The sequence below is a fragment of the Sorex fumeus genome, unplaced genomic scaffold (assembly GCF_029834395.1).
Source record: "Sorex fumeus unplaced genomic scaffold, SorFum_2.1 ptg000006l, whole genome shotgun sequence".
NCBI lineage: Eukaryota > Metazoa > Chordata > Mammalia > Eulipotyphla > Soricidae > Sorex > Sorex fumeus.
Window position 1 is genome coordinate 28846424 of NW_026606063.1, and position 72089 is coordinate 28918512.

Sequence of the window (72089 nt, forward strand, 5' to 3'; positions counted from 1 at the left end):
ATATATCTACTTCTGGGCATCCATCATAATTACTTGACTTAGGCTTTGGTTGCCATAGCTCCTAACACCCCAGAAAGGGAAGTTCCACCATGGGACTGGGGTGGACCTGAGGCAAGCAGCAATGCTACCCCTGCATTATAATGGGACAATCTAGAAAACACAAAAGCACAATCTTGATGCAGTTATGAATTAAGAGACAGGACCCCCATGGGGAAGCTAGCCCAGCTGAGGATCTAGTCTGGAATTTACAGTAAAAGGCTTGCTTGCCTTTGGAGCTCAGAGAGCTAAGTTTTGGTATCTATATTTCTTACTATATTTATTCAAATAATTGCAAGTATTAATGAGAAGTAAACTTAATGTGTAATATGCACAACTAAAGGAAAAGAGAAAAGCAATATAGATGTCCCTAGGAGACAATGTCTCCTTGAGTTAACCCCCTGCCTCCCAAGAGAATTGCCTCTGCCAAAAAGCCTTACCTCTAAATACTTAATCACACCTATGTGCAGTCCTATACCTTGAACCGCTCAGATGTTCTATAAGTATCCTAACAGTCCTGCAATTAATGGGCCATTTTTACCATCTATCCGTGAGTCCCTGTCTCTTTGTTTCTCTTGCTGGGGAAGCCAGGGAGGTGACTCTTGGCTACTGAACCCACACATTCATTGCACATCCCCCATTTGTGTACTCACATTTAGGAGGTTTCTTCTTCATCCTACATATAGTTGAAATCTGCAAAAATATGTTTACCTCAGTTGAGACTATCCTGCCAAGATAAAGCAGGAAACTTGGGATATTTGGAATGTTATTGATGCTTCTGTAGGAGTTTTGCTAGTCCTCATTCGTAAGATCAATGTTGAAGTGGTAAAGGAGATTTTCTGGAAAGATACATTATAAAATAAAAGTTTGATCATTGTATAATTGAAACCCAAGCACAAAAATTTGTAAGTCTACAATTTGTATGTACCTCATGTTGTCTCACTAATAAAAATTTAAAAAAATATAAAAAATAAAAAAATAAATGTAATCAAATATTGTGAACTAACTTATAAAATACAAAAATAAAAAAATAAAAAGAGAAGTTCCAAGTCAAATCTCCAAGATGACATCAGTTAAGTATTTTTTTATCCAAGCAAATCTAATGTTTGTTTTTTTAACTTGGAATATCTTCAAATATGAATGTTTTAAAGAAGTACACTTATTTATTTTACTTTAAATTAAATTAGCAAGTATCTGGATCCCAAATGTATTTTTTCATTGATTGATTGACATTATTGTTTTATACTTGCAGCACTGCTATACTATGTACACCAACTTTATTTAGATCAACTTTATTTAGAAAGCAACTTTCGCCTATATAAAATATTTTTTATTAATGTTGCTCTTATTCCACTTGATGCATCTAGTTTATCTTTTACTACACTTAATTGATGTGATAGGGAAAGTGTTTAGGGATTATAAATGATACTTCAAAATGATTTTAGGGTGTGCTTGCTTTATAGAGGGCGGGCTGCATAGCTCATTTTCCTTCTTGATATTTAATTTTTTCTACTTTAAAATGAAAGAAATCTTCATTTATTATATATTCTGTAGACATGATTAAAATTTCCACAAACTGGTCTATGTAGCACTGAAAAATATACATGTGCAAGTTGGAGTAGCTGGCAGGGTGCTTTTGTTCCTTAGGAATTTGGTTGAATTTAAATTTGGAATCTTCTAGCAATCTTATAAATGTTTTTCCCCATTTTCTTTAGTAGTATGCACTGAACAAGATGTACTTTGAATTTTAAAGGTTTTCTCCTGGCATAAGACCCTTTGATATGTTGTTTACAGTGTCCCCTTGAGACTTCTTTCTGGTTTATGATTTGACTGAAAAGAGATCTGATTACTAAAAACAAAGCAAAATAGTTCATTCTAGGCACATAAAGAGCTTTGTTGAAAAGCATATCAGAAAAAGTAGCCAGAATTTAACAAATAATAGTTGCTTTCATTCATTTATGCATTCATTCATTCTTTTGTTTGTTCACCCCGCACATATAATTACTGTGTACCTAGGACACACTAGGCCCTGGATGCCCTAAGTTATTTGTTAGCTCTTGAAACCCAGATATTGTTCTCCACTTTACTTGAGTGTTTGGAGGCGCTGAATTATACTGTTGAACTGTTTGTCACAATATTACTGTTGGTGTATTGTAAAAATTACAGTGTGTACATTGTTCCTTCTCCCTGTACTAATTTCCTTCTTTCCAGCTGATGGTGAATTAGAACAGATGCAGAGAGAACAGGGCAGGATCTCAACCTTCCATAACACAAGCAGGGACAAAGGGAGTGGAGGGTCAGAGTCTGTGGGGACATTTTTGGGATACTTTCTTTCTTGTATTTTGCACTGACTACACTTTCCCAAGAATGAAAAACAAAGCAAAATACCACACGCAGGTCAGGGATTTAAAGCTTGTTTGATTGGGGTCTTTATCTTGGAACCAGGAAAGCAGCCTAGAGGAGATTTGCTAGTTACTCCAAGATGTGCACATTTGTTAATTGTTAGTTAATTTGTGCCAATCTTTAGGGACCAATGTTTGGTGTATAAATAAAATAATAAGTATTTTTAAAAATCACAAGAAAAGATTGGTCATATGCAGCAAAAATGGTGCATAGTTTGTCTATTTGGTTTTTGTTTTCTATCTATGACCTGCACTTTGCCTGGTGAAGGGGTCCTGAGTGACATTCAATACATAATCATACTGACTTTTACTTTTTAACTAATGGTGGGGGCAATAGGAACATATAACACCGACTCATTTATAGAGTCTACTTATACCTAAATATAGGAGAATGTGAAAAAGGAAAACTTTCACAGCAATGGAAGATTCCATTGTGCCCTCTGCACTGTACAAGTCACTGGAATAAAGACTTTTGCAAGCCACTTAGGAAATATATCTCCTTTCTGTTGCATGTAGATTGTTATTTGGAATAATTGGAGAGCTAAATAGTTATAACTTTCCATTTTTTACAAGATACCAATAGTAATCTAGTGAATCCCTGTTCAACCGGTAACAGGGAAATTTACTTTGCGTCTTTATTGCTAAGGAGACTACAGATATACATATGATTTTATTTAAATTGTATTTTCTAAAAAAGGTTCTACTAGCTCAGAAAAATAAGGTAACTTCCAAAAATTTAAGAAACTATAAGAATACTTTTATGCATGCACATTTGCTTTAAAATATTTAATTGCTTAACAATCTGAGAGGACATAGTCACTGCTTATATAGGTTAGGTATATAATAAGTGATTGATACACTGTGTAGATAGGTAAAATTAGAGATATAATATAGGATCGATAAACTTGAACTTTCACGTGTAACAATAGGAAAATTAAATATATATGATATAATCTCAATTTCATGTTTTTGCATAATTTTTCTTATGTTGTCATAAGAATTTTTCTCAGTATTTAAAATACAAATTTTTATGCCTCCTTTTATAATCCTTATGATTGACTGTATAATATTTCATTCTATATCCAAATGGTTTTTTTTAATGTTTCTTATGATATAACAGGCTGTTCTTTCTACCTGAAAAAAAAAACATCTTGCGACTCTAAGGTCTTTGTTAGATCAATCATTTAAAAAAATCTACAGAATTTAGCCAGCAATTATTATCATGTTCACCCACTCTCATCCAAAACTAGAAAGAGTTAACATATGTGCTGTCAGCAAAGCACAAGTGTGGGAAGGAAAGCCGTTCTCTGCACTCACTGTTTTTAAATCACAAATCATACCCATAATGTGGCTGGAAGTGAATGTCAGGCCAAGATAGAACATTTCTATATCTAATGAATACAGTGATAGCATTACGAATAAGAACACTTGGAACAGAGAAAATCAAGTGTGGAGGAAAGAATTCAGTTACACTAAGTTTATCTATGTAGACTATTCAACAAAAACAGTGTTGTCATTTTCTAATTAAATGCAATGCAACTTCTCACTTTGTGAAACATATTTCATTCACACACATTATATAAAATCATACAATTTGAAAGAAAAAAAAACTACTGGAGTTTTTTTTTTTTTGACTTTTAACTCATTGTACAGAAGGAGAAGCATTTTTAATTCTTAATTATTTCTTACTTGATTACACACGTAATGGATGAATTGACCACCATAGCTTTGGTTGGTTTCACCCAGGGCCCGGGCTACTGGGATTAGAAAGACCATTGCTAGACCTCCTGATATAGGAAGTCAAACTGTGATCTTTACTACTTTGGTCAAGAAATGTCATCCCCATTTAAGCTTCTTAGGAGACACATTTAATTTTAGTGCTGTTTTCAGACAGCACTTTTTAAAGCTGTCCCAAGAATATATCTTGGCTACTAGTTTAGTATGTGAAACGGAGGACAGGAACTTTGCTCTATTCTTAAAATGCAACTGTGTACTGGGAATGTTGGTCAGGAGAAGAAATGATAAGGATAGGAAAACAAGTGAGCTTTAATCTCAAGAGTTTCTGGAAGGTTCATACCTGGAATGGAAGAACTGTACGGGTGAGATCACCCTAGGAGTCCCTAAGTGATTAAGTCCCACACTCAGTCTTACAATTGAGAATTAGCAAGATAAAATTGCTTTCGTTGTTTTCACTTGAGAAATAATAAAATATTAGCAACACTAAGGGTAGGGCATGTTGGTGAGAGAAAGAGGCACAGAGAACAGACAGATACACAATTCTTTGGGGGGGAGGGGGCTGAAGCACACCGAGCAGTGCCCAGAGTTTAATCTTCCTGCCTCTGTGCTTCTGGAAATGCCTAGGGGATTATATATAGTGCCAGGGGTTGGACAGGAGTCAGTGACAGGTTAGACGAGTACCTTAACCTCTATGACATATTTCTGGCCTGGAAAATGGTTCTTTCCAGAGAAAGTGGACCAATCAGGTTAAATGGAAAGGCAAATCTGTGTATACTGAAAACTCACGCCTTATGTTTGAAGAACTGTAATGCTTGACCTAGGACAAATTAGTAGAGGCATAGAAATCAGAGAAGGATTCGTGAAAATAATAGATAACTTGAACTGAACTGAGAGTGAGATTAGTGGTATCACACTGTGATAAAGAAGTAGGTAGGAAGATGAGTGACTGTGCTGCAGAAGGAAAGCTTATGAAGAAAGCACAATGGTGCATATTCGCCTTGATGTAGAGAACAAAGATTTATGTAGCTTTGATGTCTAGCAAACTTATTCATTAACAAGGAACAAGTCCAGAAGAACTGAGGGATACAAAAGATTGGTCAGTATCTATTGAGTAGAGCCTTTAGGGAAGTTCCCAGAAGTGGTGGAAAGCTCAGGGGAAAAGGGACCAAAGAGGTCAGGAAAAAGGCAGATTAATGCTTAGGATGTTTGGGGAGTAAGATTTTGTTCACTAAGGTAGAGCGTAGCTAGGCTGGGCCACACATGGAAAAGTGTTTTGTCCTCTTTGTCCTTGACCTTGATGTAACTCTGCAGATGTGATTGGTTGGAAGGGCCTGAAAGTCTGTGACCTATTGTTCAACTCATTCTGAGAAAGTGCCCTGGATATCTCCATAAGCTTGACTCTGTAGAAGCACATGTTAGAAATGAGTCCAGTAAGTTGCAGAAAACAATTTCCTTTCATATTAGGAGGCAATTTTTAGAAAGCATATTTTATAATGTCTCCACTGTACTGATGAATCATTTCAAGTCATTTGTTGGATGCATACAATTATCTTTTTAGAGCTAAATGACAAACAATATGCCAGGAGACCTTATCAATGAGAAGCTTCTAGTTGGGTTGGATTGACTCAGCCTGTCAACTCAGCTGGAAGAAAGTCAGTAAATGTTGACCTAGGACAAACTGGAAGAGGCATAGAAGGCAGAGAAAGCTTCATGAAAATAACATAACTTAAAATGAATTGAGAGTGAGGTTAGTTGTATGACATTATGACACAGAAACAGAAAATTTGTAGATCAACATAAATGGAATGGAACCAATCCAAGGTAGCCTGACTGGGAGGGTGATACAGGGAGGAAATAGATGATTGAGGAGACAGGTAGATGCATTGAACTCTGTTACATTATAGTGATAATCATTAAAGCATCAGTACCTTCAGGATTGGGCAACTATCTTAACCTGAGATGTGTGATCAAGTATGGCAATAGAGAGTGAAATCTGTAGTGATGTTGAGAGTCCAAAGCTGGCCTGCTGACAGCAAATTCTCATTTTATAACAGTTCGAGAAAAAGCAAGATTTTGTGTTGATCTTGATTATAGGACTTTGTTTTTGTTAACCACTTTTTTTCTGGGAAGTAAGATCATTTTAATAACTCAAACTATCTTGGGAAATAAAGTAAAAGTAGTTTAGGGAACTAGACTGATACTCAGCCAGAGGGGGAGAAGAGACGGCTAGTCTGGCCCCAAGGAGGTGATTTATGGCGCTCCCTCAGTGAGCCATGAGTTCTGGCTGCACGGGCTGGGCTCCGTGGAAGGCTGAGAAAGAACAACTAAGTGATATGGAGAAGAAAGAACTGGCTCCAGCCAGGATGGTGATGGAGGGAGGATCCTCTATATCTACAAGTCATCCATATAGAGAAGAAAGGGTCAGTGAGAGGTTGGAAGGGATAATACCCAAGTTCAGTGGGGATTTTTCTCAGCATGCAGTGATGTGGTTCCAGAAAGACAATGTGCAGCCAAGGATATTCACACTCAGTTTTTGAAGTCTTACAATTTCCCATTTCCTAAGCCTGAAATGACAAAACCAGAACAGTTGACAAGAAAACAAAACAAACAAACAAAAAACATAGCATATAAAAAACAAACAAAAAACCCTCAAAGCCCTCCAACTTCCTCTCTCCCCACACTTTCTGTGTTATTATTAACAATAACATTGCTTTCACAGATACAAAGTCTGATATTCATATATCTCCAAGAATTGAGCTGAAGGAAGGAAAATGAGAGTAGAATTTAAGTGAAGAAATATGAAACATCTCTCGCTTAAAAACTAACAAAATATTGTCATGATGATTAAAAATAGAAAACTGAGATTAAAAAAATCTAAAGACTTTACAAATCCAACACAGTTTTTTCTTCTTTTTTTTATTAATTCATCAAAGAAAAACACCCACAGCTTAAATGAGATTTCTGCAATGCTGGGAATGGGGGCAGGGTATAAATAGCTGTAAAGGAGGGAGATATGGATGCAAAGCTTGCTGACAGTAGGGTAAACAAATGAGCATTTGCCTTCCTTCATGACACAAACACTGGGACTCGGCTAGTTTTGCTTTCTAGCTCTGATTCTGTGTGGCTGTGCCACCGAAATTAAGATTTCTCACTTTACATCTCACCAATCTTGATGGGGCCAGAGCTGGTACAACATTACATTCCGTCTAGAATGATTTCACCCTTGAAGCAAAACTGCAACATCCCTTACAGCAACATAGCGTTGTATTCAAGCCTGCCTTTTCTTTCTTTCTTTCTTTCTTTCTTTCTTTCTTTCTTTCTTTCTTTCTTTCTTTCTTTCCTCTTTCTTCCTTTCCTCTCCTTTCTTTTCTTTTTCCTTTGTGTGTGTGTGTAAGCAGAAAAAATAATGTGGTTTGATGCGATGGCCCAACACAATAGGAGCTAATGAATAGAGCGTGTTGCACTCGAGAGACTGCAGTTCAATTACTGGTGGTGCCAATCAAGTCAGAAATATTAACCATGGTAACCGCAGATTTCCAGCTCTATAGAGGCATTGGGGAGGGCAGTTGCTCTTTGGGAATCGTTGGGGTCCTGGGAGGGAGAAGGCCTCAGAGTCACAAAGCACCACTGAGCTGGTGAATACTCCCTACACAAAGATGGCCATTGACGGACTTCTGCTCCAAGAAGTCCTGCTGCGGAGGCCCAGAGCTTGATTCCCTGAAAACTTGCAGGAGTCCATAGGGAAGCTACAATGGCAAAGAAATATGTATTTAGAGGGAACTGAATAGTGCAAGAAGAAAGAAAGTTGTGTGCTGTTGTTTATTCATTACTGCAATGATTTGGATTCATTAGGATTTTAGGGCTGTGAGTTGTGTACTGAGTTAAGTAGACGCTATAGGTTGAACTGCATCTCTGCCAAATTCCTGTACCAGTGTCCTAATCCCCAGTACTTCAAAATGTGACCTCAAGAAATATGGTCATCTTTGAGTAATCAGTTAAGGTGATGTCTTCCTGGAAAAGTAGATGCCTAATTAGTATGACTTGCATGCTATGAAGAAGGGGACTTTGATACAGACATGCACAGAGACAGGAAGTTTTCTGTGAAGATGAACACAGAGACTGGGTGATGTATGTATAGGTCAAGGCATACCACAGGTTGTAAGCAAACCAAAAATTCCTGGGAGAGAGTTATGGAGAGAGATATGGACTCTTCAGAGATTCAGAAGGAATCAACATTGCCATACCTTGATCTTGGATTTTTAGCATCAAAATTGAAGATGATAAATAATCTGTTTTTTTTTAAACTAGTCAGTGTTTCCACGTGTGGCGCTTTGATTTAGCAGTCCTAGCAAATGGATAAAAGCTTCCGTAATGAACCAGGAACTTCAGGAATAGGGCCTAGGTATCAGAGCTAGCTTTGAATATTCACCACCAGGGCTTGAGTGCTCACCACCTGAAATTGTTAGTTTCCAGAACAGCCTAGACTTTTTTTTTTCCTAAGAGAGGGAAGGTGGATGAGTCAGAGAGAGAGAGAGAGAGAGAGAGAGAGAGAGAGAGAGAGAGAGAGACAGAGACAGAGAGCAGAGAGTATGAGAGACTTTGTACTCTCTTAGAAGCAATCAGCAAACAATTATTCCCTCCCTCCCCTACACACACATACACACACACACAAACACACACACAGGTTTATTATTTCTTGAAATTTCTTTTTAGAAAACAAGTATTTTTTTCAGTAAAAAACCATCATGATTTCATAGCTTCCCAGTTTATAATACTCTTTAACATGCACCATCTCTTTTGCTTAATTTTAGGTCCAGATCAAAGCCCTTTTGGGACAGCAAGAGAAACTATCATTAGTTCTATGCTTCCTTAGAAGTTTGACCCACACCTGTGTGAGCTGGTCCTTTAGATTCTAGAAGAGTCTGTGAGGAGGCCCTGGCTTCTGAAAGAATTAGAAAAGTTTGATTTGCCGTCAGAGATTCTTATAATACTTGCATGTCCTTGCAATGTCAAGTCATTGTTGAGTTGGATCTATTTGGCAGATCTTGAAATTTGGCCTTGACCAGATGCTCATGCACTCCCACATTTTTAGGGCCTTCTCTGTTTGTTTCCTTTAGGAAATGCTATTTTCTGGGTACACTTTCACTCCACTTACCTACCCAGGCTCATTTCATGCCTGCGCCCTAACTCCAGCTTTAACAAGAAATGTCGTGAAAACATTGTTGAAATGGCCCTGACATGTGTGCTTTAAGTTCTTGTCACATGCAAGAGACACGATGATCCTTGGTGATGAAGGACCCTATTCTGTATTAGAAGTGCAGGATTCATTTCTAAGAAACTCCTTAGTTGAACTTTTCAGTAACACCTTATGGAGTCGGTGTTATTGTTATTTTCCCACTATTCTTATGGGGAAAATAAGGCTTGAAGAAGGAAAGTAATTTGTAAGGTCACACACTGAGTAATTGACAGAACTTGAATTCCAGCTCAGGACTTCTGTCTCTAAGGTCCATTTTCTTATCCTGTCTGCATTTCAAATAGGAATAACAAACTATTTGTGGTCCTCAGGTCTCCATCTTCTCTCACTCCTCCATGATTCTATCAATCTCCTTTTGTCTCAATGTTCTCATGTGTGAAATGATAATACCTATGTCATAAGGTTGTTGTGAGGATGAAAGGAGACAATTTATAATGCTTTCTTCTCTTTCTTCTTATCACCATTTTTATAATTATGCATGAAAATGTGGTGTATGCCCCCTTCCTGTGTGTATTTATTGTCTCACTAAAGGTTTATTTCCTGAATGAGCTGCTGTGTTATACTCTCTATAAGTTTATTTCATCCTCTAAAAAGGATTTCACAGATTATTTCTTTACCTAATAATTTTATTAAAGATTAACAAATTAATCTTTAATGATTAATAGGTATAATCTCTAGAAATAAGTTTTACATCTAAGAAGCTAACTCATGTGACTGGTTGTTTGTATTTAATAAACACACCATTTCTAGCAATATCTACACATTCATATTTTAAATTACTAATCTAAGACCTTTCACATATAGCATCTTACTGAATTCTTATAATCTCACGAAATGCTTATTTCCACTGTACAGAGGAAAGAACCAAGTTCCAAAACCAATAGGGCTTGTTTAATGCCACTTATTAGCAATGGAATAGAGTCCAACTTTCAATTGTGTCCATTGATTCTTATTTTAATCACCAAAGCTGGTCAGCTGGTCAGTTGTGTGACTATCATAAAGAGTGACATATGATAAAACGAAGAACATCCATGTGTGTGGACTTAATAATTTTCTCTTAACTCAACAATTGGTCAGGCAAATTGAATATGATGTTGTCTATTTTGTTGTGGAACCATCCATGGTGAGACTCCCATGTCCAAGGTTTAGATTCGGCCTTCTGGAACTGTGAGTTACCATGGATGGTCTTGGTTGACATGATGATCTCAGACAGTCTCTCACACTGTTCATTCCATTTGAGGCCATGGGTCCCAATGTGGAGTTCTTCGGCTGATCTTCTTGGTCCTATCTTGGCATTAAAATCACCCACAATGATCTTGTGGAAGGGGTGGTCTTCTTTATAGAACTTCTCCAGCTCCATGTAGAACTTCTCAATTTCTCCTTCATCATAATTGGATGTTGGTGCATAGACAACGAAGATAGAAACTGCCAGCAGTGAGCCACATCTATTCAAATGTAAACATCCGATTGGGTTGTTGTGCATTCGAAAGAATCAATACTCATGGCCAAGTTTGTGTTGACAAGGACACTGACACCTCTGACACCTCTTTTATCGCATGTTCCGAGAAACAATTCTTCTCCAGTGTCGAAAACGGCATGATGAGATTGGTGCCTTCTTGTCTCGGTCAGACCAATGATGTCATACTTGATCTTTTGCGCTTGTACCATCAGGTCCTCGATGGATGCATCTGATGCTAGCGTACATGCATTGAAAGTAGACGATCATTTTTGTCTTCCTTCATTGTGGCAGCCTAGTTCAGCCTTGAGATTTTATCAGCCTCTCCTTTCTCATCCTTCTCAACGCTGCCATATTGGTGACACATTGAGGGTCAGGAATGAGACCCATTGTAATTACTGATTTTGGCATATCAAATACACAATGGATAGCCTGCGAGGCTCTGCCATGCGGGCGGAATACTCTCGGTAGCTTGCCAGGCTCTCCGAGAGGGATAGAGGCTTTTGAGGCTGCCTCTAATCGCCCTTGTAGGTGTTCCCATGGTTCAAACCATATTTAAACCCTATCAAATATGGTATGGCAGTTCTGGAAGATGGGTATTAAGTGTCTTTCTGGTACAGAAAGCTTCCTGGAACATAGTGGAGGCTGGGTAGTGGAGGTAGTGGAGGTGTGCCAGAGATAATTATCTGCTAACGGTAGGGGTAGGGTGCATCTTCTGTGTGCAATCCAATCCCTGGGTCTCTGATGGTTGGTGGAAGCAGACAGGGCAGGGTAGTGTGGGGCTCCTGATTTTAATCCCTTCCTCACCTGTGGTTTGTGGGAGCAAGCAGAGAATCTCTGTCCCTGGGTTGGTTGAGCCTGGAGTCCAAGGTCTCAGAGTTCTGCTTATCTTGTTCTGTGGGGCTTCAGTCCTGCGTGAGTCTCACCCGGACCATAAGGAAAGCGTCCTGGAGCATGGCGGCAGCTGGGTAGTGGAGGTAGTCGAAAACTCTTGAGCTTATTCACCAACGTGGTTTGGCGCATGGCTCAAGCAACCGCAAGTGAATGTCCGAGCTCGCAAAGCAGTGCAGAAATGCGATCAGGAAAGACCTCAAAGAGAGAAGAGCAGAGGTGCTGGTAGATGTGGCAGAAGTCGGGAAAAGTATTTGTAACGTTCGCCTGTCCTTCACCAACTACAAGACCAAGATGACTGCCCTCTGACATCCTGATGGATCTATCACATCTTATAGAAGGGCAATGGACAAGATTATCCATGACTTCTAATCAAATCTCTTTGATAGCCATGTCCACCTGCCGACATACAAAATTCCACAGGATGAATATGTCGTTCCCAATGTTCTCCCTTCCGAAATTCGACACGCCATTTCATCAGTAAAGAAACGAACAGCACCTGGCCCAGACAAGGTCAGACCTGAACACCTGAAGAACCTGCCATCAGTACTCATCAATACGCTGGCTTGGCTCTTCACACGCTACCTGTCTGAATACAAGGTTCTGTCCCAGTGGAAAACCAGCAGGACTGTACTATTGTACAAGAAGGGAGACATCCACAACATTGGCAACTATCGCCCCATCTGCCTATTGTCTGTCATCTACAAGCTATTCACTCAATTCATCCTGAATAGGATTGGCAGAACACTAGATGAAGGACAACCATGAGAGCAAGCCGGGTTCCACAACGGATTCAGCACCATCGACCATATCCACACGATAACCAAGCTCATTGAGGTATCTCGGGAGTTCAAGATGCCGCTCTGTCTAACGTTCATTGATTTAAAGAAGACCTTTGATTCTGTTGAGATGGAAGCGGTCACTGAAGCCCTAGCCAATCAGGGCATTCCACCTCAATATATCAGGATCCTCTGTGATATCTATTATGGATTCACTACCAGGATCTCACCATTCTACAAAGAAGAAATAATTGATGTCAAGAGAGGGGTTCGGCAGAATGATACCATTTCACCAAAACTCTTCAGTGCCACCCTCGAGAACATCATGTGATGACTGGAATGAGAAGGAATGGGAGTGAAGATAGATGGTCGGCAACTACACCACCTCTGCTTTGCTGATGACATTGTTTTAATAACACCAAACATATGCCAAGCGGCACAAATGCTGGCCGACTTTGACCATGAGTGTGGAAAGTTTGGGCTACAGCCTAATCTTACAAAGACAATGTTTATGAGAAACAGTCTCGTTCCTGATGCTCCATTTGCTCTTAATGGAACGACCATCTCTAAATGCAACAGTTATGTGTACCTAGGTCGAGAAGTCAACATGATGAGTGACCTGGCACCTGAGTTGCGCAGTAGGAAGAGAGCGGCTTGGACCGCCTTCAAGAGCATCGAAGATATAGCTAAGAGGATGAAGAACCTCCCGCTCTGGGCACATCTTTTTGATTCCACTGTTCTTCCTTCATTAACATACTCCTCAGAGACTTGGGCCCTATGAAAACAGGATGAGAATGCTATTTGGGTCTTCAAAAGTGGAATTGAAAGAGCTATGCTTGGAGTATCATGTTTCACTCAAATGAGAGTAAGAATCTGGAGTTTCAATCTCCGTTGACGATCAAGAATCAGGGACGCTGTCTCGTTTGCCAAGGTGACAAAAATCAGATGGGCTGGTCATGTAATGAGATTTAGAGATGACTGCTGGACTAGAGCCATTACCAACTGGATTCCATGGGATGTCAAAAGACCACATGGCCGCCCACCTACCAGATGGTCAGACTTCTTCATCAAGATCATGAACGATCACTTTGAAGCTCTTCGTGTTCCTAGAACAAACAGACACCATTGGGCTACACTAGTACATGACAGGGACAAATGGAGATGTCGCCCGCTCGAGCAAATCAATGATAAATGCAAAGTCAAGTGATCATGTGATCAAGTGAACTCAACAATTGATTTACTCACTTCCCTTTGAGCTTTTTCGTTTGTTTGTTTTAACTTTTTGTTCACACCTCGTGATGCACAGTGGTTACTCCTGGATCATGCACTCAGGAATTACTCCTGGCGATGCTTGGGGGACCATATGGGATGCTGGGGATCAAACCCGGATTGGCCACATGCAAGGCACATTCCCTACCTGCTATGCGATCACTCCAGTCCCCGTCCTTTGAGCTTCTTTATGGCTTTCTTAAATTCTTTTATTTTAATTATGTGTTAATATTGCTTTCTTTCCTGTCTTGTACATTATTCTCTTCTTAGTCCAATTGTGGCTCCTTTGTGATAGTTTGGGTGACATGGCATGGCATCATAGGAGCTGAGAACTGGTTTCTTCTTCATCCCTTAAGGCTTATCCCTTTAATTGGTTCTCCTGTGCCAGCTCCTTAAAACAAGATGTTGGAGTTAGAGGAGGAAATGGTTTAGCATGCCTGCTCCTCATAACAAATTTCTTCCTTCATCTATGAAGCAGGAGTCAGAGCCACTAATAGGCATTGACAACTGAGACTGGATAAATTTCAGTGTGCTCATGCTCTGTACAGCATTCTGAGATAGGCTAAACATTGTCTACGGCGGAGGCACATATTTTCCTAAAGTAAATCAGAACCTTTCATTCCTTTCGGAGTTAGAATTGTATCTCTCCAAAGAAAGAGTTATAAGTCTTGAGGCTGCAGGTGGAAGGTAACAAGATCGTGATGGAGACAGTGAAGCTCCGTAAGCTGAAGCTTGCTGAGCTGAAGCAGGCATGTCTTGCTCGTGGATTGGAGACAAGAGAATAAAACAAGATCACACTAACAGAATCCAGGCATACCTTGAAAAGCATGCCGAAGAGGAGGCAAATGAAGATGTACTGGATGATGAAACAGAGGAGGAAGAACCAAAGCCCTTAGAACTGCTTTTAGTTAAAGAGGAAGAACCCTCTGAAAAAAACAGTTGATGTGGCAGCGGAGAAGAAAGTAGTGAAAATTACATTTAAAATACCACAGACTGAGAGAATGCATAAGAAAGGTAAACGATTAATGTAGGTGTGAGTTTGGAGAGTTAGAAAACTGCCCAAGTAACTAGATTTGAGATTTATTCAGTTTCATCAAAAGGACTATCATCTGACTCCAAATCTTTAGTCAACCCAGAGAAGCTAAAGGAGCAAGCACCAAGATTTGCTGGGAATGTCTCTTTAGTCTCCAGAAAGTCTGAAGATGATGAGAAACTGAAAAAGAGGAAGGAGAGATTTGGAATTGTCACAAGTTCTGCTGGAACTGGAACCACAGAAGATGGAGTGGCAAAGAAGAGAAAAAGAGCAGAGTGCTTTGTAATTGCCTGATGAGAAACTTTTGCTTCCTCTTCTCCACTGGTTTCTGGCTCTCTGATTCTTCTTCACCACATATGTATCTAAATGTACCATCATCTTCCTAGGTCTTGTCTTGCAATAGGAAGCAAGTACCCCAGGTATATCTATGAACTTAGGCAGCTATTTGACTTACTACTGTTTCAACTTTCAGTTTGGCGAGGTGTGTGTGTGTGTGTGTGTGTGTGTGTGTGTGTTACTCTTATGTGTGATTTAAATCAATTTGCATTGATTTTATTTTCACTTCAATAAGTATTTATCACAGGCTTGTGACATGCCTTTGAAAGAAATTACACATACTAGGTTGGGATGCTAAGATGATTCCAGAGTGGAATGCTCTGCTCTGCTTGCTTTGCAAAGTCTTTTTTTCTTTTTTCTCTTAGTTGTGCTCAGGAGACCTTCTGGAGATCGAACCCAGGGTTTCAACATACTCAGCACGAACTCCAATCCTTTGAGCGTTTGGTCCTGGGGCTTCTGATGTGTTTTTAAATAGGGCAAATATTTTCAGGATTAAAGGAACTAGAGCATGTGCACTCAGACACTGACACACATTGACACACATGGGATCTATCATAAGGCTCCTAAGAAGAGTTGCTTCTTGTTGGAGGCCTTACAAAGAAAACAGTTAGGGAATATTTATAATGTTTCCAATTAAGAATCTGATGGTTCTTGTGGTCAAATGTTGGGTGATTTGTTGTCAGGCAAAAGCACAGCTTTGAGAATAAATTATACCACTTTGTCCCTCTTAAGAGATGGTGTTCACATTCTTTGGAATAGATATGGATAAGGGATGGAGAGTTCTCCTTTATCATGATAGAGATGGTGATGATATTAAAAGAATAATGAACTTGCAGGCCAAAGACTTATATTCCAACATTTAATCTGCTACTTGTGCAAAGGGGATCTCAAGCAAATCTGAACCCAGTTTCATCATGTTTAACATAGAGTTGATAATATATACTTTATAGATTCCTGGATAGAAGAAATTATTTTTAAAAGATGAGAACTCATTCTGTAAACATTAAAGTGCTCTGTTCACTAAAGGGTTGTTAACAGCTGAGCTCACCAGAATGTGCAAACGTGGAGAGGATAGAAAGCAAAGCAGTGACAGAACAGAACGTTGCCATTGTTGTTCCTTAGGAATGGTCACAACTGAGCAGGTGGAGGAGAGTTTGGGCTGTTGCAGTACAAAGATGGTAGAACAAATAAGACAAATTTTGAGAATTAATGGCAATGACTTATATTCGGTTTGATGCAAGCACCATCATTATCTCCTTCCAGAGTTTTTCCATCACCCCTAATATAAACCTCAATGCCATTTGAAGTCACTTCTCATTCCTCCTTCTCCCCAGGCCCTGACAAATACAAATCTCGTTTTTGTTTCTGTGAATTTGCCTATTCTGGATATTTTCTATAAATTTAATCATGAAATATGTGGACTATATATGTGGACAATATAATCATTTCCAAGCTTATCCTTGTTGTAGTAGGTACAGTCAAGCATTGCTTTACAACTTCCAGTAAGTGATGAATTTGTATGATAATCTCTTAATATGGTCTAGGTATCTAGTAGACTTTACCATCCAGGTTTGTGTAATTACCCTTGATGTCATTTATACAATGAAATGGCCTAAGGACAAATTTCCTTAGAATGGCTCCTATCATTAAGTTATATATGCTTGTCTCTGCACTTCATATCTTTTTATTGTCTAGGTAATATTCCATTGTATGGCTCTCACATTTTGTTATCTATTCATTAAATAATAAGTATTTGTGCCTTTTCTACCTTTGTGCTATTATGAAATAGTACTACCGTGAATATTGTTGTGCAAAATTTTGTTTAGATCTTCTCTGCTCTTACCTTTCACTATTTAATTCTCCATATGTATGGACCCCAAATTATTTTAGACAGAGATCTCACACTTTATAGTAAACCTTCTCACACCCTGTATTAAACCTTTAGAGGCTTTCATTGTCTTGTAGAATAAAATTAGAAACCATTCATTTGATCTACAAGGTCGTGTGTCTTCTTCCTTTAGTCTGTGTGTGTCTCTCATCCTACTTTGTGCACATCAGCCATTTGATACTTTTCTTTAAAAAAAATAATGTAAGAGTACTGCTATTTGGTCAGCCATTGATTAAGCTGATTCAATTGGGCATGAACTCCACTCAATACATTTCTTACCTCCTTGAGTACAGCACACTTCTACAGCTCTGTTAATTTCCACTGCTTTTTCATCTCAGCTTATTATAAAGCTTTTTTAGATTCCTCTTTATCAAGATATCTCAATCGTTCTTCAGATTTCAACTAAAATATTACTTTCCAGAGCAATCTTAATGATGATCAGACTAAGTCCAGACCCATCTTTCGTGTCCTTGCACTTCTCCTTTGAAGCATGCATCACCATTTAAAATACAGTCATTATGGATCCACCCCTTAACCTAAATTGTAAAATATGTGAGAGTAATCCTACACACAGTTGTAAATCCTGGCCTTGGCTCATTTCCTGACAGATTGATCCAGTGTCAAGGCCATCTGAGCCCGGCAATGTGGACACAATGAACAGTTTCTGTCCTCCCTCACCACCACTTAGAACTTCCTGTTTGCACAGTGGAAGGCATAAAAACAGGGAGGCTGCTTTGTCCTGGAAGAATTTTGGGAATGTGCATAATTTCCTGTGAGGTCCATGAAGATGGCAATGTTCTTCATGTTCTGCAACAGCTGAAAGGTGAGAGGTGCAGCCTTTTACATAGAGACTGGAAAATAAAATGACAGTACCTTGTAGGAAAATTACTTTCATCTGATCCATGACTGTTTCATGTTAAGTGGACGAACTACAGCCCGAGCAAAAGTTGAGAGTGTAGGATGGTTGAAATACATTGAAGTCTGGGCCAATGTTCATACATTCACAATGATATCAGAGCCCAGAAGACAAATTCATTTAATCTCCTGCAGAAGACTGAATAAAGTTGGTGCCCTGTGGGAGATTGTTTACAATCTTTTCCTCTTGAAGCAAATGTGGGGCAAGTGGGGTACAAAGAGTCTACCAGAACTTCAACAACAGTAATTACATTGTACAGGTCTTCACTAGAGGAGCTGAAGTCAGCTGGGGTCACACTTTCAGACTGATGTCTCCACTAAACGGGTGGGGTGCTGTAAAGGCACACTCCAGGTGAGTGGCCCAGGGCAAGGTCAGTCACCAAAATCTAGCAAGGAAAGAGCAAGAGAGGCCCCAAAGACAGGTTCTTAGCTAGAAAAATCTTAGACCATTCTTTTGGATGGATTTGAAACCTATGAGACATCTGAGTAATGTGATTGTTTCAGTTAAGGCATTTTATTTTTCTATTAAAGTGATGGTTAATACTCATTGACTATGCCCTTGTCCTTGTACTTCACTATGCCCCTGTCCTTGTACTTCATGACACATGCTGGACTGCATTCTATGCATGCATCATTGCTTGGGGTCCCTAAAGTGACCTCTAAAGTGGGTGTCCTGATGAACTGCCCAATGTAGAAATTAATCCAGAACTTAGGGACGTCAAAGAACTTCTCCAAGGAAATTTAGATAGTAAGTGACCTGAGAGGAAAATAAAACCAAGGATTTTATGTTTCTGGTTTTTCTTTTTCTTTTTTTTTGTTTTGTTTTTAAATACAAAGACTGAGATTTTATTTATTTAGTTATTATTTTTTGCGGGGCACACCCAGCAGTGCTCAGAGAGTACTCCTGGTTCTGGTTTAGGGATTATTCCTGGAAGCATTTAGGGGACTACAAGGGGTTCCAGGGGTTGAATCCAGGTTTGCTGCAAGCAAGACAAGTCCCCTGCCTACTGTACTATCTCTCCAGTCCCAAGCCAGAGTTTTCAGAGACACTATTTTGGAGATTTGGGACAATTTCAGGACCCTTTTAGGATTCAGTTCTATGCAACACAAAGTATTTCTCATGTGAGATTAGCATATTAGCATAGCAGGATGGTTGGATGGTTGCATCTTTTATGGCCTATTTTATGTGCTAATTTGACTGGATTATTGTAACCAGATTATTTATCTAGTGAGTTTTGCTATGAAAATATTTCTAGATGACATGGTATTAATATTTAAGTACGTTTTAATTAAAGAAAATTAACTTCATAATGTGGGTGGGCCTCATACTATCAGTTAAAAATCTAAATAGAAAAGTCTGATATCTCTCCAAGAAAAGGAAATTTTGCCTCTGGCTGGCCTAAGAAATAAACTTATGCTTCACAAGAGAGAAATGGAATTGGTTGAGAAGAAAATGTTAACCAATAGTGGAGGAAATTGAATTCTCTGGTTGAGGGTGTAGTGTTGGAACATTGCATGCATAAAACCTTATCATTGTAAATTGTGGTGCTTCATATAAAAATATATCATATATATGCATACATTTACATATATATACTTGTACATGAATAATATCAGTTCCATTTTCTGCAAAATTGTGTATAAAACAAAAACATGTTTCTCCATTGGGTTATTTGGAAGATGAATTGAGTTATTACACATTAAGCTCACAAATCAGTGCCTATCCAAAGAGGTTAATGTGCTGACAATTATGTCAAATCTAGTACGAAATTTGCAATCTGCACATATACTGTGTGGTGCAGTACAGAGTGAGTCATGGGGCTGAGGAAGCTGTGGACTTTGTTCCCAAAAGAAGGCAGTACAGTGGGAAGGACAAACATGCAGTTATTGTATGCTATGTAATTATGTAATCGACTGTGAGTGTGGAAAGGTCAGACTACAGCTGAATCTCACAAAGACAATGTTTATGAGAAACGGTCTCCTTCCTGATGTTCCATTCGCTCTCAACGGAATGAACATCTCCGAATCCAACAGTTATGTGTACCTTAGTCGAGAAGTCAACATGACAAATGACCTGGCACCTGAGTTGCACAGGAGGAAGAGAGCGGCTTGGAATGCCCTCAAGAGCATCGAAGAAATACCTGAGAGGATAAAGAACCTCTGGCACCAGGTAATTACTTCAATTCCATTGTTCTTCCTGCATTAACATACGCCTCAGAGACATGGCCCTACGAAAACAGGATGAGAACGCTATTAGGGTCTCCCGAAGAGGAATCGAAAGAGCTATGCTTGGAGTATCACACTTCACTCAAATGAGAGAAAGAATCCGGAGTTACGACCTCCATCGACAGTCAAAAATCAGGGACGCTGTCTCATTTGCCAAGGCATCGAAAATCAGATGGGCTGGACATGTAATGAGATTTGAAGATGATGGCTGGACTAGAGCCATTACCAAATGGATTCCATGGGACATCAAAAGATGCGTGGCTGTCAACCTACAAGATGGTCACACTTCTTTGTCAAGACCCTGAATGATAGGTTTGATGTTCTTCGTGTTCCTCGAGTGAGCAGACACCATTGGGCCACACTAGCACTCAATAGGGATGAATGGAGACGTTTACTGGCACCCGCTGGAGCAAATCAATGAGTAACTGGATGTCAAGTGATCAAGTGAAGTGATGCAATTAATATGATTAAGAGATAGTCAAAGAAGGAATCCTAACTGTTTCGATTTGATTTTATAGCTGGGCACCTTGATAAACTGATCAAGGTTAATAATTTTTTAATGATGATATTCCTCACTCCCTGTAAGTTGAGCAATCTTATTTTATTTTATTTTTAAGAAATGTGGACACCATTATTTAAAGAGCAGTAAATAATTGAATTTCAGGAATACAATTTTCCAGCTCCATTCTCAACCTAATGTCCCTAAATTCCCTACTAACCCCATGTACACCCCTTAACACCTTTTGAAAGTTTAAATTTTGTAGTTGGAGTCCCACGCTTGCAGCAGTGTTGGCTCTAGTGGTTTTGATGTATACAGTCACCTCAATGCTACACCACCAATGTGGCTAATACCCCCCATCATGATTTATTGGACCCCCCTCTGCTATTGTTTTCCAACCATCTGGAGTATGCTGTCCTGTACATTATACACCTGGGGGTTCTCCTTGAGGTGAGAGAGCTTTGGAGACACTGCCTCAGAGGTAAAGGACAATGCCAAAAGGGGCACTGGTTTCCCCATAATTTGTGATCACTGCTCCTCTATTATGAGCAGTTCAGCCTGGCTCAGGTTTGTTCCTCTTGCTGCAAGGTTATGTTCATTGAGTTACCTGCCACCCTTCTATCTCACCCATTGCAGTGCTTCCATGGCTCATTCACTCCCAGGGATGCTCACAATTCCCTGTGCTTGTGTTAAACTCCTTTGTGCTGCACTTCCCCTGCACTGTCTCCTAATTTCTCTATCACTGCTCACCTACTCTCTAGCATTTTTTCTCCCCTATATCTAATCTGTGAAATTGGGAATAAAGGTTGTTGATTATTGTTCTGGTGATTGATCTGCAAACTGTTCCTTGGCTATTGACCCCACATGCCGGATAAGCCTGTCACTGTGGGACACTGACTCTGACTTAGACAATGACCCTTATGCTACCTCTACTACATCTCTTCTCACTTTCCCCTTCTATTTCTCTCATTACTTGACATTTTTATTTTTGCAACCTAGGGCAAATGGTTTGCTCATCTTTGATCTGTTCTTTTCGTCTGTCTTATTTTTTCAATAGACCTCCAGATAAGTGAGAACATCTGTTATTTTAACTTTTTCTTTTTATATCACTTATTATGAGATCCTCCATTTTCATCCAAATTAAAGCAAATTGGATTATATAATTTTTAAGGTTGCATAATATTTCATCATGTATACATACCACAATTCATTATCCACTCAACTGTAAAGGACTTTGGATTATTTATAAATGAATGCTATTGTACTAAGTGCTTCAATGACCATATATCATTCAAAAATATGTCTTTTTGAATGCATATTTTCATATTTGGAGGAGGAAGCTAAATGTTAAAAATGGAATCAGAGGTGTGTGGGTAGTTGTGTGGTTGGAAAATTAGGGACGTTGGTGGAAGGATATGTGCACCAGTGAACAATGGTTGTTGGAATATTGTGTGACTGAATCTCAATCATGAACAATTTTGTAACTGTATATCTTACAGTGGCATTAAAATCACCAACAATGATCTGGTAGAAAGTGTGGTCTTCTTTATAGAACATATCTAGCTCCATGTAGAATGTGTCAATTTCTCCTTCATCATAATTGGATGTTGGTGTGTAGACAACGAAGATAGAAACTGCCAGCAGTGAGCCACATCTATTCAAGTGTAATCTTCTGATTCATATTGTTAAGCATTCGAATGAATCAATGCTCATGGCCAAGTTCATGTTGACAAGGACACCAACACCACTGATGCCTCTTTTGTCACCTGTTCCAAGGAACAGTTCTTCTCCAGTGTCGAAAACAGTGTGATATGATTGATGCCTTTTCATCTTGGTCAGACCAATGATGCCGTATTTGACATTTCGCACTTGTACCATCAGGTCCTCAATGGATACATCTGATGCCAGTGTACGTGCATTGAAAGTACAGATGGTCATTTTTGTCTTTCTTCATTTTGGCAGCCTAGTGTGGCTTTGAGATTTTATCAGACTCTACTTCCTCATCCCTCTTTGTGCTGCCGTATTGGTGGCTCTTTCAGCTCAGGGGAATGAGACCCATTGTATTTACTGGTTTTGGCATATTGAATATGCCATGGATAGCTTGCCAGGCTCTGCCTTGCGGGTGGGATATTCTTGTAGCTTGCCAGGCTCTCCAACAGAGATAGAGGCTTTTAGGGTGGCCTCTAATCACCATTGCAGGTGTTCCCATGGTTCAAACCATATTTGAACCCTACCAAATATGTTTCAGCAATCCTGGAAGATAGGTATTAAGCTTCGGGGCCGTGCAGTCTGAAAAGCGTCCTGGAGCATGGTGGCGGATAGGTAGTGTAGGCAGCGGAAGTAGTGGAGGTAGTGGAGGTCTGCCGGTGAGGTATTTATCTGGTACCCATAGGGTGGGTCTTCTGTAATATCCTGGGTCGTGGGCAGTTGGTGGAAGAAGACAAGGCAGAGTAGGGTGGGGCTCCTGGTTTTCAATCTCTTGGTCACCAGAGATTGGTGGGAGCAGGCAGAGGATCTCTGTTCCTGGATCTGTTGAGCCTGGAGTCCAAGGTCACAGGGTTCTGTTTACCTGGTTCTGTGGGGCTTCACTCATGCATGAGTCTAGGCCCAGCATCTGGAAAGCATCCTGGAGCATTTTTATTGCCAAGATAGGACCGAGAAAATCAGTCGAATAACTCCACATCAGGACCCATGGCCTAGAATGTAACGAACAGGGTGAGAGGCTGTCTGAGTTCATCATGTCGACCAAGACCATCCATGTGGTAACTCACAGTTCCAGACGGCCAAATCTAAATGTTGCACATGGGAGTCTCCCAGTGGACGGTTCCACAATGAAACTGACCACATCGTATTCAATTGACAGCTTGTCTGACCGATGTTGCTGTTGTCCCAAAATTCCAAACGGGATCGGACCATCGTCTCCTTCATGCAAAATTCTACTTCACAGAGTGGGGAGAAAGGGCTGCAAAGTTTAAGAAGAGAACTCCAGAATGACCACCAACTGGGAGCAATTTGGCACTATTGCGGCATCATGGGAAGAGGCTGTCCTTGACAACAGGACGAGGAATATTGACGGTAACAAAATTGATTGACTGGTTCAGCACCTTCATGATTGTGTGAGGAACACCAAGACATAGATAACCCTAAAAAATAAAACACCTGTCTTCAAAAACTCTTGAGCTTATTTGTCAACGTGACTTGGCGCAGGCCTCAGGAAACTGCAAGCGAATGTCTGAGCTCGCAAAGCAGTGCAGAGAAGTAATCAAGGAAGACCTCAAAGAGAGAAGAGCAGCAGTACTGGTAGATGCGGCAAGAGCCAGAAAAAGCATTCGCAATACCCGCCTGTTCTTTGCCAACTACAAGATCAAGATGACTGCCCTCCAATGTCCTGATGGATCTATCACATCTATCAGAAGGGCGATGGAGAAGATTATACATGACTTCTCCTCAGATCTCTTCTATAGCCACGTCCACCTGCCCACATACCAAATCCCGCAGGATGAATATGTCATTCCCAACGTTCTCACTTCCAAAATCCGACATGCCATTTCATTGGTAAAGAAGCGAACAGCACCTTGCCCAGACAAGGTTAGACCCGATCACCTGAAGAACCTTCCATCAGTACTCATCAATATGGTGCCTCAGGTCTTCACATGCTACCTGTCTGATTGCAAGGTTCCATCCAATGTAAAACCAGCAGGACTGTACTACTGTACAAGAAGGGAAACATCCATGACATTGCAACTATCACCGGATCTGCCTGTTGTCTGTCGTCTACAAGTTGTTCACTCCTGAATACGATTGGCAGAACACTAGATGAAGGACAACCATGCTAGCAAGCCTGGTTCCGCAAAGGATTCAACATGGTCGGCCATATCCACATGTTAACCAAGCTCAATTGAGGAGTTCAAGATGCTGCTCTGTCTAACGTTCATTGATTTAAAGAAAGCCTTTGATTCTGTTGAGACTGAAGCGATAATCAAAGCCCTAGCCAAACAGGGCATTCAAACTCAATGCATCAGGATCCTCCATGAGGTGTATTACAGATTCACTACCAGGATCTCACCATTCTACAAAGAAGTGATAATCCATGTCAAGAGAGGGGTTCAGCAGAGTTATAACATTTCCCCGAGACTCTTCAGTGCCACGTTCGTCAAGGAATGGGAAGGAATGGGAGTGAAGATAGTTGGTCGGGAACTATACAACCTCCACTTCACTGATGAAATCATTCTAATAACACCAAACATTAGCCAAGTGGCACAAATCCTGGCTGACTTTAATCTGAGTGTGGAAAGGTAAGATTACAGCTGAATCTCAAGAAGACAAGGTTTGTGAGAAATGGTCTCGTTTCTGACATTCCATTCACACTCAACAGAATGAACATCTCTTAATGCAATATTTATGTGTACCTTGGTCAAGAAGTCAACACGATGAATGACCTGGCCCCTGAGTTGCACAGGAGGAAGAGAATGACTTGGAACGTCTTCCTGAGCATTGAAGAAATACCTAAGAGGACGAAGAACCCCGACTCTGGGCATATCTCTTCGATTCCACTGTTATTTTGGCATTAACATATGCCTCAGAGACCTGGGCCCTACGAAAACAGGATGAGAACACTCTTCAGGTCTCCCAAAGACGAATCAAAAAAACTATGCTTGGAGTATCATGCTTCACTCAAATGAGAGAAAGAATCCAGAGTTCCGACCTCTGTCAACATTCAAGAATCAGGGATGCTGTCTCATTTTCCAAGGCATCAAAAATCAGATAGGCAGGACATGTAATTTGATTTGGAGATGACTGCTGAACTAGAGCCATTACCGACTTGATTCCATGGGACGTCAGAAGATCCTGTGGCTCCCCAGATACGACATGGTCAGACTTCTTCTTGAAAACCCTTACTGATTGGTTTGAGTCTCTTGTGTTCCTAGAACGAACAGATGCCACTGGGCTACACTAGCACTTGACAGGGATGAATCAAGACGTTACTGGCGCACGCTCGAGGAAATCGATGAATAACAAGATGTCAAGTGATCACGTGATCTTACAGTGATTCAATTTTTAAAAAGTTTCAAAAAAGTAGAATCACTGAAGTAGAATGGGCTATTTTTACTTTTATTTTAGAAAAATAGTCATACTGCTTTCTATGGGAGATGAATCAGACATTTCCAACAGTGGTGGACAAGAGTTACTTTTCTACCACATTCTCAACAACATGGACTATTTCCATTAAAAAATGCAATTTTTATTAGTGTAGGATTATATCTTATTATCTTCTTAGTTTTAATTTCTCTGACAATAACATTTCTGATTATGAACAACTTTCTTTTTCTGTATTTTGGTCTTTGATCTGTGTTCTTCAGAAAAAATAGATGATTGCCTCCTTTCCAGTGTTTTGATGGGGTTATTTTGTTGCTGTAGTTGCTATTGTTATTCTTTATTAATGATTTATGTAATTTGGATATTAATCCTTTATCTGCTATGTCAGGACTGGAGCAATAGCACAGCAGTAGGGCGTTTGCCTTGCACACAGCCAACATGGCTGACTCGAGTTCGATTCCTCCGCCCCTCTCAGAGAACCCGGCAAGCTACTGAGAGAATCTCACCCGCACGGCAAAGCCTGGCAAGCTCCCGGTGACGTATTCAATATGCCAAACAGTAACAAGAAGTCTCACGATGGAGATGTTAGTTGGTCCACTCGAGCAAATCGATGAACAACGGGAGGACCGTGACCATGACCCTGATCTACTATATCATGTGCAAATATTTTTACCATTCAATAAGGTTTACCATTCAATTTTTTTACCATTCAATAATTAATTTTTTATTTTTATAATTTTATTTGTTGAATCACCGTGAGAGCAGTTACAAAGCTGTTGGGTTTAAGTCTTGGTCATCAATGAAACATCCATACCTTCACTACTGCTCATTCTCCACCACCAAAACCCCCAGTATACCCCCATCCTACATGCTCTCCCTACCTGTGGGTCAGATGATTTCCACATTACTCTCTGTCTACTTTGATTACATTCAATATTTTGACACCAGACCCACCATTATTATTTGGGATTTTACCCCAACACTCAGATCTGCTGAAAAAGCAACAGTAGACAAATTATTTTCTATTGCTGGTTATGAATAACACATGATGTCACATGGCTGCAGTAGTGGGTGCGTGATTTTGAAATTTCAAAATTTTAACACTTAATTCTGGAGGGATTTCTGCCAAAACCTGCTGAGTTCCAAGATTTGTTTCTGAGTGTCTGGGATCATGGCCGTTAAGCAGCTTGATCAGAAGTCATGGACGGCAACTCTGGGTCTCATTGGGATGAGGAGGAAAGGGCCGACTCCACCCCCATCCCGTGAGACCCTGCATGTCTCGTCACTTGTTGCTGCCAGAGGGAACAGGCCAAGGCACAAAACGTATTCCCACCTGGGTTGGCCCAGTGCCAGTAATGTACTGCATGGACCGGGCACATTTCTGCCAAAATCGTTGGATTTCGAGATTTGTTTCGGAGTCTCTGGGATCATGGCCATTAAGCAGTTCGATCAGGAACCAGAGGGGCCATGCCTCCAATTATATGCTGAGCCTAAGGTGGTTTGTGGGTGTGTCTCCCACATACCTAACTTTTGGCCATTTACTTTCTTGGTAAAGTTTGCCCTAAGTTTTTGGGGTCTGGCCAAAGGCACAGCAGCAATTTTGCGGTATCTGGAAGTCTGAAGGCACCATCAGGCTGTGGATGCACTTGCCTCACAGGTACAGATTGACCTGCTGGCAGCCCAATACCCCCTCAATAATTAAATATTTTAAATTTAATCTATAACATTTTGCAATGCAGAAACTTTTTAATTTGATGTAGTCTCATCTGTTTATTTTTATTTCTGTTGTCATTGTCAATTGAGTCATATTGAAGACACTGTTGAGGTCCAAATCCTGGGTCATTCAGTTTATAATTTTCTCAGATATTTTCATGGATACTAGTATAATCTCAAGGTCTTTGATCCATTTTGAATTAGGTTTTATGTAAAGTGTGAGATATGGGACCAGTTTAATTTTTTTTTCATGTGGCTATCCAGTTTTCCCAACACCATTTGTTGGAGAGATTTACTTTATTTCCCTTTGTGTATATGCTTTTAGGGAGGTTCTTCTAGTGTCAAAAGAATACAGATGTTTGAGGTTATGTCAAACTCTCAAATAAAGACTGAATTTTGCAGTGGGAAGTTGATTCTTGATCAACCATAGGATTTCAAAGGCAGAACTACAGAACTACAAATCAAGCTGTCTATAACTCTAGGCCATATGTATGTATCAAACATATATTCCATTTCTGGTAAGATTGTACAGGGATAGGTTAATTTGAAAGTCAGCTCCTGAGCTCCTGACCTTCGGGAACTCAGAATCTGAAGAGGGACATCACCAGAAGATAAATCCATTGTATTGACTTGCTAGAGCAAAAATCGGTGCCAAGGCAGGAGGTGACAATGCACAAGACTAGGAGGAGCCAGGGAAAGCAGTGGCTGTCAGTGCATAAATAATCCTTGGTAAACTCAAGCAGGAAAACTTTCCAGAAAGAGCACAGAACCTGAGCAAGGCCTCGGTGAACATGAGGAAGTGGTAGCAGTTTGGTATGCTGCAGAAAATCAATGTGTCCTGGTCTGGGGGAAAAAAAAGTTGCAACAGATGAGGGAAGTAAGTCCTATCCTACCACAACAAAGTTTCTCCTTAACAAACTCAGTGACAATTATGCGTGATTCATGCTCATTATGATAAAACAGGGGCATAATTGCTAAAAACTGCTTTTACTCTAACCCAAGTCTTTTACTGAATTTTAAGATAATTTTATGGTGCTACTGTGAGAAGAAGTCCCAGTTCTTTGGAGGAAAAAATAGTTTATTCCATGTTTTCTCTTAGAGTTCTCCTAACACTATTCATGGTGTATCACATAAAGCTAAATATTAATATATTTTAATAGAAATCAAATAGGGTTATAGATAGTGCAGAGGGCTAAGGTGCATGCATTGCATATGCCAATCCCAGTTTGATACTTGGTACCACATATGGTCATCTGATCTCTGCCAGAAGTGACCCCTGAGCACAAAACCAGGAGCAGTAAACATTGCCAAGTATGGTCCCAAATTCCCTCCTCTACTCCCTGAAAAAGTTAATGAGTCAGACATTAAACCTTTGTGTTTTGACTTACTCAGTCTAAGCAGTCAGTGTTTGCTTATCATTCACAGAAATATAACTATAGAATATTAGGTCTAAGAGGAACTCAGGACTATTTATTATTTATCACCCATTTCAAGAAAAAATGATAGTAAGAACTTGAGAAGTTGAACAATTTGCCCCAAGTAGCATAGCTTGTCAAATAGAGAGCAGTTTAGTCTTCTGAGTCTATAATGCTGAGTGATGCAAATCCTCCGGAATTGTATATGTCTTAATATATGGTCTCCTCTTATTTTGAAAGTGGTGCTGCCAAGTTAAAAATTGTTGGTTCAGTTCCACTGTGGTTGAGGCAGCTTTCATGTATCTTTGGATGGAGGTCTGCACTCATCATCTATTCACAACCCAGTAAGAAATATGTTGGGAGTGCAGCAGGATCAGTGCAGATTCACCTCCCAAGCATTCAGTGAGTGTTTTCCAGAACTCTGCAAGGAGTTGGGTTTTAAGGTATATGCTGTGATAAATTAGAAATAGAATTTACCTTAATGAAACTCAGCCATTTTGTGAAAATCATAAACAGAAGAAAATGGGCAGAAGAGTGGAATGATCATACAAGGTGATTGATCTAATTGACCCATTTTTGGACTTTTGCCCCCATACTGGTAGGTCAGCGTTTTTCTAACCTCAGCTAGGGTTCAATTTTGTCTATTCACTGCTTAAGTCATAACCCATTTGTACCTTATTTTTGTTAAATATGTTAAAAGGTAAAAAAAGGTAAAGGCCCTCCCATTGTTCGTCGATTTGCTCGAGCGGGCCCAGTAACGTCTCCATTGGAGACTTTGTTGTTACTGTGTTTGGCATATCGAATACGTCATGGCGAGCTTGCCAGGCTCTGCCGTGCGGGCGAGATACTCTCAGTAGCTTGCCGGGCTCTCTGAGAGGGGTGGAGGAATCGAACTCGGGTCAGCCATGTTGGCTGCGTGCAAGGCAAACGCCCTACCACTGTGCTATAAAAATTGTGCTAAAATTTTGTGTTAAAAATCATTTGTGTTAAAAATGAGGTTGGGAGGCCAGACAAAGAATACAGGGAGGGAGGCAATTGTCTGGCATGTGCACAACTTGGTCCAATTATCAGTGTTGCTTATGATGTCTGGGTACCTCAGGACAGAACCAAGAGTAGAACATTAGCATTGGAGGATGTGGACTCCCAAATCCCACAAAATGAATTGAGCTTTCTACTAGGAAAATTAATGGTAAAGAAACAAAAAACTAGGATGCACTATTTACATGCCAACAATTTTGGAATTGAACAGGAGAATCACATTATGGAATGGTCCAGAACTACTCAAGGCACTGAACATCTTCAGAAATAAAAGGAGAACCAGAAAGCACAAATTTGTAGTGTTTGTAATTTGTTGTTCTAGAGCCAAGGGAGACTGTTTGTGGGCTATGCATGATTGTCTATAGAAGATCTGATACATCAGAACAAAATTGGTTCTGGATAGCAAACCTCTTCAGAAGCTGACCTGTAATGATACCTTTTAAACATGCTAAAGGTACAAAACATAGCTTCTTGGTTGTCTGGATTGGGTGTACCTTATTAAGGCCACCCTTAAAGATACATCTCATATGCTCGAGTAAAAGTAAAAAAGTAAAGGCCCTCCCGTTGTTCATCAATTTGCTTGAGCGGGCCCAGTAACGTCTCCATTGGAGATTTTGTTGTTACTGTGTCTGGCATATCGAATATATCATGGGTGGCTTGCCAGGCTCTGCCGTGTGGGCGAGATACTCTCGGTAGCTTGCCGGGCTCTCCGAGAGAGGCGGAGGAATCGAACTTGGGTCGGCCATATGCAATAGGACATATTTTGCATAGAGGAAAAAAGACAAATTAAATCAAGCTCTTGTCTGATTAGAAAGATCCTTTCTAATTATTATGACAAAATCCCTATGAGAAATTCATCAGAACATGGACTGGAATGATAGTATAGTGGGTAAGGTGCTTGTCTTGTGTGCAGCAGATCTGAGTTCAATCTCCAGCACCCCAAAAGGTCCCTTGAGTACAGACAGGAATGATGATCCCTTAGTGTTGAGCCAGGAATAAAACCCAAGCTCCCATTTTCCAAAATAAAATGGAACAAAACTTTAGCAGGATTTGAGCAGACTAATTAAAACTTTAATAGAAATAATCAGAAGCATTAAAAATATCGTCATAAATACCTCCTATAAAGTTAATGCTTTTGAAAACATTATCCATTCAAAAACTGTATCATCAGGCATCAAGTCCTAGTAAATGCACTCTGTGTGTGTGTGTGTGTGTGTGACACCCAACAATGCTCTGGGGTTACTCCTGGCTCTGCACTCAGAAATTACTCCTGGCGGTGCTTGGTGGAACATAAAGGATAGCGGGGATTGAACCCAGGTCGGCCGCGTGCAAGACAAACGCCCTACCTGCTGTACTATCACTCCGGCCTGGTAAATGAACAGTTAACATCTGAGAAGTGAATTTAAAAAAAAAGTGTGGTTTTGGTAAGATCATAAAAAAAAAAGTTTGGCTGATGTCTTTATGTGTAAATATAAATAATTAAGAGACAATAAAGTTGCAGATGTATGAAACCCAGGAACATATTTGTTCAAAAATGGGTTGGAATTAAACTTTATAACTCAGATCACGACGACCATCCTGTTATTCGTCGATTGCCTCGAGCAGGCCCCAGTAACATCTCCTTCGTCCTAGCCCTGAGATTTTTTAAAAAGTGCCATATTCAAGGCTCTTTCAGAGTTAGGAGAATGAGACCCATCATTGTTACTGGTATTTGGCATATTGGGTACGCCACGGGGAGTTTGCCAGACTCTGCCGTGTGGGCAGGCTACATTCGGTAGACTGCCAGTTTGTCCAGAGTAGGAATGAGATATTATTATCTCATTCCTTATTATCTCACGGGTCTGATTCTGGGGATCAAAGTGGGGTCAGAGATGCGCAGGACAAGTGCCTTATCCCCTCTAACACTTCATTTTCTAATCCTAGGAGTTGGACAACTAATTTGTGGAGGCAGAAATGATGTAGCACAAGAACTAAGGCATATGCCTGACATGTGTAAGGACCCGAGTTTGATCCCTCTCACCACATGGCCCCAAGCTCTCTGGAGTTCCACAAGGTGCAGTACTGGCGGCTGCCAGCATCCCAGGGCCTGAGCTGGTGCAAACCAGCAGACACACATCGCTCTGTGAAGGATCTCCAACGACCCCTGGGCATATCAGTGAAATCACCACCGGAGAAACCCTCCATATAAGATTGGTTAAAGGGCTCGATGACGATTTAACACATAGATTCAAAGTGATTATAATCCTCACTATGACTTGGGTTTTTTTTAATTTTAGTGGGGGTTGGGGGTCCATCTGGGAGATGCTCAGGAGTTATAACTCAGATATGTTATCTAATTTTTCATTCACTACAGAGTAGATACTTTTGTCCCCATTTTTAGAAACTGATACTTCAGTTCATTAAGTGGTTGCCATGGGGGATTACTATAAGAAGTATGGGTTTATTGGATGTAACAAATAAATGATGCTGGTAGGTACTGGAGATAATGTTGGCTGTATGGGTGGGGCAGAAATAAATAAGATTTCTCTGTGTCTTCTTCTGATGTTTTCTAAGCTCCTGAAGCTGCTATAAGAAATAAAGCTTTCATCAAAAATAGGTAGAGAAAATGAATGAGTAAGCTGTCCAACATAATCAGTAAACCCATGATAGGACAGATAGAACTTGATTGTTTAAATTCCTATGCAATTCCCTGATTGAAGATAACTCCTATTTTGAGACTGAACTGTTTTATCTATATCGTCTATGTATAATCTGCCTGTCTGAATTTTGGTTACTGAATCACTAGTTGAAGAAATCATTTTCTAGGCCAGTTCTCTAAAAGTCCTGATCACTGTTACCATGCTGCTGGGTTTTAAGTTACTCCTTCCATTACTTTATCCATGCCTCTCTTGTCACAATGGTCCTTAAGTAGACACTTATTTCCTTTCCTTCATCATAATATAATATCCTCAAAGATAGACTGTGTCCTCTTCTACCTTTTCTGCTGTCTTTATAACAGCATAGTATATATAATAATTACCCAAATGTTGCTTACCATAGAATAAATACAAGCATTTAATTGCCCTTAACTGCTAAACAAGGAACATATTCCCATTAACTATTTTGGATGAGGATAATAATAACAAGAAATAATGTAAAATGCTATTATGTTGCTGGTCCACTTCCAAATAAAATATTACTTAATTGAATTATAGAAGCTTCTTATTTCAATACTGTGAAATTTCACTTGTCTCATAAAAATTTTCATATACTTGTGAGCTCTGGAGAAGACAATGATCATCTATGAATAATATAAGGGAAAGAACCAATTCAATTTCCAAGTAGCTGGTTTTCCGTATTTGATTCAGAGAGCTTTCTCTTTTGCTCATTATTTTGAACTCCATGTCTCAAGAAAAACTGTATGCTATGTTTTGAATTAGTGCTTATTGAGTCATATCTGGTGAGACCACTCTGAACATGTTATGGAGTCAAATATATTCCTTTGTATAAGATATAGGGAACAAAGAAAGAAAAACGTCCAATTTCTATTGATTGTAAATGCCTAAGCTTTGGATATTTTATTTTTTAAATATTAATTTTTATTGTAGTTAGATAACATGGTTGCAATAGTGATTACAGATATGGTTTTTATGAACAAAATTAGTGCACCTTTACCACCACAAAGAGCCCAAATTATTATACCAATGTCCTTGTGCCACTTCAAATCACTCTTTTGTAAAAAATTATAGCTTAGGTAGCATGACTGTAGTAGTGTAAACTTTCCTGGCTGTGATGAACAAAGTTATTGAGCCTTTATCAACACCAAAGTACTATTAGAGATTTTCTTAAGGTAAAGATTCCACAAAGGAAAGAACATAGTTGGAGTTATAAATCAGTCAACAGAAAGATAAATGTTTGATAGCAGTGTTCATAAGCCAAGGTCAGGGGAAGATTAAAATAAATATTAGGCATATCAGATAAGAAATGTGCTTCAAAAATAAAAATGAATGCATTTAGTAAGTCAAAGATGAACTTGGTTATCAATATGTTGGAAGACTGAACGTTGTCACTGAAAACAATATATACAATCCCAGGGAGTCTAATGTTTGAACTCCAATTTGAACTCCAATTTTAGAACTGAGTTAAAAATCAACCTCAATAACTTCCTGACTATTCCTTTTGTTCTCCTTTATAAAAAAACAAAACAAAACAAGTCTGTTCTGAATCGAGTTTCAACAAAGTCCTAGTGGAATTTGTCCGAGGCTCTATAAATCGCTAACATTCCATCTTGCCATGTCTCATAAACATATAAAAGGTGTCTGTTGCACAGAGTCAGGTTTTTAATAATTTTTCAACTCCTTAACCTCTGGAGTCTCACTTAACGTCATCCTTTATTGGGAAGCCATCCTCTAATTCTTGGATATTTGAGTCTTTTATGAGAACAAAGAGGTAGTCTTTCTTGCAGAGAATAATTCTACACTGGCAGAGAGCTGTACTAGATGACCTAATAGGTCTTTTCTATCTCTAATTTCTATGATTCTATGAAAATCATCACCCACTATAAGAAACAGATGTTGGCTGGTAGACAATGGCTCTGAGGATCCAGCTTCCACCATCAGCCCCCTTCAGAGTGTAGGTTGCCACCTCTTTCCCTCCCCCCACACTTCTCTATTCCCTGGCAGCTGATGAGATATTTATAGCCTTCTTCCTCAGCCTGCCAATTATAATTATCAATATCTCCACTGATAGAAAGAGGCATCATCAGAGTTGTGCACAGTATGTGATAAGCCAAGTTTGAGTTGAAAATGAGAAGAGTTTCTTCCAATTATGGACAAAAGAGAGGTGCACTAGATGGCAGGGTTGCCCCTGAGGCTGTGTTCATGTGGTCACAAGAGATATATTTAACCTCTCTGAAGGCACCTTTGTGGACCCATAGGTGCAGGTACTCTGAGAAGCAGCTATTGCTTGAATAGACAATGCTGTCTGTACTGTACAGAGTTAGAGAGTTGCTTTAAATATAATAAATAAAAGTGAAATCTTACACAAGGCAGCACAGCTTAGTAATTGCTGTTTTGGAGCTCACGTCTCTGCAGTTATTTAGCTCAGCATTTCATCTCCAGCTGCAGCACAATTTTTGCCAAATATAGATAAATGAAGTTAAAGTTATTGGCAACCACTAGTTCTGTGTCCCTGTTTTGAGTTTATAGATTTCATAGGAATGGCATTACTTTATTTCTGCAGCAGACAATTGTTCTTCTGAAGCGAGAACTTTTTCCATGGTATAGTCTGTATGGCATTTTGACTGAGCCTGGAAATTTATCAGAGAGATATATAGTGACGGCAAGAGTAAGATTTCTGTTGGAGCTATGGATCATTTAAAATTCAGAGAGGGAAAGAAGATAAACTCTCAACCTGACAAACATAAGTTAAGGATGTGCAAACCTTAGTGGAATTTCAATATGGTGTCTGAAGGCCCTCTCTTTTTTTTATGGACTTCTATAGCAGTGAAGATTCCATTCCAATCAGCATTTGGAGTGGGGTGTGTGTGTGTGTCACCTTCAGAAATAAGAATCATCTGAAAATAGTGTTTGATGCTAGCGTTTTCTTTATGGTGGAGCCTGAAGCTACAAAACTTTCTATGAAGGTTGGGTTTAAAGCTCAAAGGGCTGAATTCTAAACTTTGCATTTAGAAACTCTGCATGTGATCACTGGCACATGCTGCTCCCAATCATGATCCCCTACCATGATTGGGAGCAGCATGCTGACAGTAATTCCTGAATGTAAGGAGGTTTGGGTCCCTCAAAAGAAAAAAATTAATTGAAAAAAATGTCCTGTTTAATAACTAAGAATTCTTATTTTAAGAATTAAAAGTGAGTTTTAGTGCTAATGGTCAGTTTTGAGAGTATATAACTAACTCCCTCTTGAGGTGGACAATTCCTTTCTTCTTTCTGAATACCTTTAGAGGAACATAAACTTAATCTTCTGAGATGCATTCACCATTATCTATTACAATTATTGTAGTTTGCTGCTTTTTCAGTTGGTCAGCATTCATGCCATTCATGATGTCCTCTTCATTTTGAACACATGAATTCTCTCAATTAACTGGTTGTGTCTTCATCTTTAAACTTCTTATCACTCCAGTGGCTTTAGTGCCTTCGGGAAAAGTTCTTTCTGTAGCATGTGTAGCTGCAAAACATAACAAGAAGAAATATTTTGAAAGGAGATCATTGTATGAGTTAAAATCAGTTCTACATCCCCCCAAGTAGAAAAATCTCAACAACTTGATCAATAACTGATTGGAACTGTTTTGTTAGGTTCTTAAATTCGTGTTTTTGTTTTTTGTTTTCGGTCATTGTTTTATTTGGTTGGAGGAGTCACACCTGGCAATGCACAGGGGTTCCTCCAGGCTCTGCATTCAGGAATTACCCCTAGGGATGCTCAGGGGACCATATGCGATTCTGGGAATCGAACCTCAGTCAGTCACTTGCAAGGCAAATGCCTTACCTGCTGTGCTATTGCTCCAGCCCCTAAAAACCTCACTACACCCACAGAGGGACTTGAACCCTGGACCCTCAGATTAAAAGTCTGATGTTCTACCAACTGAGCCACTGAGCCCCTAGCACAGTGGGTAGGGCATTTGCCTTGCATGCAGCCGACCCAGGTTTGATTCCTTCGTTCCTCTCAAAGAACCCAGCAAGCTATTGAGAGTATCCCGCCTGCATGGCAGAGCCTGGCAAGTTCTCCGTGGTGTATTTGATATGCCAAAAACAGTAACAACAAGCCTCACAATGGAGACGTTACTGGTGCCTGCTCGAGCAAATCGATGAACAACCGGAGGACAGTGCTATAGTGCAGTTTTTGGTCATTGTTAATATTACTTATACTTACCACAGAGTCTTTTAGCATTTATTACTTCACCTCTCTGCTCACCATATCACAATAGACTCATAATGATTCCTTTTTACTCTTTCCCTCCCTCTACTTCAACTCTTGTTTCCCCTCCATATTTTATTTTACCATTAACAATTTAAGCCTTGGCAAGTGAACTTTTTCAAAGTTTAAAACTTAAATACTCTTCAACATGGAATAAATTACTTACTATTCCAAAATGCATGTTTTCCTGTATAATTTTGGTGATAGGCTGTTAAAAATCACTTCAGGAAATACCTTTATTTTTATTTCCTTCTACCAAATTTCAACACTCTATACAATCTCATCTCTCCTGAGATTCCTGGCTGACTTGCAGTGAGGAGCACAGTCCTACATAGCCTAGTCTAGCCTTATTCTCACACTTAACAGTACTCAGGAGGGAACCACTCCTGGAAGCACTTAATCAACTGGACCAGAGAGTTCAATGATAGCACATGAAGATGTGGAGTTGTTTTGTCCTTGCAGTGTGGGGGATCTCCAGACAAACCTTGACAGTGCCCAGGGTCTCCAGGGCTACACACAGCAATGCTTCTAGGGGATCTTATGATGCCAGGATTCAAAATTGGATCTTGGTGCATGGGCTTACACACTAATACTTGCATATAGCTTCTTATACTGCATATAGTTTCTCTCCTTTGAACTTTTCAATTTCCATCTTTGATTTATTCACTAAACTTTAAGTCCTAGTACACCAGTGATTGAGTCATTGAAAGATTCTTGGACTGAATATTCATTAAATGAATGAATGTTTAAACAACAAAAATGATTTGGTGGGGATAACTTCCAAATAAGGAAAGAGCCTCTGAACAAAGTTCTAGAAAGAGGCAGATGCTTTAGCCGCCATCTTTGGGATAAGGTGCCCGTCTGCTGTCTTCCTGATCCTGCTGGCCCATAAGCCCTATGTTGACACACATCTTTTGGAGATCTTGAGCTGAGTGTGGCTCTGTGCCTTGTGGGTGGGATTCTGGAAAAAAAAAACTGTAAAACATATGTTGTTTGAAAGCACCTTTAAAGTCTCAGCTGTCATTTAAACATATAAAGTGTATTTTCTAGCTTATCCTAGTTGCTGCTGCATCTAAAGGCCTGGGAGCTCCCTTGGTATCTCCAGATGCACCAGATCTGTCTCTGCTCTTTCTTTATTAGAAATATAGATGCCTCTAGTGTCACCTAAGGGTCTCCATCAATAATGGAATGAGGAGAAAATAGGTTTCCACTCTGTCCTGAGTGATTTAATTAGAATATGAGGAAGATTTTTCCTGAAAGAATGGGAAAAGTCTTCTGTTCTTATACCTGTAAGAGGCATGAGGAGAACCATTTTTCTTGACTCTTCTATCCCACCGTAAAAGGGTGACAAGATTTATGTGCATCCTTTCTCTGAAGTGAGTATTTTGTGATTTAGAGGGAATCTGGATGAGTGGCTGCAAAGAAGACTGAATTTTGTGGCAAGACTTGGCTCCAGCCAAGGCTGAAGGACACCCAGCAGTGGTCAGCCCGTGAGTCAGTTTAGGGTCACCCTTGGGAGCAGGTGCTGTTCTCAAGCTATGCTTTTCTTCATCTATTTAGGTCCACAGATACGATGAACATTTTTAAAAATAAGGTAGAATTTTATATAACTCAAAATTAGTCATTTGAAAGTGATGTTTAGTACATTTAAAATATTGTGCAATTGTTGTCTTTACCTAGTTCCGAGACATTCTCATCACCCCCATAATAAAGCACAAACCCATTAAATTGGTAGTCCCCTATCCCCTTGTCAGCCCCTGGCAAGGGCTTTTCTGCTACTGTTGCTTTGGCGTCTTAACACCAGTATTGGAAACAATTTCTTTCAGTCCTACTATCTTATTTGCAAGCATACTTTTAATCCATTTTGTGCCAGGTGCTGTGCTAAGCATTTTGGATATATTTACTTCTTTAATCCTCATAGCTTCACAATGGAAACTGTGACTACTTCTGTTCATGCTTTACATGTGGGGAAACTGAGGCAGTGCATGATTAGGTGATTTGCTCCCTGACACAAAGCGTTTGAGTAACAGCATTAGGACTCAAAGGCTATCTAGACCTTATGCATTTAGCTGTTGATTTTCCAGCATGTTCTGTGCAGACACCTCTTCTGACTCTGCTCATGGCTGTTCTTCTTTCCTCTGCGTCCACAGATTAAGCAGACTGGGAAGAGGGTCTTCTTTTCTCATTACTATATATACCTTTTAATTTTTTTTTCTGCTCATTCTGCTCCCGCTGTCACCCAAGCTCTATGGGCATGGGGTGCCAGAAGAAAGATTCGGTATGCACAACTGGATTGTAATTTTCCACAATTTTCTCAGAAGGACTGAATATATGACCACTATTTTCTGGATCAAAAACATCTTTTGAGCTTCTTATTGATCTCTTTGGACAAACAGTTTAGAGAAGAGTAAAATAACTTTAAAACATTCTTTTAGAAATTGAGTAAAGCCGGAAATTTTGTCGGTGAGAAACAACCAAAATTCAAGGTCAAGTAGTAATGTATTTATTAATACATTTATTTATTTATTTAAATATATTAACCTTGGAGGTAGGGGATACTTATGTGTTATGAAGGTGTGTCCTTACTCTAATGAAAAGAGTAATAACATCAATGGGGATAGTAACCAAGACGTAAGGGATTTTCTGTGATTATTTTCATAATTAGAGAGATGGTATAATTTTTAATTCATTGTAAGTACTAGTTTGTGTGTCTTGTAAACACATGAACCTATTTTTTCATGCTTGGTCAGAGCAGTTATCCTTTTTGCTATTTTTTCAACATTAATAACTTCTATCCACATCAAACAAGGTAGATTTCTGAATCACTTACAAAATCTTTAACAAGCATCACAGTTTTAATAGAGAGATTTGGATTTTGTCCCTGTATTGGATAAGAAGACACACAGAGGGTCAAGATCTTACAGTGTGCCCTGATCTTTGGGAATTAGGTTTGGTATGACTATGGATGTAGATACATATTACTACTGGAAGCCCTGGAAGATAAAGGTGATCATTATGACAGTAGCTCAGGGTTCAAGCAAGCCTAAATAGCAGACATAGTCCTGTGAGCTGGATCAGTAGTTTCCTCTAATCCTCACAATAAATTCATGAATTCAGTGTGGTCATCATGTGTTTTACTGAGGAGGGGGTATAGAGGAGTGCACAGAGCTATTAGCATAGGGTCAGTTTCACCATAGACTCTAGGGTTATTAATCCCATCTCCCTCCTTATAATACAGCTCCCTTCTTTGAAATAAAATTAAAACTGAGGAATATTGTTGGAATATTTGTGGGGTAATCTGGGAGGAGTTCCATGCCTTTCAGCTGTTCCTAAAACATCTATTTGAGGGAATGCCTCATAAGACCTAATATGACACAAGGCCTAATATGACCCTGGAAATAAGGCTCTTTTATGTATTGTTTTTTACCTTAGAGAGAAAATACCATGTCCTATCTTATGATTTTGGGTTTCCTATTTTATTTTTTAATGACAGGAGAGAAAGTAGAATTCTATAATATTTCAAAATTAAAAAGGGTCATATATTCTTAGAACACACATTGTTTTAATAAGATATATGTTGCCTCACCATAGAATTAACTCAATTTAAATACAGAAGGGGGAGCATAGTGTACCTTGACTCTTCAGTGGTTTGAAGTAACGTGGATTATGCAAATTCTTGTCATAGGTTCTATTTGTCTTCCATCTTGCAAACTGGTTTTACTTTCAAATCAGAATTTCTACACCAAAAAGAAAAATTGAAGAAATAGAGAGAAAATAGCACATCAGGTTGGGCATTTGCCTTGCATGCAGATGACCCAGCTGACCCAGGTTCTATTCCTCCACCCCTCTTGGAGAGTCCTGCAACCTACTGAGAGTATCTCGCCCCCACGGCAAAGCCTGGCAAGCTCCGTGTGATGTATTTGATATGCTAAACACAGTAACAAGTGTCACAATGGAGACATTACTGGGCCCGTTCGAGCAAATTGATGAACAACGGGAGGACAGTGACAGTGACAGAGAGAAAAAAAAGGACAGGAAGAGAAAGAGCAGCACCTCTAGGTTACTCGCACCCTAGATCAGTAATCCCTCACATTGTTCCAAGAGAAAAGAAAAGCATCCCTCACAAGGAAGCCTGAAGTACAAGGTGCCACTGGTTATTTCATATATTGTGAATTTCCTTCTTCTGGCTAGTTAGGAGGGTTTGATCTAGGTGAAACCAACTAAAAAGGTGGACTTAGTGCAACATGAAAAAATCTCACTTACAGCTATTGGGTGTGTAGCAAAGGCTGATGAAAAGAATTCCAAGCCCTTGCATGCTTGGAGAAGTGGCAGCCACGACTTTGTCTACCCTGAGTAAGCGGGCAGCCTGCATATTGTGACCAGGGCATGTAGGGTTGAAATATTTTATCATTAAGTAAGTCTTCCAAAGTAAACTAGAGTATACTAGCTGTTTTACAAATGCTAACCATTATTCTCTAAATGTGCCCATCCCTTAACCCCCCCCCCCCCCCCCCCCCCCCACCGCTGCCCCTCCGTTGTGAGATCTTGTGCTGGGTTTCCAGATGAGGTCACTGAATATGTGAAAATACCTATCTGGAAGAAAGGCAATTCAGTGACAGTGTCCAGAAGTGACCTCATGCCTGTTTTATTTCAGAGTCTCATTCCCTCTCCCCTTTCTGTCTCTGGCATCAGAAGTTAGCTGAGATATCTGGTACATATACTGATAAGTGTTTGGTCCAGTGTTAATCTAAGATACAGTACTTTCTGATCAGCATAAAATAGTGATCAAAAAGTACTTTTCTTCTTTGTGAATATTAAATCCTCAAGAGAAATATGGATGTGAATATACAGAGTGAACCCACCGTATATTCTGCCTTTTGTTGGACAAATATATGCAGGAAATTTTCAAAGGGACAAAGAGAGAAAAATCGTTAAGTGAATGAAGATGGAAAAACCTCCTTTACCCAGTGTTGTATCCAGAGGTCCATTTTTAAGGTGTGTACTTGTTCCAATAAACCCTAAATTACCAGGGTAGTTGCCTTATGATTCATGGCCTCACTTTTCATGTTTAAATTTGATCCAGCAGTAAAAGAAAAAGGACAGAATCCCTCTACTCCAGTTCATTCCTCACATTTTACATGAGTGGAAAAATAAAAGGAAAAAGCTGGTTTCAGTCCTGGCTGGTAACTAACTGTCCAAGTCTCCACTAAACTTGGCTGATAATGGTTCCAGCTTTGTTCATGAATAATCAACAGTCACATCTGGATTCGCATATTTACCTAAATGTAGACAAACCCAAATTATCTTGAATCTGCCTGATGTATTTCTATCTGATGCTGTATTTCTTTCCCTAAATATCTCACCCCACCATCTCACGCCTCCACATTTCTCTTTTCTCCAAAGACTTAACAACAAAAATATGTGCTTCTTCCTCCCCGCCACCCCCCACCCCCCCGCAACATTCTTTACCAGAGAGTGTAAGGGTCTGAGAAATCGACCCTCTTTGTCCTTAGTGTGATTTTGAATATGTGTGACGTGCAATATATCAGAACTTCTTAGAACAGGGGTTCCTTCAGAGATGACCTGCCTGAATGTCTTTTTTTTCACATAAAGTCTGAAAAGGATGGTCTCCTCACCAAATAAGGAGCGTATCTGCAGGCCTGCTCACAAGCATCCCCACGCCTTCCTTTCACTCCACCCTGCCCTCCCATTTTTTTTCTTTTATTAGAGAACCCTTGAAACTTATCATGTGCAGCAGATGGGAGTAGAAATGCAACTTGAAGACAGTTATATAAATATATCCTTGATGTCTGTTTTGCTTTTCAATTTGCAACTCGAAGTACAAAGGTACAGCCGTGCGCCAGCAAGGGTTGCCTGTGTCTCTTGATATGCATTCCAGATGTTGGCTAGACTTTGTGGAGCCAGGCTTATGGCACTGGGCTGGGGCTGCGGCTCTCTTACTCCAGGTGTGATGCCTCATGCTGTTCGCCCCCATGTGCTCTCTGGCCCTGTCCAAACACTCTAAACTCCAGGACCAGACACCACCACCCTCCCACCCCCAGCTTTACCTTCGCCAGTTCCTGGATCCCTGGGAGGGGGAGGGGAAGGGAGGGTCATACACAGGGTCATATGTCCTTGCTTATCATCCTTTCCTGTGAAAAAACAAGCACCTTAAAAAAAAAAGGAAAGGTAAATAAATAAAAGCTAGAAAGGGCTAAAAAATGTTCAGGATGTCATGGGTTAATGATGCTTACCAGTCAAGAGTGGCGCCTCACGCATGTCCATGGCTACATTTCCTGAGAGAATGAGGCTATTTGACCCCCATGTCTGGCAAAGTGCTAATGGCGGTTCTCTGTTTGTACTTGCTTGTAAAGGATTTTACACCATAATATGTTAACTTCCTGATTAAACACTGCTAAGCGCAGAAGTGTATCATAAATCTTACAGGCGCCAAGTTCATTTATCTGAGCATTGGTTACTGTCTAGCATGGGTAAACAAATGACAGGGTCATGTATTACGATGTATGGGACCACGGAGGAGCCCTATTAATCACCTGCACCCCCTGTCCCTTCCTTCAGGAGGCACCCTGGCCTGTGAGAAGGAGCCTGCACTCCCTTCAGATCAGGCTTCTCTATTGAAGGATTCTGGCTGAGTCTGTGCAAAGAGTTTCAGCTGAAAGATTAGTGGAAAAAACAAGAATCAGGAATTGCTCTCTCCAACCCTTTTGGATAATCCAGGGCACGATAGAGGAGATTTGAGATGGATTGATTCTGAGGATGCCACACTTCTGTATCATTTATTGTAGATTAGGAAGGACAGACATACTGAAAAGCAAAAGTGCAATGTTAGAAAGAGCCAGATTTCTCTGTGCCTATAAAAGTTGAGAAAGAACTTTATCGGTTTTTATTAGTACAAATGGGCTTGCTCTTCCATGTCAGAGACAAATAATTAACACTGGGATATTTTTCCCTTTACTTTCTGCTTTCTTACAATAGAAATGACCTGCCTTATTGTGCTATTGTACAGTTTTACTATTTTGAGTTGTGCATTGTGTGTGTGTGTGTGTGTGTTTGAAGGGAGACAGAAATCAACAAGCTATGCAAGGATAATAGAAGAAATTGATTTGCTTTCCTGCTTTGGATTTCAAATTTTCATTTCTACACATGAATTGAAGTAAAGGTTACGGCACTGAAATGTTCCAAGCTGCATTCATTCTTCCTTGACCTAGCTATATATCCTTGAAGATTACTTGGCTAAGTTAAATTTTTTTCTATTAAATGAGGAAAATAGAATTATTTTGAGTTTAAGAAAAATTATTCTTTGGGGGTTAGGAGGTGGAGTGCAGACTCCACTGGTGATTCTCAGCAAACTGGACCAGAAGTTCAAAGCAAAGGTCTGAGGATGCAATATTGCTTGAGCCTAGCAGTGCTGGTTTACCTAGGCCACCCTAGTTAGTCCTCCGGAGCCTCTAAGGCTGCGCCAGCTGACTTTTGGGGGAGCATGTGGTGCTGGGGTTTGAACCTGAGTTGGTTTCATGCTAGACATGTACTCTGTATGAGCTATCTCCTCACCCCTAAATAAAATAGTTTCAAAATTAAGTATCTAATAGAATGTTTGACTCCCAAAATGTTTTAGAAAATTTCAGAAAGCACTAAATTTATCTGACAGCTTTAGTTGAGTTGCCTCTAAGGAGAATCTATTCTGTTATGAGATACTTTAACCTATGCTTAGATTTTCATTTTTTTCCAAACAAAGTTTATTATTATTACTAATTGTTATCAGTTTTTCCTTGCCAGGAACCCCAGACCATGGGTGGGTGAAAGCCACCTTAACACATAGACAACACTGGGGATTAAGTTCCTAAGGATGTCTTTAATCCTTGTTGAGTGGCAGCGGGCTTGAGTTCAGAGTTCTGTGTTTGTCTAAAGAGTGCTTTAAGCCACAGAGACATCCTCTGGGTCCTCTACAAACATGTTTCAAGACAGCCTGAAAGGTAGTATATGAGGAAAAGTATATGAGGATGCACACATTCTCAAGTGTGCATCTATCATGGGATGGATGAGAATGAGGTTCGAATCCAGCCTCCAGGTGTAAAGTAAAGGAGAGATCAACCTTGGACACAATTGGCAGAACTTTCCAGTATGATTCCAATGGTGAGCTGAAGAAGAGGCTCCTGGGTGGCATGGGAGGAGAATATAAAAATGATGGGATCTCAGTGATAGGTCAGGCATCACCAGTGTTCTATGTAGGAAGAAAACTTCAGTAAGGACTGAGTGATAGCTCAAAAGGCTCAGTGCATGTCTAGCATGGGAGAGAACCCTAGAACCCTAATCTGGATTCCAGTCCTGGCACCATGTGGTGCCCAACTCTGTCAGAAGTGACCCCAGGCACAGATTCAGGGGTAACCATAGACATTGTCGGGTGTCCCCCAAATAAAAATTAAAAAAAATAGAACAAAAGCTCCAGGAGTCTTCTGAAGATGAAATTACACATACCTGTTGTGCCCTCTTCTTGCACTGGGAAGCCATCACTTTTGTGGCCATACAGGACAGCCCCTTTTGCCCCTGTCATACTTCAGTCTCATGTTAACAAGTCCTGGCCCAATGTGGGGCAAGGCTGGAGCGATAGCACAGTGGGTAGGGCGTTTGCCTTGCATATAGCCGACCCAGGTTTAATTCCCAGCATTCTATATGGTCCCCTGAGCATTGCTAGGGATAATTCCTGAGTACAGAGCCAGGAATGACCCCTGTGCATCGCTGGGTGTGACCCAAAAGCCAATGTGGGGCAACTTCTCTTTTGCTTTCTTCAAGTTATGCTTGCTGCTCCCTTCCTCCAAATCCACTCTCCTCTATTGTCTAGTTGGTCGGATCTTTTATTCACTGTGGTGTTCTTGCTCAAAAACCTTTACAAACATGTTGAAGTTGTAATCTGAGAGGCAATATATGAGGCAAGGGTTCTGCTCAGTATCCTCTAATCTTGGCTAGAATGAACCATTCTTACCCCTGTTTTTCCCAGCCTTTGCACGATGCATTTTATCTTTCAATGTCTCTTTAAAGATGTTTGACAGACAAGGTAGACCAGGGGCCAAATCTACATCTCAGCATCTTTGAAAGCAAAGAGTTGTTTTCAACCACAAAGGGTCTGTTCACAGGTGAGTGAGGCATCTTTCTGCCTTGCTTGTGCAGGTGACACACATATTTCTAGCTGGCCTCACTGGTTCCTTCCCATAGTGCTATAAGAAAGCTGGTGACACCACATTTCAGGTTTTAAAAAAGGAAGTTTAAAAATATTTTACTAATGTGCTCAAGTTCAGAAAAATAGTATTCTGTCAGAACTAGGATTTGAACGCCAGTGTTTCTGATTTGAGACTTATTGATTGGATGCAGAGTTTTCTATGGGGAAAAAACCATCAGTCCTACCTGCAGCAGGACAGCTTCCAGCAGTAAGAAGTACGAACTTGTGGGCAGGGGATCACATATGTGCAACTCACTCTCCCTGAGTACCAGGATTTCTCAAAACTTCATTAGAATCCATCCTGGTCTAGAATGAGTTAGTTTTCAGTTCACGAAACCGGTCTGTGCAACAGGGAGAGCGTGCAAGTGGAAACTGCAGCTGTGACTGGAGAGTGGGGTCTAAGGACCTTCCTCACCAGCATTGCCTTCCACGTGACTGCTCTAACACGGGTACACCATGGACAAGTGCGGGGGACTCAAAGACAGTGCGTGGGGTATTATTGAAAATTTCAAAATTTATATTGCTTAGCTTTGACCTTAGAATTGCCACTAAAATGCTGCTATGAGAACTAACATTACCCAAAGGCAGAAAAGGAAGAGAGTTCCCCTGATCATTAAAACTTCAGTTCACTGTTGCTGGGTGTGGTGTGGGAATTGTGTACATGAGAAACCATGATTGATGACATTGTAAAAGACAGAATTTTAAGTTAAACATATATAGAAATAAAAATTTTAGATGGTTCACTTAATCACTTGACATCCCGTTACTCATCAATTTGCTTGAGCGGGTGCCAGTAACATCTCCATTTGTCCCTGTCAGGTGCTAGTGCAGCCCAATGGTGTCTGCTTGTTCTAGAAACACAAAGAGCCTCAAACCAATCATTCAGGGTCTTGAGGAAGAAGTCTGACCATCTCGCAGGAGGGAAGTCATGTGATCTTTTGATGTCCTGTGGAATCCAGTCAGTAATGGCTCTAGTCCAGCGGTCATCTCCAAATCTCATATGTGTCCAGCCCATCTGATTTTCAACACCTTGGCAAATGAGACAGCATCCCTGATTCTTGACTGTCGACAGAGGTCGGAGCTCCAGATTCTTCCTCTCATTTGAGTGAAGCATGATACTTCAAGCATAGCTCTTTCGATTCCTCTTTGGGGACCCGAATAGAGTTCTCATCCTGTTTTCATAGGGCCCAGGTCTCTGAGGCGTATGTTAATGCAGGAAGAACAGTGGAATCGAAGAGATGTGCCAGAGCCAGAGGTTCTTCATCCTCTTAGCTATTTCTTTGACACTCTTGAAGGCATTCCAAGCTGCTCTATTCCTCCTGTGCAACTTGAGTGCCAGGTCATTCTTCATGTTGACTTTTCGACCTAGGTACATATAACTGCTGCATTTGGAGATGTTCGTTCCATTGAGAGAAAATTGAATGCCAAGAACGAGACCATTTCTCATAAACATTGTCTTCGTGAGATTCAGCTGCAGTTCGACCTTTCCACACTCAAGGTCAAAGTTGGCCAGAATTTGTGCCGCTTGACTAATATTTGGTGTTATTAGAATGATGTCATCAGAGAAGCAGAGATGATGTAGTTGCTGACCATCTATCTTCACTCCCATTCCTTCCCATTCCAGTCGTCACATGACTTTCTCAAGGGTGACACTGAAGAGTTTCGGTGAAATGGTATCATCCTGCAGAACCCCTCTCTTGACATGGATGATCAATTCCTTAAAATGGTGAGATTCTGGTAGTGAATCTGCAATACAGCTCACAGAGGATCCTGATGTATTGAGTTTGAACACTCTGTTTGGCCAGGGCTTCGATGACTACTTCCATATCAACAGAATCAAAGGCCTTCTTTAAATCAATGAATGTTAGACAGAGCAGCATCTTGAAATCCTGAGAAACCTCAATAAGATTGGTTATCATGTGGATATGGTCAATGGTGCTGAATCCTTTGCAGAACCCGGCTTTCTCGTATAGATGTCCTTCATCTAGTGTTCTGCCAATCCTATTCATGATGACTGAAGTGAGCACCTTGTAGACAACAGACAACAAGCAGATCGGGAAATAGTTGCCAATGTCATGGACTCTCCCTTCTTGTACAGTAGTACCGTCCTGCTGGTTTTCTATTGGGACAGAACCTTGCATTCATACAGGTAGCATGTGAAGAGCCAAGCCAGTGTATTGATGAGTACTGATGGCATGTTCTTCAGGTGTTCAGGTCTGACCTTGTCTGGGCCAGGTGTTCTTCCCTTCCTTCATGATGAAATGGCATGTCGGATTTCGGAAGGGAGAGCATTGGTAATGACATATCCATCCTGTGGAATTTGGTATATGGGCAGGTGGACATGGCTAGTGAAGAGATCTGAGTAAAAGTCATGGGTAATCTTCTCCATTGCCCTTCTGAAAGATGTGATAGATCCATCAGGACATCGGAGGGCAGTCATCTTGGTCTTGTAATTGGCAAAGGACAGGCAGGCCTTGCGAATGCTTTTCCTGGCTTCTGCCGTATCTGCCAGCACTTCTGCTCGTCTCTCTTTGAGGTGTTCCTTGATCGCATCTCTGCACTGCTTTGCAAGCTCAGACATTCACTTGCGGTTGCCTGAGGCTTGCTCCAAGCCATGTTGGCAAATGTCCTCTAGAGTTTTAGATGGTTCAAAAGATATCAAATTGGACTTTTGATGGAGCCCCATTTTACTTCCACCATGGCATCTCTTCTGAGTCTATTCTCCAGTCTCTGTTCTACCAAAGAAAGGAGTGTGTGTCAAATACATGATTTCAAATAGTATTTGTCAGCATTTTAAGATTTTATCACATGGTAAGAATTCATTAAAATGTTTCCATTGCTACCCAGAATGAGTCCAAGCACATACATGCACATAGATATCTGTACAAAAAGCATTCATACACTCACACAGAAAGTGTGAGTGAAAGTTTCATGAAACAATGCTTATTTACTCTTGCAACAGACCTAGGATTTCAGTTTTACCACTATTGACTTTGGGGCCGAACTCTTTTGTTTGAACTATCATGGGCACTGAGCGATATTGATCAGTCATCCTGGTCTCCAGTCACTAGGTGCTAGGAGCACTAGACCTCACCTCACCTGTATGAAAAACCAAATGTCTTTAGACATTTTCCTGGTGGTGGTGAGATATGGGGAACAGGTCTATTGAGGTCTAATATTCTAGATGACACTTTCAAGTTTTCTCTGGCAATGTATATTGTGTTCTAGTCATTTAAAAAAAAACATTTATTTGAACCTACTAAATTGAGCTCATTGCACCTCTACCAAGTCTTGTTTTGCTATTTGAAAAGAACTGCTACAGATTTATGAGATTAAAAAGGGATTTATTATTAAAAAAAGACAATGGAAAATAGAAGTTTCCAGAGGCAGAGTGTAGCAGAAATTTTACTATAAATGACAATGTCAATAATAAATATTTGAAAAAATAACAGCACTTAGAACATTTTGTTTAGGGAAGCTTGGAGCTTTAAAAATTTATAGATGTAGACTATTTGGAAGAATTAGTAAATTGTTCAGAGGAATTCTTTTGAACAACTGGGAAGGGATATTCTAGCTGGGAATTATGTATTTCGTTTTTCTGTAACCTTCCTTGAAGAGTTGAAACACAGGTGATTTCAGAATCTAAGAATGTAAAGGGATAACAAGGCTTTTACTGAAGGACTTATTTATAAAAATTCCACCCATTAAAAAACAGCTATTGACTTCTTGAAAAAATAAACCAGATAAATATAACTAGGGAAAACTATAAACAGGAGGTTTGTCTCTGCTGTCAAAGAGAAAGCAGAACAGCACACATTTTTATTAGAGCTTGAAGTTCAAGAACAGACTCAGAAAATGGAAGTCAAAATCATTTAATTTCACTTTATTGGATCAACTGAATGAGTGGGCTCTTCAAGCATGGTTTCATGACTTAGAAATGGTGTGAGCCTAAGCTCTTCCCTTGCTTTTAACTCTTGTGTGGGAAAAGAGAGTTGAAAGAGGATGCAATGGGTGGAAGTTATATACATCAAAATTTGAGTCTAGAGTCTGTTGAGTTTCTTTTGGGGCCTTGGTCAAAATACTTCAACTATGAATATGTCAATAAAAATTGTCTTTAAAATAGGAATGATCATGCTTATGCCAAAGCAGCTGAAGGTTTATAACTGATGGATTAAAAAGGAAACAAGTCTCATAATGTCTGGCAAAGAGTATAGATCCAATAAAGATCAGAAAAATTAAAAAGACTATTTTTATCACCCGCAGCTCTAGTTTTAGAAAGATTTGAACTGGCTTGCTCTTCAAGTTCATTTTTTTTCCTTGAACATGTATCTCTCTTACTTGTCGCTGTGTTTCTTTGCTTGTGCCCTCTTTCAAGCTCATGATGTCTCTTGAACAAATGCTCCTTTCCTTCTCCACCTTCAAATACTTCTAAATTTAATTCAATAAAAACTATCTTGCTTCACTAAATGAAAAATTGTCTAGGAACCTCCAGACTTGCTCTGAGTAGTTGGTGGTTGTGGGTATCTGAATGGGAAAGATGTGTCCCTGGGTTTTTCTTGAGATTTGCTCAGAAACAGCGGCTAGTGAAACAAGTGACACCTCAGGTGAGAAATTTCAGAAACTCAGAAATTTCCCAGAGAAAAGAATTCCCAAAATATCATTGCATGATGTTTGAACAACATTTTACAGAGGCAGTCTTTTGAAAATGTGTCTTGAATGTCCAATAGCTTACCCATGCATCCACTTAAAGGGAAATCAAAAACACTAAATATCACTTTATTGGATCAACTGAATGACAGATAAATGAAATTGGGAAGGAGGAATCTGAATTTGCATCATTTTTAGTTTTGCCTTTGAAAAGTCTTGCTGAGAAAAATGAATATCAATTTGATATCAAATAAATGAATATCAAATAAAATGAGTTTTATTTGATATGAGTTTCCAACAAGAACAACAAAATGTGTTGAAGTCCGAGTGGTAGCTGACCCCCTGTATATGTGGGCTTGCCCAGTAATGTTGCTTAGAAACACTATGTTATCAAAGAGAACCTCACATCAGCTTGGAACAGTTCCCAGACAGCCAGTTAGTAAAGATAATTTGCAATGGAAGAAGTCTAATAAGATTTCCAGTGATTTTTCTTCTCTCATGATTTTTTTCAAATTTAGAATTATTTTAGAAAAAACTGGAAGATGGAGTTGATACTTCCTTGAATCAGATGGAAGGTTAAATGGATAGTACTTACAACCATGTTTAATAAATTATGAAGAAGCAGTATAAAATTCAGTTTATCAAGATGACTATTAAGAGGATATGGAAGTCTGGGAAGGTAATGAAACTTTCTGGTTAAAAATAGATGATTATAAAATTTCTAGCAAGTGTAGACAAGAAAAGAAATATTAAAAAGTGACAAATGTATCCTCTACTTCTGTGTTGACATAGGTCTGTAGGTTGCAAAATATTTATGACCCAAATAGTAGCTAAGTTAGATGACAGGGCTCTCAACACTAGGCAGAATTTTGCTCCTTAAAGTTCACAAAAATGGGTGGGAGAGGGATTACAGGGATTATAGCACTTGCCTCGAACACAGCTAACTCAGATTTGATACCAGGCACTACATATGGTCTCCCAAGTACCATCCGGAGTGATTCCTGAGCATAGGATAAGGAACAAACTGTGAGCACTTATGGGTGTAAGCAAAATGAGAAGTATCTTAGTGAAGATACTTTTACAAAATCTAATCCTAGTGACTACAACAGATGGAAGTGTCTCTATTTATTTATTTATTTATTACGTATATATTTTAGGAGAGCACAGTTTGGGTCACACCATTTGTGCTCAGGACTTACTACTGACTCTGTGCTCCAGGGATTGTATACATGCTAGGATGGAACTGTGATCAGCTGTGTGCAAGGCAAATGCTTTAACTCATGCACTATCTCTCTAGTTTCCCTCTCTTTAATTTTTCATCAAGGTTATAAAAAAGTCAAAACTTAAAAGTCAAAAAAGAAAAAGAGAAAGAAAGAAAGAAAGAAAAGGAAGTCTGAAGTCAGAAAAAGCAGTAACATGGAACCAATATGAGTGATTTGAACTTGAATGTTTAGGAAACCAGAAAGCACAGTGCATCTCAAAATTTTCTCATTAGTTAAACAGTAAAATATTTTTTCCCTAAGGACCTGCTATTAGGAAGCCTGTTTAAAATGTTGATACTCTAAGATTTTGCTCAAGCGGGCCCAGTAACGTCTCCATTGTGACAATTGTTACTGTGTTTGGCATATTATGTCACGGGTAGCTTGCCAGGCTTTGCCGTGTGGTGAGATACTCTCAGTAGCTTGCCAGACTCTCCGAGAGGGATAGAAGAATCGAACTCGGGTTGGCCATGTTGGCTGCTTGCAAGGCAAACGCCCTACCCACTGCACTATCGCTCCAGCCTCACTCTAAGATTACCAAGGATCTATTAGCTAGAGGTTTCCCACCCACTCCTCATTAACCTTTCCAGCACAACCCCCAAAGCCAGAGAACATGATGGATAGACTTTGAGTTCCATGGGTTGATAGGGCTCTCTAAGGGTCCTCCAGTGTGTTGTCTATGAGGAACATCTAAACCAATGCATAAACAGATAAATACAGCCATGGCTGTTCTGATGCAAAGAATATTCTGAAGGAATGGTTGGTAAGGTCAAATATTGTATAAAATTTGTGACCTGCAAAGAGCCTCATAGAATTCCAACTATACATTTCAGCACCAATTTGTTTTAACTCTAAAACCTTCATAAATGAAAATTATCAACTAGTTATAAATGCTCTAGTTGAATTTCCTTCATATGGCTGGAGCGATAACACAGCGGTAGGGCATTTGCCTTGCATGCAGCCAACATGGCCGACCCGAGTTCAATTCCTCCACCCATCTCAGAGAGCCCGGCAAGCTACCGAGAGTATCTCCCCCGCACGGCAGAGCCTGGCAAGCTCCCCGTGACGTATTTGATATGCCAGACACAGTAACAACAAAGTCTCCAATGGAGACGTTACTGGGCCTGCTCGAGCAAATCAATGATCAACGGGAGGGCCTTTACTTTACATATGGTATTAAAGCCTATTATTTTTTATTTTTATTTTCTTTTTCCTTGGAGAGCCTTCCAAATAGTCCTCAGAGACCTGGGATCACTCCTAGAAATCCTCAACTGATTAGGGCAGCATTCTAATGGTAGGGCCCATAGATGCAGTGTTGTTTGGGCCATGTGGTGTGGGGACCATAAGATTCACACTAGCAGTGTTCACAGGCCATCAAAGCTATACCCAGTGATGTTCTGGGGTCTCCACCAGGCTCCTCCATGTGATCCTTGAAAGACCATGTGCTACCAAGGATTGAACAGGCATCGGTCATATGCTAGCCCCGTGCCCTAATTGCTGTACTATATCTTTTATTCCCTGAAATTCATTTCTTACCTATGAACTTACCTTGGTCTTCTCCTCTAACATGAAAAACATATCAGTTTTGTGTTTCCTGTCACAACCTGTTCATCTGAAGTGGAATGATCCGGGCCAAAGAGATAGCTCAATGAGTTTGAGAATATGCCTTGCATGCAGGAGGCTGGGGTTTCATCCCCAGAACCACATGATTTTCCAAGTTGTTAGTGACTCCCCTAAATAGTCCCTAAAATTGTTAATTTTGCCTTCCCCCACAAAAACCTACAAAGTTCTGTTATTAGGTAGAGTGTCTATGAATTGATTGACTATATGTATGTGTGTGTATATATATGGAATATCATGTTTCACTCAAATGAGAGAAAGAATCTGGAGTTCCGACATCCGTCGACGATCAAGAATCAGGGACGCTGTCTCATTTGCCAAGGTGTCAAAAATCAGATGGGCTGGTCATATAATGAGATTTAAAGACGACCACTGGACTAGAGCTGTTACCAACTGGATTCCATGGGATGTCAAAAGACTGCGTGGCTGCCCACCTACCAGATGGTCAGACTTCTTCATCAAGATCATGAATGATCGGTTTGAGGCCCTTCATGTTCCCAGAGCGAACAGATGCCATTGGGCTACACTAGCACGTGACAGGGACAAATAGAGACTTTACTGGCGCCCGCTCGAGCAAATCGACAACTTACAGGAAGTTAAGTGATTTAGTGATATATATATATATGTGTGTGTGTGTGTGTGTGTGTGTGTGTGTGTGTTTGTGTGTGTGTATATATATATATGCACATGTATAGAGTAAATACCTACATCTATATCTATGTCTATTCTACTAGCCACAAACAACTAGCAGACTAGGGTCTCAACTTCTTTGATAATGAAACCAAGGCAAATTGAATTAGTGCACATTGAAATGGCTGTGAAATGTTTGGAGTCCTAAGTCTGAACTGATTTCCTCTTTGGTTTAGTCTTTATGTTTTTAGGTCCATGTTCTTACCTTTAAATTATGAGCAAGGGTGGTGTTTCCCTCTTCATGAGGGAAGGAGAATTTGACCCTAGAAAGGGCAAATTTTCCCAAGGTTTTCAATTCCTGCTTTAATGAGCTCAACTTTTAAAGAGGATTCAGAGCATTAAAGGGTACCAGAGGGAAATGTCGCTACCTGTGTGCACGGACAAGCTCCCACAGTAACCTGAATGCCTTTTAAAGAGAAAAAGTGGGATTATTAAAGCCTGGTTCACTTTTTTCCCTCAGTAAGAAGCAGAAGTCTGCCAATTTGGACTTTAATGGTCTCAGCTGTTTTGGAGCGGTGTAAGTCACATTGTTAGATTCATTTTGCAGCTGGACTAGTGAGCTATATTCATCTAAAACCCAACTTTACCTGGTGGACTCTAGTTTTTCTCCACATGCACTCACTCACATGGGCATACATTTATCTCTGGTCTAATCTCAGCCAAGGAAATCTTTAATCCTAGAGGAAATTGTTAATGCTATTATTCTGGCACTCCGTAACCACTACGGCTTCTCTCTGAGGACTTCTCCAACCAGATGGAAAGGGGGTTTGTATTGGGAGTGTTCTCATGCACACTGAGAAAGTCTTGCATATGCAGCAATTTCAGTTTCTATTTCTGAGAATTTTGTCAGGAGTCTTGACAATCAATGAGAACTGAAAACAATTAGTCACAGTTGTGGATCTCTTTAAGTTCATGATCAGAACAGTTTCCCTGGAAAGTTACATGTGAAGGCAAAGATCAGGGCCCTGCTGCAAGTCCTATTAAGCCTGACAATGGCCTTGTAGCCTGGACCTCAGGAAACATATTGACCTTCCCTTTATTTAATCAAAGGTCCTACTGATTCTCAAATACTGGGTGCTTTGCAGAGCTACTTATGTTCTCTATCTCTGATGATGCAGTTGGTGTTGAAATCATTACAGCTAATCTGAGAAAAATGTTTACAACCACTATAAATGCAGCCAAGCCATGTTACTCTTATTGAGAAAAAAAATTCTGGATTTCCCTGAATTGGGGAATTCTCTTTTATTTCACCCCTTTCCATACTCCCAAGTTAATGTACGCAGATCTAAGAAGCAAGAACTTAGAAAGAAGGAACCAAATCTCATGTGATTGGGAGAAGTGTTGGTGAAACTTCCAGGACTGCAAATCTGTCTAACCAGCTTCTGAAGATCCTTTCATGGAACCCACAGTTTCTTCTGTGTCACTTTCTTGCTGTCCTATGTAATGTGGAAAATTGCTGTTGTGGATAGTGAATCCAATAAACACCTCCAGAGAGGAATAAAGGCAGGAATATAAAGACAGAGCCCTGATCCCAGAAGCCCATGGGTGACTCAGGAGATAGTCTTATACAAAACAGAGCTTATTGAAAAATTGAAGGTACACATATTGAAAACCATAACATCTAAAAGGAGAGAGAGATAGAGTAAAAGAGACTGTGCTTGCCACAGAGATGGAGGGGGGGTTGGCGGGAGGGATACTGGGAATATTGGTGGTAAAGAATGGGCAATGGTGGAGGGATGGGTACTCGATCATTGTATAACTGGAAAGTAATCACAAAAATTTGTAAGTCTGTAACTACCTCAAGGTGATTTATCAAAAATTAAAATAAATAAAAAGAAAAAATGGGGGTACAAAGACTTTTGCCAGTGGAAGATGATGGAGGTTATAAATAGCTCTTGCGATGTGGTAATGGGAACAAAAGAACATAAAGGAGTCCTGAAATATTCCCAGAGGGCTACATACCTTACCTATTACAAAGTCATGGAGACCTGAGCCACTCTGGGGCCTGTTGATTCTGGTAGGGCCTGATACTTTGGGCACTCAGACTCAATGGTCATACTCTAAAATTAGTGTAGCTCCATATTTCAGTCCCCTGTGTAAGTGGAAAGTAGTATAAACCTTACCGATTTAGGGGTAACCCTGAGGGTTTTATGAGTGGACAAAACCCCCAAACTTGCTGTCTAACACAGCAATGAGGAAAGTTGAGAACTGAGGTCCCTGGCTCTTTGTCACTGTGGCTCCTGCCTTCCTCTTCCCTTGAATTTGTTCAGGACTCAGAAACAGTGCAGAAAGGCTGTACTTCTGCTTGTTGTTCTTCTTAATTGTTAATGCTATTAACAATAGCATGTCATTTCGTCTCTGTCAGTTCTGTCCCCTGTTGTGCTGTTTCCAGGTTGGAGAGTATCTCATCAGGAAGATGTTGGCTTGGTTGTGAAAGCAGATATAGAAGCTCAAATCCTGCCTCCCTCATTTTTCAGCCTTTCCACTTCACCCAGGAAGGCCTCAGCCTGAATCTGCAGGTGGCAGTCTTGGGGACAGTTGTGTCATTCCATTTTTTTTGCCCGGCAGGCTTAGCCAGGGGCACACAGATGTCAGTCACTGGCTGTACTCTGAGGGGAAGCAGGGAGATGGGTTTCTGCTATGACTTTTGGAAGCACTGGAATCATGGAAGCAGCCCTCCTGTCACCGTGGAAAGGGAGGTTGGGTGGAAAAACCCTCAGAAAGCCTGCAACTTATGCCTCAACTCTGAAAAGAGGTCCAATGTGACTTGAAAGATGCCCTACTTTGCCCATATGTTATATATGTTATATCCAGAGCAAAGGTCCCTTGAGGGGAAGACATTCATTTCAGAGTCTACACTCTGCTCTATGCCATATTTTGTTGAAGAGAAAATCCCTGAGAGGATTCTCTGAATTAGATGTGACTCCACATTGTACAAGTATCTCCTTACAATATTTGATAACAAGAAAGCCTAAAAGAATGAAAATTAGGTAATATAGGCCTTAGACATTCCACATGTGGAAGGAAGAACACTCCAAACCAATGTTATTCTAAACCTTGGTATGCCTGTGTACCAATAACCAGTCCTGGTGATTGTAGATCACTGCTCTAAATCTTAGGGACTAACAGTCAAAAATTTTGTCTTTTCCTAAATAAGAGTCTGGCCTTGTCCCCTGGCCCCTAACTAGCTACCCACAGCTGCTGAAAATTGATTTATCATTTGATGAGTTAGAGCTGCTGCTTGTAGCATTAGAAAGATATTGCCTTAGAGGCTGTTTAGTTGAGACACAGTAATATTATTTTTTCTTAGGGTACAAAGTTTGAATGGCAGATTTTATCAAGTAGGGATGATTTTGTGGTGTAGGTATTTGGGAGAAGAATAAGGGTATAGGTCATGTGATTACCATCAATAGCACAGAGGGTTGGCATCTGCCTTGCAAGCATATGGTCACAAGTTTAAATCCCCAGTGTCTCATATGTGCAAAGCATGATTCTGGCAGTTTTATTGTCTGAACTTCTCACCCATCTGATATCACTGGCACTGCGAGCAATTTTTAGTAGTACACAGCTAAGTGCAAACAAACACCACAAATAGGAGTGTGACCCTCAGTGAGCACCTCAACTGAAAGATGCGGGAGTATCATGGACAGGAGATGGAACCTCTGATGAGCAATTATATAAGAATTTTAGGGACATACCCAGGAGCACCAAATATATACATCTCAACAAAGATGAGAATCTCCACTCAGCAGGTAGCAAGAACCACAATTCTGAGTACAAAGCTTGGTGAGCACTATGGGTGAGTGTGTGAGCAATGCATAATGCTGCACAATGTTCAGTGAGCACCAGAACTGAAAATGTGTGAGCAGAAGCATGTGTGCATTGGAGCAAGCCCAGGTCTTTAAACCTCCTCCTCATCATCATCATCCTCAATAGCCATAAAGGAAAGAGTGTAAGGAGAGAGAAAAGAAAACAAACACTCAAAGACAACTGTCTTCCTGGCCCACTAAGATGACTGCTTTCTCCTGAAAAGACATTTATGAATTCCTTTGTGGTTCCTACTCTTTTCTGTTTAGACAGGATGTAGCCTTCAGGGGAAGAGCTGAGCCTTTTCTGAAGGAAGGGCAATGCCAGTGTCAACACATGGGAAGAATGCAAGGCTTGCAGTCAAATAATTCTGAGGGGTTCTCTTTGTGACTTCGAATCAATTGATGCGTGCTTCTGAATTGTGGGGGCCTCATTTAAAGTGACTACATTCCATGAGACCCTGTCTTCAGCAGGAATCTTAACCACTTTTGAGAGTGGGGGTGAGGGACAGGACACTCTGACAATGGTGAAGGGAAGTGGTCACATGGGCGGAGGAAGTGGTGTTGAAAGGTGGTAATATGTTGTACAAGAAAACTTATAGATAATAGTGATGTGAACCACACTGTACAAGATTTGTAAATAAAGTGGTTATCATAGAGGTAGGCCAGTGGGTAGGAAGGAAACTGGGGGAAGCTGGTTTAGGGAAGTGGACAGCGGTGAAGGAACAAAGGGATTGGTGTAGAACATTGTATTCCTAAAATACCACCATGAATAACTTTGTAATGCATGGTTGCTAGAAACAAAACAAATATGGAAAAAAACCATAGTACTCCAAACAAGCTATAAAACAACAAAATCATAAAGTGAGTACATTACAAATAATTTCATAGAGTATGGTACCACTTAAGTTTAATGAGGTAATTTCTGCCAAACGTCTTTGACAAAACACATGGCAGGGTGTTATCTGACATCTATTACCATGGTTATCATGTATCTGGGATGAATAAGGCTAAATCGAATATCCAGAATCTGCAAGGAAACATTTTTCTTTCTCCTTTTTTTTTTTCTTTACCAAGAGTCCTGTACTTCCTATTGACCTCTTTCTCCTGGCAGTATGGTTGCTTTTTCAGAACATGACAACTTCCCCTACAATTCCAAGTTGAAGACACTATTTTCACAGACTGCCAGAACCCTCTGAAGGTTCACCGGATCTAACTTGAAAACTCTGAAATTATTAATCCACATTTCATAGATGAATTGTTTGTGAGTATGATTTGTTATCTATATCTTTCCAAAGAAGTGGCTTTAATAAAGAACGAAATAGAAAAGGATTGTCTCTGAGGACTTTTATTATAAATTTGCAATATAGCATCTGTCTGGCTCTCTTTTTTAAAACTCACTTGGGGATTTGAGCACCACCTAAACCTAGCACCTGGTGGTTGAGAAATACCATTTCAGTGATTCACTTACCTACCAGGTTGGGTTTGAAAGTAGCACTAGAAATCTAGTCACCCCTATTTTGCATTGCCAACAACACATTTTCAATTAAAAGCACAACTTTGCAGGTATGAATCATGTGCTTTGTGTAAATTCTGCTATGTGATGATTTATTTTCTTGGCACCAAATAAATTACACACAGTGAACTTGGCCTACTTTATACCACCTTGTCTATGGGCCCAGGGTTCACATAAAGGGAATTGAATAGAATGACAACTAATTTAGTGGGTGATGAGGATCCCATAATTTGGACCCTGTAGGCAAATTACTTTAAAGTTGTGAAAAACCAAAATAGCATTTATGAACTAAAGGATTTTTATAATTCCCAGAGATCCTTTAAGATTTATAAACTCAACTAACATGTACAATCAAAATTTAATCTCCCAAATGAAAGCACTAAAATCCCAAATCATTCTACATTTGAAATCCCAAAAGAGATATTGATTAGACACAGAACTCTTGGTGATCTACTTGCCAAAGTCTGCTTCTGATCTACCTCCAGTCAGAAAATACCATAAATAAGGAATTCAAAGCAAACTATTATTTTAAAATTTACTTGGTACTAATAACCTGCCATAGTCACATTTTAAAACTTGTTTCAATAACAATATTCCTTTAATAAGAAATCATCATACAAGTCTGGTGACAAATCAGCATCTCTAATGACCTGGTGTTATGGGTTGAAAAAAGTCTACTTCCCTTTTATGTATAATAAATACTATTAGATTCAAGATATGCAGCCACATATCTATTAAAAACTTTATAGTCTTCCTATCTCTATATTTGTCCAGGTCCATGAAGATTTAGTATTTTATTCCCTGACACACAGCACAACAAAGTGCAATTATGACATGTAGAACCTAAAGGCAACCTAGAGACCAAGCTGGTTCTCCTCCCTATATACACAAGTCATCTTTGCATTTCAAAAAATAACTGGTTTGTCCATAAGCATCTTGACATTGCTAGAACTTATAAAAAATAAAGAATCTCACATTCTGACCCAAGTGTTTTGAACCCCTGCTCACTGAATTTATTAGTCGCTTCCATAAAACTGGAAAACTATGAGATAAGAGTAATGACAGTTCAATAAACTTCTAATTTGTCTTTCTTAATTCTATGAAAATTCAACTTCCTTTATGTAGTAGAGGTGATTCTCACCAGAAGTAGTGTTAACCAGGTGGCTTGCAAATTATGTCATAAGTCACCTAATTCCAGGCTATCTCACCAATTAATTATGTTGAAGGTGGCTTATGTGAATGGTGGACTATGGGTGATAATCTTAAGAAAAGAGTGTTCCTTTTTCTCTTCTTGACCTGCCTTGACTACCTGGAGAACTGCATGGGATGGCTTGGGATTGGCTGTGAACATCTATGTAGCATAAATGCTAACATCCTACTAACTCTATGAGGAAGCTGTAAAGTTGTGCCCTAAATCCAGTTCGTTTTCAAAGCACAAAAACTAATTCCCATGATCTGAGATCTTTGGGAGCTGTGAACTCAGGCTGGAGGGAGGAATTGCTCTTTGGAAGAAAGGAAATAGCAATTCCAACCTCTGCCAAGGCTTTGCCAGGGATGTTGTTTTCTTTCACCAAAATAATTTAAGTAGACAAAACAGGGAAGTAAAACAGTTTCATTTAGAGAAATTTACTTAGAAAAAAGTGAGGGATGAGGAAGAGAGACACATATCCAAGAGAGAACATAGGGTTCTCCAGAGAGGGAAAGGTGAGAATACACTCATCAAGTTGAAATGTGGTCCAATCCTCATGGAACAGAATGAGTCCCATAGGCCTTTAAAATTGTTTTTGTAGTAGGATTTCTTCCAAACTGTATTGGACTGGAGTACTCTGGAAAGAGAAAAATTAATCAGGAAACTGTAACAGAAAAAATACTTGGACTCTAGATGGTCCTTTAATCTTCTAATCATAACCTTTATTCTCTTGAAGCCTCCCCTTTTCTGAGGGATCCACCTTTCTCTGGGTGGTACCTTCATTTCTGCATCTGGTAGTGGTTCAGTTTTTCCATCTCCAAAGAGCTCAGTATTTGCACTTCAAAGGGATGTTCTCTTCATACCTTTGGGCAGGGTAACTTTTTTTTAGTTTATTATTTCTAGAAAAACTCATTACCATGGACCCCTGCTTATCGGCTTGAAACAATGACGTCTGCTGTGGATTGGATTGTGTAATCCTAATATTAATTTGTGAAACTCTTGTCCCCAGTGTGGTGGTGCTAACTAGTGGTTTTGGTAGAGGAGTGCTGTAGGCAGTTAATATGTTCAGATGTGGTGGATCTATAGTTATGGGAATAATATTCTTATAAGAATAGACACAAGAAAGCGGCCTCTCTAGCATGTGAAGATACAACATGAACAGTTTGCTCTCAAGCTAGCAAGAAGGTCCTGCCAGAGCCTGATCATATTGTCAACTTGATTATAAATTTCCATCTTTCAGAGCTGTGAGAAATCAATGTCTGACGTTTATGCCTCCTGTCTGTGATATTCTGTTTTGGCAGCCTGAGAACAGGACAAAGGGAAAGTGTAAATTTCTTACAATGACATTTAGATTGTTCAGGATTTGGGCACCTGTGCCATGTTCACTAGTTGGTTTCTTATTGTGTGAATGATTTAAACAGTGCTGTTTGTTCAGAAATTGATCCAAAGGTAGAAAGGCAGATAGAGAAGGGAATGATTTCTCTGAGTATCGAACAAGAAATAATTGATTTCATACAGCTTTATGATTTTATGTCATTATTCCAAGGCCATAAGGTACTCAAACATTTGTCAAATATTATTCTAGATATATCTCTATTTTTTAAATTATTTATTTATTTTTCTTTTAAATAAATAGATTTTATTTGGAGGTTCTGGAGAGGAAGAGAGTGATAGAGTAATGTACTCAAGAGAGAACACAGGCTTCTCCAAGGGCAGAGAGAGAGCCCCTACACACATAGCATTAGATAGAAAAGCATGAAAGTACACATCTCAAGAGGGGAGATGTGGGCAACACATGTGCTCAGCCCACATGTGCTTGGCCAAGTGGGCACAAGCAGCACAAGGGCTCAGGCAGCATATGCGCCTATTTTTTTAAATTTTTAAAAAATTCACCGTGAAATACAGTTACAGACTTACAAACTTTCATGCTTGTGTTTCAGTCATACAATGCTCGAGTACCCATCCCTCCACCAGTGCCCTTTCTCTACCACTGCTGATCCCAGCATCCCTCCCAACCCCCCACCTCATCACCCCAACCCACGTCTGTGGCAGGGCATTCCCCTTTTTTCTCTCTCTCATTTTGTGTGTTGTGGTTTGCAATAGAGGTATTGAGTGGCCATCGTGTTCAATCTCTGGTCTACTTTCGGCATGCTTCTCCCATCCCAAGCATGTCCTCCAACCATAATTTACTTGGTGTTCCCTTCTCTATCTGAGCTGCCTTTTCCTCCAGCATGTGAGGCCAGCTTCCCAGTCATGGAGCAAACCTCCTGGTACTTATCTCTACTATTCTTGAGTGTTATTCTCCCATTCTGTTACTTTATATTCCACAGACGATGGCAATCTTTCTATGTCTGTCTCTTTTTTTTTTGACTCATTTCACTTAGCATGATACTTTCCATGTTGATCCACTTATATCCAAAGTTCATGACTTCGTCTTTTATAACAGCTGCATAATATTCCATTGTATAGATATACCAAAGTTTCTTTAACTAGTCATCTGTTCTTGGGCAATTTGGGTTTTTTTCCCCATATTTTGGCTATTGTAAACAGTGCTGCAATGAACATACGAGTGTAGATGTCATTTCGACTATACTTTTTTGCCTCTCTGGGATATATTTCCAGGAGTGATATTGCTGGGTCAAATGGGAGCTCAATATCTAATTTTTTGAGAATCGTCCATAGTGTTTTCCAAAAGTGCTGAATCAGTCTGTATTCCCACAAGCAGTGTAGGAGGGTCCCTTTCTCCCCACATCCATGCCAACACCAGTTGCTTTTGTTCTTTTGGATGTGTGCAAGCCTCTGTGGTGTGAGGTGGTATATCATAGTTGTTTTGATCTGCATCTCCCTGATGATTAGTGATGTAGAGCATTTTTTCATGTGTCATTTTTGCCATTTGTATTTCTTCCTTGAGAAAGTTTCTGTTCATCGTCCCATTTTTCTGATGGGGTTGGATGTTTTCTCTCTAGATATATCTCTAAAAGTAATTCACTATCACTATCACTATCACCCCGTTGTTCATCGATTCACTCGAGTGGGCCCAGTAACGTCTCCATTCGTCCCTGTCACGTGCTAGTGTAGCCTGATGACATACTGGGGGCTCCTTCAGGATCAGGGGAATGAGGACCATTCATTGTTACTGTTTTTGACATATCGAGTATGCCGCGGTCAGCTTGTCAGGCTCTGTGGTGTGGGTAGGATACTCTCGGTAGCTTGCTGGGCTCTCCGAGAGGGATGGCAGCTTTTGGGGCAGCCTCTAATCACCTTTACAGGTATTCCTAGTCAGGCATATAGGCGGGTATGATACTCTCAGTAGACTGCCGGGTTCTCTGAGAGTGCAAACTAGAGAATAAGAGGTCGCTTATTAATTAATAAGAGGAACCTCTTGCCGGTTCCTCGTTCAAGCTTGTGGAGAGTGGTAATTCAGGTAATTCAGGCTAGGTAATTTTTATCTCAGTTGTCATGTGAATCAGTAGACCAAGTTAAGCAGTTTGTTCTACTCACTGTGAATAGGTCTCATCAATCAATCTGAAGTAGACAAATAGACAGTGGGTATGGGCTACCAATGAGTTCTCAGAAAGTAATAAAACGAAGCTGTATTTCAAAGAATGTACTCTGTAATTAGCCCTAAACTAGTCCAAAGCATTCAAATTAGACCCACTTTGTAGACAAGGATAAAACTAACTGGCACAGTGACAATCCAGAGAAAGTTTGTTTCCCTTCTGAGAGAAGCTTCAGCAGAAACAAGAGAGTGTCATAAAACATGAAGGTAGTTCTAAACTCCCATTGACAATATACTAACTACTGACTCTTATTTACATAGGAGAAAATCTGTAAAATCAGCTCTTCTGAGACAGAGTATGTGCCAGTTGTGGGGGTCTGGAGGTTACCTGCTTTTCAACCTAAGATGTTCACTATTGATCTTCTTGCTCCTGGAAAAGGCCTTTCTCTTTTGAATACATTACACTTTCTCTTTCTTTCCCTTTAACCTGGAAATAAAATTGCTTTAGTTCACTATTTGTGTCCTTCTAACATTTTGTGTTTATTTGTTTGATTTTCTGGGTTTGTTTTTATTGTTATTTTTTAATCTGTTTTGGAGTCACACCTGGTAGTGTTTAAAGCTTTCTCTTATCTTTGCATTCAGGAATCCCCCCTGGTGGTGATGCTCAGTGGACCATATCCGGTACTGTGGATCTAATATGAGTCAGCTGTATGTAAATCAAGGACTCTACCTACTGATCTATCTTTCTGATCCCTTCTCCCCAAATTATTTCTGTGAGGGAAAGTGACTTTACTTGTAAACCTGGGAAGAAATTAGATTTTATTTTTCTTTCATGCAAATTGCAATTCCTCATGGCAGCTTGACTTTCATGTCTTCCTGAGAAACCAGGTGTCAGGAATAATTTCCCATGTTGGGCAGAGCAAGTGAGACTCAGGTGCAGTTTGACAACTGCCATGTGGAGCTGGTGAGACATAAACTTTTATCAGTCCCCAAGTCTCTCAGGCACTTCTTCAGGTGACTGAAGTGAGAGAGGAAGGCGATATACTTCCCCCTCAAGGCAGTCACCTCTATTCTCCCTAATTCTCATAAGTCATCTACAAAAAAAATTAACAGTCTCTATTTAATGACAAATAAGAGGGAGCTCCCATTATCAGTTTGAGTTAGGGTGTGAGTCTTTTCTAACCTTTGAATTTAAACCAACCCATTCATTCTTTTGAGTTTCCAACCTCCCAACTGTAAATTTAGAATCATTCCGCCTTTGTAAAAGGATGATCCAGTTCCCAGGAGGAACTGGGTGAGTAGACTAGAAATTCAGTCAGGGCAATGGTTGATGTTATGGAAGGCAGCTATGCTCACCACTATATTATCAACACCTCTGAATGGCAGAAATTATGGGTATAGTCCTTTTGGTGCAACCCCCTTCCCCCCCCCCCCCCCCACACACACACTGCCTTACATGTGGCCCAACATCCCGTTGTTCATCAATTTGCTCCAGCGGGCACAGTAACGCCGTAGTAATGTCTCCATTTGTCCTAGCCCTGAGATTTTAGCAGCCTCTCCTTTCTCGTCCTTCACAACAGTGTGGCACTGGAGGCTCTTTCAGGGTCAGGGGAATGAGACCCATCATTGTTACTGTTTTTGGCATATCAAATACACCATGGGAGCTTGCCAGGCTCTGCCTTGTGGGCAGGATTATCTTGGTAGCTTTGAGAGGGAGAACTAGATAATAAGAGGATCTTTGTTTTATAGTCTGCAATCTAAGAGGTGGAAATTAAGCTCTGATCGAATGGGGGTTAGTCATAGACAAACTGAAGCTATACAGTCAACTTACTCGTTGTTCCTGCTTAGATGATAATGGTGGTCAGAATGCCAGGTTCACCTTACCAGATGGACCTGGCTCTCTCTCTTCCACAGTTTCTTCAAGGATCTAATGAGACTCATGGGAGGCAGCAATATGGTGCCAGGGCCTGTGTCTCTACCACAGAATGACAGCTGCAGCATGTTCATGGGGATGTTATTACTATATCTTTCTTTATTTTATCCCTGAGTGAAAGGTGGTGGCAGTACCATCTAAAAATTGAATTGCTGAAATATTTGACTTGGCATCAGTAATTCCTTGAACAAATTTTCATTAGCTTTACAATTTTTTTCTTTTTTAAATTTAAATTATACTGAAATGTTGTTAAGTGAAAAATCTGAAAGGGATAAGACCAGGTTTTCTGGGCTTTAAGTGTGCATAACTTTTCAGGTTTCATTTTTTAAAAGAGTAAAAATTATAGGCTCAAAATTCAAGTGAATATTTACTTGGAATAAGAAGAGAAAAAATAGAAACTAAAAATTTACATAATGCTATGAAACAGTATTTTTTAAAATTTTTATTAGTGAAACACAATGAGGTACAGTTGTAGATTTACAAACTTTTGTTCTTGGGTTTCGATTATACACCAGTGCCCATTTTCCACCACCATGGGTCCCAGTACCCCTCCCACACCCATCTCCCCAACCCCCCATCCCACCCTGCCTCTGTGGCAGGGCATTCCCTTTGAAACAGTATATTTTCATTAATTGACACATCTGTAAAATACTTTCCTACATTTTTGATTGCATACCTTCTGAAATTTTTCTTCATTGTACAGTAACAACCTTATATACATTATCAGAGTTTATTAAAATATATTTAATTATTTTAGTTGTAATGCATAAAATATGAAACTTCAACACAAATTAAAACTTTTCATGACTAAAGACTAGAAATATTTTCATAGACAACCTCCAATTGTATATATTTCAGTTGTTATTTCTACTCCATAACCTGTACGTTTAAAGCACCAGATATTATTAGATACATATATATTGTCATATGACATGTGACCCTGGATTTTATTTTGTTTACTTACTTTATTTTATTTTTATAAACTAGTTCACGATATTTGGTTACATTTAATATTTGAACACCAATCCCACCACCATTACACGTCCCCACCACCATATTTTGAATGTTTCCTTCCTGAACCCCACCCCTGCCTCAAAGCAGAACTGAAATAATTTATTTTGTATTACTTGTTAAAAATAAACTGCTGAAAATGCTCCCAAAAACTTTCCTTAGAGGAGAGTGTGTGAAGATTGTTGTATTTCACCCAGGGGCCATTAGCCCTTCTATAAAAGATTACTAATATGTTGTTAAGCGTTAAGCCTTTGAGCTTATATATAAATATATGCATATATATTTTTTTATCAAATGTGGTACACTACTCTTAGAGTATGAATGGTGTGAGGTATGAAATGTCCAGGAATAGGTTTACTTGTGGGTGAGGATTGGCCAGAGTGTGTGGAGACTGGCTGTTAACATGGCAGCAGTTGAGTTCTGGAGGGTTTCAGCTGCTAGGGCTGAGTGCTTTAGGGTGGAGAGGGGCCTCACCAGTCCCTCTCCAGGGTGCCCTGAATGAAAGAGACTGTCACAGGTCCCGGTGACATGGCTATGGCATGCTGCTTTATGCTCTCTACCAAGAGAGGACCATGAGTTGCTGGGTCATGGCCATTGATGAGATTATCTGGTGCCAGCCAGAGGTGCCTTGTGGGCATGACTGCCAAGTTGCTGGAAACAGGTGGACATGGGTGACACTGAATTTTAATGCCACAATGTTAAAAAGTTGGCATAGTGGCAGAGAGCAAGAATACTTCTTTCTGTAAGTCATACATATGGTTGGATAGACACTATAAATTGCAACCTACAAAAGGGATGGAAGCATAAGATATTTGCACAATAACCTTAATGAATTTGTTCTCATTTAACTTCTTATCTATGATATTAAAAATACACACTTTCAATAAAATGAAAGAAATAGAGTGGAAGAGATGGTAATTGAAAGACATAGAAAGCAGTTTCAAATGATTGCAATAAATATTTTTGGTAATCTTTAAAAACGTTAGTTAAAACCTTGTATATTCATTATGAGATCCCTTCCCCAGGACTTTGAAAGTAACCTATGAGGGCAGAGGTCTTATGAGTTTAGCTTTAGCTATCAAAAAATAATAATATTTGGACAGAAATGTTACACAATTCCCAAAACTTACTGGAGAAATATCAGGAAAATAAATTTAAAAATACAGAATTATTAAACTTCTGGAAGATAGCACCAGTGTAAACTTATATAACCTTGAGATACGATACCAAATGAAAAAACTCTCTGAAATAAATAATTTATAAAATTATAAAGCAAAAATTTTCAGCAAATACATTATCGAGAGAAATAGAAGTTAAACCACAGATTGGGAGAAAATATTTTTAAAAGAAAATCTGATAAATGACTATTATCCAAAAATATACAAAGACCCATTAAAACTAAACAATAAGAAAACAAACAACCCAATTAAAAATGGATCAGAGACTTTAACAGACATCTCACCAAAGAATGCATACAGATGGCAAATAAGCATATGAAAAGATGCTAAACATCATATGTCATCAGGAAATGCAAAATAAAATAACAATGAGATATTACTACACAATTACTATACAATGACTAAAATCTGGAACACTAACAGCACCAAATGTTGGCAAGGATGTGGAGCAACAGGAACTCTTATTCATTGCTGATGGTAGTTCAAAATGACACAGCCACTTGTAATATATTTTGGTGGTTTCTGAGAAAACATATTTTTACCATATGACCCAGAACTTTATTCTTTTCAGCGTGAGGGCGTTGAAATTTCAGTTCACACAGAAACCTGCGCAGTTGTAGAGAAGGATGGTTAGAGCAGGGTTTTCTTCGGACATTAGTTTCTTTACACCAGGAAGTATTAGAGGGAATGATTGCTCAATAAAATTAATGCCTAATGACTCTCAATTGGAAGAATATCTGTGAACTTTGAGTCAGTACTGAAGATGCAGGTAGCCAAATTATGGCATCTCTCATAGTTGTACCTATGTCAGAAGACGATGGTTTAATTTCTTTGTGTTTCTATGTTGAAGGTGCAGACAAGATGAAGTGCATTTCTGTTAAGTCACTGTTGCAGTGCGAAGTTGAAGATGAAAATCCATGGTAATTAAAAATGTAATCTGTGTAAGAAATAAATTATTTCTGAATGGGATCCATTAAGAAGTTTGAACTTGATTAATTTTTGGCCCAGATAAGCATTTACCTCTAGCAATTACATGCTACTATTACAGTGATTATTTTATAAAAGCCAATAAACACTATCAGAAGTTAATATTTGCTCCTGAGGAATGTTTGCCAAGAGCCAGAATACTTTTCTGAGGCAAGAAGATTTTGCCTGTTAGATTTGTATACAAAGTTGAAAATACAAAAAAAATATCCTTTTAGCATCATTTAAAAAAAATGCTGCTCAATTAATTTTACCAAGTAAAGATGAAACATGATTGAGAAACAGGCAAAAGTAGGAATTTTTCATCATCAGCTAAATTCTGTCCATCTTTAATTATAGCCAACAAACTCTGCCTCTGAAGTGGCCTTTACTTAAATCTATTCTCTTTTTGCATGTCAGATATAATAATAATGGCTTGAAAATTTGCTAATTTAAGTACTAGATGGAGATTGTGCCAGATTGGCTTATTGGTTTGATGTACAAGTGTCAAAATTTACATTGAGACCTTTGGCTAATGTTCTCAACACAAAAGGAACACATGATGTACATGGCTAAGCATCAAGTATAATATCTTGCTTGTGATCATAGTAGGCATATGTGTCTATGTCTGTATTTTAAAATATGTCTCAGTTGTGCCTTCTTGTAATTAGGTCACCCCTAATCAAATATCTTATTTAATAAACAAATTAGCTCTAGCGGGCCCAGTAACGTCTCCATTGGAGACTTTGTTGTTACTGTGTCTGGCATATCAAATACTCTCGGTAGCTTGCCGGGCTCTCCGAGAGAGGGGCGGAGGAATCTAACTCGGGTCGGCCATGTTGGCCGCGTGTAAGGCAAATGCCCTACCGCTGTGCTATCACTCCAGCCGCGATAGCACAGCTGGTAGGGCGTTCGCCTTACACGCGGCCAACATGGCTGACCCGAGTTCGATTCCTCCGCCCCTCTCGGAGAGCCCCGCTAGCTACCGAGAGTATTCGATATGCCAGACACAGTAACAACAAAGTCTCCAATGGAGACGTTACTTGGCCCGCTCGAGCAAATTGACGATCAACGGGAGGGCCTTTACCTTTACCTTTTTTTTAATAAACAAATATATTATTTTTAGTGTCAAAATACAGTATTCTTAAATTCATAATAATTAATTATTATTTATTAATTTTATAGATTAATTAATTTTATATCAAAAGAGTAACATGACATAATGCAGAATTCTAGGTTTGCCAGAATTTTCTCTATTCATTTATAGGTATCTTGGTCAATAGCTGAAAAGTATGTGAAGCAGAAGAAACAAAATGGGTAAACAGCTTCATATTTAGATCCATGTTCTTTCTGCAGACATAACTGACACCTGAATGGCTTCCCCATTCATTGAAAATACTGGGTAATAATTCCTGTTGGCTATAAGTCAGAAGTTATATACAAATTTATTTGTCCTTTATAAAATTTGTCATGTACCTAAAATTATTTTCTCTGGTAAAAATCTATAAGATATTTTTATACATTAGGTTATAGGCATATATTTATACTGAGAAAGCATGCAGAGAAGGATATTTTGTTAAGTACTGAAGTGTGTGTGTGTGTGTGTCCTTATTCTGTGGTGTTTATTTAAGAATGCCTTTTTAGGTGTATGGCTTAATTTATTTGCTTATAAAATATGGGTGTTTAATGTTGCAATATAGTTTAGGTGAAAGCTGTTAAGATAACAGGAAGTAATTTGGATTTTAAGGCAAATCACTTCATTCTACTTCTATTTACTAAATAGAAATATGAGACCTTGAGTGGATTATATGAGTAAATGCATTGAAAGTGCTTAGAATTGTTAGAATTACTTGCTATCAAGGATATAAGCTACCTGGAGGACTGGAGAAGCAGGTAGTTAGAGTTTTGCCCTCCCAAAGAAATTAGGAGGCAAACATCAATGATGTAGATGTGCTGACAACTTAAGAAAAGAAATATAGACATCAACGGTGAATGCTAATTTTAATGAGTTATTGTTTGTCAACACTATAAGTTAGAGAGAAGACCTTTTATAATGACATTGATTCATTAATAAATAGAAAAATTGAAAAAAATTCAGGAGAGTAAACTTGGTAATTTTCATCAATTTGGGCTTTGAAGCTAAGTGTCATACATGATTTTTATATTGATAGAAAGCAGTCATTAAGAAAACATTTCTCTTGCTGCCTTGAATTACAGGCTTTGGAAAATAAATAAACAACTATTTTTAGGCATATGTGTATATGTTATGGTAGAATATATTAATTTTTCTATTTGCGAGTTGACTACCCCTTGATTGATTCATAGTTAAGAATTACATGTAGATAAAATGATTGATAGTTTAATAGGGGGGATGTTACTGGGTATATAATAATGTTAATATAATGTAAACCAATGAAATTAAAATTATTAAACTTAAAAATATTTTTATTCCTATTAAACTATTTCCTTGTTTACTTTTTAAATACATTTTTATTTGTGCCATGTGCCTGGTACTATGTTACAGACAAGACATATAGTGTATAATAAGTTCAACATGCTTCTGCTACAGAACTAGAAATCTAGTGTGAAAGAAAAACATTAAGACATTAGTAGTCCATTATTGTTAATTAATTAAATTTATTTGAAC

The 72089-nt window shown here is 39.6% G+C and overlaps 1 pseudogene; it reads left to right on the plus strand.

The window, feature by feature from the left end:
- The first annotated feature begins 11477 nt into the window (after positions 1-11477).
- LOC130034738 (SAP domain-containing ribonucleoprotein-like) lies at positions 11478-15151 on the plus strand (annotated as a pseudogene).
- The last annotated feature ends 56938 nt before the right edge of the window (positions 15152-72089 follow it).